The 72089-nt window shown below is 38.3% G+C and overlaps 3 protein-coding genes across 3 annotated transcripts in view; all 3 read right to left on the bottom strand.

The window, feature by feature from the left end:
* The window catches only part of LOC140229946 (tyrosine kinase receptor Cad96Ca-like), an 8110-nt gene extending 7187 nt beyond the window's left edge, over positions 1–923 (bottom strand). The window contains exon 1 of the mRNA XM_072310146.1: positions 902–923. Within this exon, the coding sequence (XP_072166247.1) occupies positions 902–923 (22 nt within the window). The remainder of the gene's footprint in view (positions 1–901) is intronic.
* A 21069-nt stretch (positions 924–21992) lies between these two features.
* Positions 21993–25100, bottom strand: LOC140230173 (uncharacterized). Its single transcript, XM_072310358.1, has 2 exons — positions 24586–25100; positions 21993–22029 (listed from the first exon to the last, which is right to left on the bottom strand). Exons 1-2 carry the CDS (start codon positions 25098–25100, stop codon positions 21993–21995), a joined length of 552 nt encoding a protein of 183 aa, XP_072166459.1.
* Positions 25101–34674: 9574 nt separating this feature from the next.
* On the bottom strand, positions 34675–54902 carry LOC140229921 (tyrosine kinase receptor Cad96Ca-like). The gene is made up of 9 exons (XM_072310121.1): positions 54845–54902; positions 54116–54286; positions 53402–53497; positions 52949–53130; positions 48517–48621; positions 36257–36362; positions 35797–35893; positions 35346–35445; positions 34675–34740 (listed from the first exon to the last, which is right to left on the bottom strand). The coding sequence occupies exons 1-9, from the start codon at positions 54864–54866 to the stop codon at positions 34675–34677; spliced, it is 945 nt and encodes a 314-aa protein (XP_072166222.1). The 5' UTR covers positions 54867–54902.
* Positions 54903–72089: the final 17187 nt, after the last annotated feature.

Raw genomic sequence — 72089 nt, 5'->3', positions numbered from 1 at the left:
TCTCTGTCTTAAAGTACAAAATAATACATTTCAAATGATATATTGGTCACTACATATAAAGGTACATTTTTGAAGTTATGGTCTAAAGAAGCAAAAAAAAAAAATCTTATTATTCTCTATATTTTTCTTGACCTTTAATCGCAAATATCTCCATTTGCCAAATATGGACTTATCGGTTTTAGCGAACAAACTCTTCATATTACATATATATATATATATATATATATATATATATATATGAAGAGTTTGTTTGCAAAAACCGATAAGTCCATATTTGCCAAATGGAGATATCTGCGATTAAAGGTCAAGAAAAATAAAGAGAATAATAAGAAAATTTTTGCTTCTTTTGACCATATCTTCAAAAATATAGCTTTATATGTAATGACCAATATATCATTTAAAAGGTATTATTTTGTACTTCATGACAGAGATCGTACTTCAAAATCTTCAAAAAATGGACATATCGGTTTTTGCAAACAAACCCTTCATATATATATGAATAACAGCAATTAGTTTCTGCTCGGAATCCTAAGAAAATATAGATTCACAACAGTGGTACAATATGAAAACTCCGTGAGAGACGTAGTTTTGACGAATTTTCGCCCATAGGGCTTTGACAAGTCAAAGCCCTATGGGCGAAAATTCGTCTAAACTACGTCTCTCACGGAGTCATTTTGAACTATTGTTGTAAATATATATATATATATGTATATGTATATATATATATATATATATATAATAAATATATCATAGATATATTATATATATCATATTACCTTGAATAATAATCATACATGCAAATGAAAAAAGACATCAAATATTTACTAGCAAAGTGATTATTAAGGACCATTTGTTAACTCAAAACAACAACAATATCGTGTATAGAAAGGTAGAGTACAACCTTTGCTTCCGCTTTCGATCATCTCATAGGGGCTGTTCTCGTTGCCTGTGGATAAGCCTGTCCTAATATGGTACAAACACGAGCAAAATGAATGGTTAATTGTGTATTTTCTTACTAACACACAACAAACGAAACTGGAACCGTAAATATACACAATGATTGTGGAATCAACAGTAAAGCTGAAACCTAAATGCTCAGAGTAGGCCTACCATCTCTTTGTTCTGCGGCCACTGAAAACTACTCCTCTATTTATCAGAAAGGGAAATGCTAGGAGTAACAGGTGATGTGTGTTTTCTTACCTTGCCTGCTTCTCAAATGTACTTGGTACTAAAAGAGAGGGAAAAGAATAGGAACAGGTGCCGCATTGTAAGTTTATTCTGAAATTTTTTCATTACTGTAATTAAATAACTGTCATTATTGTTATTACTGTCTCATACGGTAATAACAGATAGATCCTGATATAGGTCCCTCTCTACTTTGAAGATGAATGCTATTTCATAACTATGTTTTGGTAATTGTAATATTAGACATTATACATACGTAACTAGTCAAGATGAGTGAGAGAAAACGTATTTGTACAAATATGTACACGCACGCACACGCAAATAGTATTTTATCGGTACGATGTACAACATTATTATGATCGTATTCGTCAGAACTAGTTTCCATTTTATCAACCTGTACACTTTGGTTTTACAAAAACGTCAACGTGTGTGCCATGCACCAGGCAGGCCCCGAACCGTCACTGTAATTATACCCATTATACTATTTGATTCCCTAAGAAAAGAGTAAGAAGTACATACAATAATGAAAAAAGCAGCATGATGATGATGGTGGTGATGATGATGATGATAACAATAATAATAATATTATCATTATAATTATCATTATCAGTTTTATTATGATCTGTACAATTATGTGATCATAACAATAACCTACACCAACCTTGACTGGATGCTCGGCTCTGTTTGTAGAATTGCATAATATTTACTGCCACGGAAACAGCTAGCAGTACACCCATGATTGACACAGCGGCTATCATACCAGACGAGGGACAGTCACAAGGACAAGCGCCATCTAGATTACAATTAAAATGACGAAAAAAATGATAATACTGTGTTACAATCACCAATAATCATGTTGCTTTGAAAGGAAGTTCACAATCTGAAAAAAAAAATGGTGGCAAGTTCTGTAAGTTTGTCATAATATTATGCTTGCTTAAGAGTTAAAAATGACTTGGGAATATCATAAAAAGTGAGCAATAGAATATTTGAAGAGTTTGTTCGCAAAAACCGATAAGTCCATATTTGCCAAATGGAGATATTTGCGATTAAAGGTCAAGAAAAGTAAAGAGAATAAGAAAATTTTTGCTTCTTTTGACCATACGTTCAAAAATGTGCCTTTATAATCATTATGTAGTGATCAATATATCATTTCAAAGGTATTATTTTGTACTTTATATGACAGAGACCGTACTTCAAAATCTTCAAAAATGGACTTATCGGTTTTTTTTTTTTTTTGTTTTTTTTTGCGAACAAACTCTTCATTTGCTTAGTACGCCTACTAAAGTGGTTTTGGCTAATGCACAATATTTGAACATTCAACGACCACGTATTATGTTCATAACATACACACACACACTCATATATATATATATATATATATATATATATATATATATGTATATATATGTATATCATGTAATATCAACCTAAAGGGGGAAAAAGTAAAGAAAGTCAGTGACCGCACACATTTTAGGGATAAAAAACGAGGACCCGTCATGACCCGTGTTCTGGTACTTGGTCACAATCAGTGATGGCAACATAATAATGTACACAACAATGTCTGTATAGCGCCCCTTTCTACTTCGATGTTATTTTCAGTACTCATCTGTGGTCCTGTGTAGGCAAAGGCAACTACACGATGGGGTTATAGTCCAAGGTTTGTGCATGATGATATTATAAGTCAGTCATGCATCTTGCTTGCTTTACACCCCGAGTCGACAAAGGCCACTCACTCCCACTCACTGCAACGAAATTCCCCGTTAGTCACCAATGCAAAAGCATGCACATGCACACGGTAAGCAGGTGATGATCTCATTGCTGAAAGCTGTATTATCCTCGCGTTCACGAATGCTTTCCAAACCTCTCGAATATCATTTCCCACGCGGACTTGATACTTGGTGTAGAAACGTTATTGTATGCCACTTAGTTCATAACATGCTTCGTCGAGATGTGATCGCTGTACAAAAAACTATCGAACGTGATGTGATTTTGAAGAGAGAACTTCCGGATGGCAGAAAGTGCACATCATTGTGTCAAATGCTTTCTACCTCCTTCTGCGACATGATGATGATACTTTGAGTTGTAATTGGTGTACACCACGAGGAATTTCCTTATGGCTAATGTTTAACAAGTATTTTCGCAGTAATCTCTTCCTCATCGAAACATCCCGGATGTCCGCTATAAATTTATGCACATTAGAGATGAAAGCGTGATGATAATGTCTTACAACCACCATTAACGCTGTTGCTATGAATGCACACACGGCACTCTCAAAAATGGTGACAAGTTCCATAAGTTAACAGGCATTATGCTTGTGTTACAGTCGTTAGTCTCGCACCAGCAAAGTTACAATGTAACTATTTTATTATTTCATTTTGTCGCATAGTCCCTTTTCTAATAAGAGTGCAGTTAACAATCTTTGGCTCATAGTTATTCTGTCTTTCCAAAGATATGATAACAGACTTGGGGATAAAATTATATTTGCGTAAAGTGGCTTTGGTTCATGCAAACCATTTGGATATTGACTACTGTTCATCCCCCCCTCTCTCTCTCTCTCTCTCTCTCTCTCTATATATATATATATATATATATATATCTTTTTTCATCTATAGGGGAAGACATATATGCCTATTGTACTCACTACACACACACACACACACACACACACACACGCATACATACACACACAAGAAACGACGCCACACATTTTACGTATAAAAACAGAGAGTCTGATTTGAAAGATCTCGGTCAGGTCTGGAATTTCAGCAGCACCCTCGCCTCTCCCAAATTTCAGGATTGTACATAATGGTAATCAGAGAGGTGGTTTGTTTGAATATGAAAAAGAAGAAGAAGAAGAAATGGCTACCCGTTTGCCTTATAGCACTCTTTAATGTTCTTTTTTCACCTAAACAAGTGCGTGAGGCGGGAATTAAAGTAGGGCTGCTCATACTGGTGGTGTCGTATACTAGGTCACAGTCAGTGATGGCAACATCATAGAAAGAATGTATAACGAACATGACATTGTCAGCAAAGCGCCCCTTTCTATTCTGTTGTTACTATTAACGCTTATTTAACATTATGACTGCTTTGACATTCAGTTTACTTCGTGGTACTGTGTAAATAAAGGCAACTATCTCAGTCTGGTTAAAGTCCAAGTTTCTGCAGAGTGATATTGTGGGCCAGTCATGAATGTCGTCACTTGCTTTAGAAGTCTATAACAAAGGCAATAATACATCATCATGCACAGTGTAGTAATTACCCATTCAGATGTGAAATTTTGCTTAATAAGCTTACGATTTATTACCGAAAGTTGTACTATCTCGCGTTCACACATGCTTTAAACCGACAGAGAAATAACTTCCAATGTTGATGAAGTATACCCGATGTTAAAACACATTCGCTTTGAATTGTATTAAGCTTCGTCGAGTGGTCCCTTAGCTATCGAACTTCATGCAATTTTGAAGAGAGAACTTCCTGATAGCAGGAAGTGTACGACATTATGTCAATTGCTTATCACTTCAAACGATAAAATGTTATAGTAGTGTCACTTTGACTTGTTGTAATTTGTATACACCGCGATAGATTTTCTTGTGGTTAACTTCTATCTTGCGTTTAAGCTATATAATCTCTTCCTGTTTAAAACAGCGTTGGTGTACGTTATAAATGAAAGCACCTCAAAGATGAAGGTGTAACAATATAATAATTATTTGTGAAAAGTTAGCGCGCGGTCTTAGGACGGAACAAAATCTAAAGTCTATTTAATGCTCAAATGGCATTCATACCAGTCTATGCATTTTGCAATAGCATTTCTTTTCATTTCATAAAACCTATAAAACAACAAAAATAGCCATTCGTCTTGAATATTAAATCTTTTTAATGGGTCATCCCAAAGTATGCTTTGGATGATCGCATCTATAGAATTATAGAGAGCTCTTTTTCATGTATGCGGTGCAGGCATTCATCCGTTAGAATAAATACGGTTATATGTTATTCTTGCTTGGTTGTAACGCAATTTGTTACAACAAAAGAAAACTGCTGAAAGAGAGGACTTTGTTACAATGGGAGTCGCCTGTAAGTTGTTGATATCGACGACACTAAAATCTTACAGGTATCTGATATCACATGATAATATGTTATAGTGATATAAGTATTTTGTGGTTGCTGCTGATATATTCTTTCTTTATTATCCATTTAACTGGTAAAAGAAGATTGGGTAGAATATACTGCTATAGGAAAAGAACTGGGGAAATCCCCCCAAACTAGAAAATAATACGCTTCCCGTGAAAGAGCAAACAAGAATCAGCAAGGTCATGGTCTGTGTGCCAGTAGTGTTTATGGCCCTTAGAGAATATTCGCTGTGCACAATCTAAAAAATAAAAAAAAATCATAAATTACCGTACATTTGAGCTTATGTTAATATCCGTAGGCTACAGGAGTGTCAGAATTGAACATCAAAAAATAGGGAAATGATTGTTAACTTGAAATACCAGTGATAAAACGAATGGAGTTTTATCATCAATTGCTTTGATCATTTTCACCTTTTTCGATCCTCAAATTTGAACTTCAGAGACTAACAACGTCACAATGACTGGACAGTGAGCAAAATAAGAACATTCGGGCTAACTGCCGGTGAGCAAAATGACAGTGGAGTCTACGTTTCCTCACCGAAGTTCAGTTTAATTTTTGCACCTGCAGCTCATAATTATTGATAAATGGAATTTACATGAAAACGGCAGGTTAAAGGAATGGTATTGGTGAAGGTGAGCATTGGCCTTTTTCACTTTTGTGAGATACCAAGAAAAGACTTATGAAATAATACAAAACCTTACCATTCTAAGAGGAATTCAATGTTAATGAGATGAAAAGGTTTAGGAATGGCTGAGACATCTGTCACAAACACTAGTAGTTATGTACATGTATGATGTACTGCATGCATGGTTGTTTTGATGTGTATGTACACAGGTTGACCAGATTAATGGAGAACATTCTATATGATATAGATATAGTACATACAGGCTGACCAGATCAGTGGAGAATTTTCTAGGTGGTATACAATGTGGCTATGCAGTACATGCATGTAACAGGAAATACATTATAGCTCACTCAATCTAGAATGATTTCACCCATTCCAGAATGTTCTGGGAAGTGCTTACATGCTTGGCTGAGTGAGGCAATGTCCCTGTAGCCCAATGTGATTGGTAATCAATTTTGGCAATGATGTTATGCAGTGAGTCATCCAGGTTTCCTGGAACTAGGACTTGCCAGTTTGTTCAGGTGTGTGGCCCCAGTTTGGAGAGAGTTACAGAATGTGCTAGAAGGGGGTGAATTGATAGTATATAAGCCAGAGAAACTCTGCAGTAGGCAGAGTACCCAACACCTCTGCTCTGAGAGTTACGTCACTTCTGGCTCTGAAGCGACTTGTTATAGTCAGTCCTGTGTTACCTGCTGACCTCTTATGTTTGTGGAGATAAGGCCTGGGAGACATTTTGCCTGCAGATAATTAATTTGCCTACATTGGAGATAGACTCCATTTTAATGTCAACGGACATTGTTACGGCGAAGCTGTGACGGGCTGGATTCCTAGCTGAACATTATTGAGCGAATCATCATTCAACGCATCGACTGGACGTGGTCGTCATAACGTTGGATTCTGCACATTTCACTGTGAACATTATACCGTGGATGTATTGTGGACATATACCCTGGATTTATGACGCGGACTATTGTAACCTGTGCCTCTGGATTTACGTCGAAGGAATCATTCATCAGTGCATCGCGGATCATTCATTTGTGCGTCAAGCATCGTATTTGGACACTACCAGGGAACTGTAGGAATACATGTACACATGTAAGTGATTCCATTACTGACTTATATTTGTTTCTAGTGATCATTATTGTACCGATGTGAAAAACCGATTACGAGTCTGTACCCACAATTTCACTGTTACTAAACCGCCTGAACATTAGTGGATTGTTTCTTTTGTGCGATCATTCTCGGAGTGATTTTGGTCGTAACACATCCAAAAACAAAGTAAAACAAAGCGATCCTAATAAAAGGTGAGTCCCGCCTTTTATTAAGAATGCTCTGTTTCGGATATCTCAGACATTTCAAAACCAATGTCCTCAAGAAACCTTGAATCCCTTTTGGAATTTCATGCTCTTTCACATGTCATTACAAGTTTCTCATTGTCTAAAATATAACAACAACAACAACAACAACAAAAAGATGTTAGAAACCTGAAGTTAGGTCTCAACCAAAACTATACGATCTCTTTAACGCGTATGGTATTTATCCTTTCGTTATTTTGCAGTCACACAATGTTTTTTTATAATGCCATCAATGTTTCATCTTTTTCCAAATTCGAATAACTGCTTTAGATATTAATCTTGACTTTTGCAGTAGTACGGTTGCCAATTTGTATCTCAAGAAAAGAAGAAGCGAAAGGCACACGGGGCATTATAGTATCTTCTACAAACTTGAGTCTCACTTCTACCCTATGATCTCGGAAAAGAATCAATTATAAAAATTAATATCGCATCACTATTTAAATTTTGAGTTTGAATACAATAATAACACAATTCTTTGATTGATAAGAAGTTTCTATTTTACTGGTTATCTTCTCAATTCAAATTTCCAGCATTGGCAGGATTAGAGATCTCTCCATTCGACTTATAAAAAATGAAAATTTGGACCGAGGTAGTTGTCATATAATACAAAATTATGTATTATAATGAAGTGTGAAACTCATGGAAACATAAATCATATTTAATTTTTTTTTTCTTCTTCTTCACTATAAGTACAGGCCACTGTCTGGTGTATTTTCGTACCGTTGTGCTGTACAGGCATTATATATGTAGAGTGTCTGGATTAAGTAAAGTCTACATGGAACTCTGTGCGGCTAAAAAAGGCATCCGTGTGATGGTGTCTTAACGGAGCTGGATCTTGAGTACCTCTCACGGGAGACGGCGACCGGGGGTAATGAGTTCCAAAGCCTGGTTGCATCTGGGTTGAAGAGTCTTTGGAGTACTTGTGTTCTTGCAAATGGTACTTGAAGTTTCTGGTCATGGCCCCTTTTTGAAGGAGGTAGCAATAGAGTCAGAACTGCTGCGGGGATGGATATCGTGCATGGAGTTCCTAAATGCAGTACATCAATACAACCTTTGCCTGCACTCTTCTTTCTCGCAGGAATGTCCATTGAAGTTTTTGAAGCATGGCTGTGACACTGCTTGTTCTGTGATGGTCTTTGCAGACGAAACATACCTTCTCTGAATCATTTCCAGCTTCATGGTGTTTTTCTGGGTGAAGGGTTCCCAGATTGTGCTTCCATATTCCAGGACTAGTCTGAGCAAGGAGGTGCTTTGCTTAGTACCTCCTTGGTCTGAGCAGGGTGAAGTAGTAAAGCACCTTGACTTCGTGTGGACATGATCTAATGTTCCCTAAAGAAAGGCTCTGGTGGAAATAGCCTTTTTTTTTTACTTCTTGATCGGTGATTCCAGCTGAGCTTCTCATGGAGGTAGACTCCAATATATTTTGTAGTGTCTACTTTCTCCATGGTTTGTCCGTGTATGGTGTATGACGTGATAATGGGTTTACGTTTGGTAGAGGACCTGGCATTTTGGGGGGTTGAACTCCATTGGCCAGTCGGCTTCCCATCGTTCCTGACCAGTGCCTCGATGTCTCCCTGGATTTGCACACTGTCTTCTTCTGACCTGCAATGTGATACATTAGGCAGTCATCTGCAGACAGCCTAACAGTGGTATTGCCTGACAGATACTCTGGCAAGTCATTGATGAACAGCAGGAAAAACATGTGGCCAACAACACTACCCTGCGGAACTCCTGGGGGCATTTCATGAAGCATTTTGGTCGGATATTTTTCTGACAAACTGTTACAAGCTATTGAAATCCTTCCATCTGATTGGCTGAGAGCCCAATTTGTCCGACAACTTGTCGGACAAAATGCTCATGAAATGTCCCCCCCCCCGAAGTCACCGGGTATTTGGAAGAGACGGTAAATTCCTTTAAGGACTATCTGCTGTTGTACGATCCTGAAAGAAGTCAGCTATCCTTGCATGCGTAGAGTTTTGTATGCCGTAGTAGTCCAGTTTTTGGAAAAGTCTTCCATGTGGCTCCTTGTCAAAGGCCATGGTTAGATCCAAGAGAATGACATCAATCTACTCCCTGTTATCTATGCCTTTGGCCAAGACTTGGATGGCAAGCAGGGCGAGTTGTGAGACACATGATCACTTCTTGTGGAATCCATGTTGGGCAGCACCGAATATGTCATAGTCTTCAAGATGGTCCATGGTGTTGCTGTGGACATTGTGCTCCAGGACTTTACAGGATATTGAAATTAATGAGATGGCTTTTATTTTTAACACGATTGCTTTTATGCTTTCTCGATGGCTGATGTATACACACAGAGTGTTACCCCAATCAGCAAATGCATGCGTATGTTTGTACCAAAATACGTAAACAGTTGCCCTTGAAAATCAGCTCATGCTATATTTTGTGATGTAGGTTGTCATATGCAGAAATGTAATTCTTTATACAAGACAAAAGCGCTATTTAAATGTGGTAGGCTCTTGCAGCTTGTATCTTCAAAGGTAGTATAAACATATCTTTTTTTAATGATTGTATATACAACAGCATGACATCACGAACCACAACGCGTATTTCAAGAGCATGGTTGCAATTGGTATGGATTCGAGACATTTATCTGATCAGCAATAATGTCATGACGACAAATATGACTTTCTCTCTTTGTTTCGAGTTTGAAGAGCGTTACGCATCAAACCCGTCGCAAATGACTTTCCATTGCAATTTGATTCGGCAAAGTACCACTCCTTGCATTTTACATTGGGTATATACAAGATTAAGCATATCATAAACGCCAATGAACAGTTACAAAACAAGTGCTATATCGTTGTAGAACCGATTCCATTATCAGCTCTGAGTATGCTTTTAAAGGATAGGTACTTTATGGTCACTACGGAAAATGAGACAAATGATAAAGGCCAATAGCCGGCACACTCCTACCTGTTGGAGGTTTCGACGACATCGGAACCGTCGTTACTCCATTTGAGGTAGGTTTGACTGTCGTACCAGCTGAATAAATTGGTGATTAAAAACACATACACTGCAAAGACAATTAATTGTTCCACGAACGATATTGGTTTTATGCTAAATATTGACACTTCCTTCTGTAAAATACACTTAAATAGACTTAAATAGATACATAAATTCAGTCCCAATTACCAGAAAACAAAATTCAAATTCATGATTTTTCTTCCGTCGAGATGTTTTCATTGCAACTGATTGACAAATTGCCCTACATCGACGTAAATAAGCACTGAATTGATCAGTGTTTTAGTGGTAGCCATGATGAAAATCATGGGCGTACGAATCCTGCTCGAGTATGTACGCCCATGATTTTTATCATGGCTACTACTAAAACACTGATCAATTCAATGCTTATTTACGTCGATGTAGGGCAATTTGTCAATCAGTTGCAAACAAAATTCAGTAGCTAAATTGTGTTAGTTTGTCTGTCCAAATACTCTACGAAAATAACAGCGTCACAGGCATTACATTGTTCAGTTCAGTTCAGTTCAGTTCAGTTTTTGTTTCTGCATTTCAAAATCAATACAAATCAACAAATCAACAAAATACTTACATGTATATAGTCATTTACACAGCTAATATTCGTAACGTTTGGATCTTACATACGTTTTCTTTTTTATTTCAAGAACGAATATCATATATGAATATCATATATATTGTTCATCATGTTAGGCGTATCTTTTTCTTGTATTTTATGCACTCAACATAATCTTTTGTTCGTTCTTATTATATCAAAATCACACTCCTACCTGTTGGAGATTTCGACGACATCGGAACAGTCGTTACTCCATTTGAGGTAGGTTTGACTGTCGTACCAGCTGAATGAATTGGTGATTAAAAACACATACACTGCAAAGACAATTAATTGTTCCACGAACGATATTGGTTTTATGCTAAATATTGACACTTCCTTCTGTAAAATACACTTAAATACACTTAAATAAATACATAAATTCAGTCCCACTTACCAGAAAACAAAATTCAGTAGCTAAATTGTGTTAGTTTGTCCGTCCAAATACTCTACGAAAATAACTGCGTCACAGGCATTACATTGTTCATGTTTAATAGGCATATCTTTTTCTTGTATTTTATGCACTCAACACAATCTTTTGTACGTTCTTATTATACCAAAACTGTTGCGCTTCAGTTATAATAATGGCTGCAATGTACTTACTGCCTGGAACAAAATTTCTTGTAGCTGTGGTGTTTCCAAGATAGTTTCCACCAACACAGAAATACTCCGTATCGAAATCAGGTGTTGCCCTGTTAAAAGTTGAAGATGTTGAGACTGTAGATGGGTTGTCAGTAACGTTTTCATAAATGTAATAAGTATCAATAAATGGGTTTGGTTGGTCAGCTGTCTGGATTGTGCAGGTCACAGTGAGCATCGAGGTAGCTGTGTCCTCATTGAAGACAACTGTCATGATATCAGCATCAGGTGGGACTGCAAGGAAAAGACATTTTTCTTTATGAATCACCTTGTCAGATTTTTGCCCACCATGATATCATTTACTTTCATGGGGGGTGGGGGTGGAGGGGACACAAAAGAGAAAAGAAAGCTATCAATACAGCCTCCGCCTATACTAAATAAAAAGAAAATGCCTTCGGGAAATTTCCAAATTTCAAATTCCTCTGGCATGTTATTCCAACTGTTTAAATGAGAAAAGTTATTTAATCATAAAATATGATATAAATCTTTCCAACATCACAGGAATGTCTGCCTTAACACAACATATCAGATTCTCGTAAAAAGTAAATATTACACGTCAAATGTCTTTCCCAGCCAGAATTTGTTCACAAAGGCAAAAGTTTCGTACAAACATTAACACCATATATTTATATTTTGTGTGGTCTTTATCACCTATTATATGCGTAACAGGGTACAGTCCGACCTCTCCTATCCGGACATGTCAGGACCAGCTCTCATTTGGATAAAGGTCCGTTTACACCGTGTACAGTATGGGCAACAGGACGAGTTTTCACAATGGTAGGCCGAAAGGAACCATGTTTGGTTCTGAAGTAAAAGTTTAGAAGCCACCCTGAAGCCACCCTACAAACACCCAAAGTCATCCAGGATCTTAAAGATAATAACTGTTAATCTGCAAAATACTAAATAATGGACTTTCAGCAACTTTCCAACCACTTTGAAGTACGAGATCCTCTGTCCCTTGATTGTGTGCATCTTTACTGTATGAGTACAAACAGATGTCCCCAAAATGATCGCATAACCGAGTACTGTCACTGACAAAAGCACTGTTTCTCTAATTCAAGTCTATTTCACAGATGCGCCTTTACAGACATAAAAGGCTTTAAATAAACGCCAGTCATGAGAAGCAGCAAACTTCAAAACATAACTAAATGTTGAGTCATTTGATTGGAAATTGCTGATTCGCTCATTATTGCTCTCACATGACCTTGCCTAAAAGTAAACATAATCGATCTTCTTCCCTTTCAACTATCTGTATTTACGAGATTCTAAATCATAATTCATTGGCTAATAAAGTTAGCTTTCTATTTTTCAAAAAGTACCTGCATTTTGCTGTAAAGGAAAATGTGAGAGCGGTAATGTAAACAAAGAATACCACAACTGCATGCATTCACCATGATTTATGACAGGTATGGTACTATCTTCTGCACATTTAATCTATTTTAGTTTTACAAAGCTGCGTTGTGTCTTGCTCTAGCTACTAGCGGCAAAGATAAGATCGAATCAAGGAAGAATGTTTTAAAAATTTTTGTGAAACTTTTGACATGTAGACAGAGGAATGCATTAATCAATGAAACGCTGAATGTCTGTGTGTAGTAGTCCATGGTTTAATGGTGCAAAGCACTTTAACTTCAGTTCAGCAACTTTCCAACACTTGCGTTAAGAAGCTCCAATTATGCAATGGCAACACTCACTTAAACCAAGTTTGTCACCCCTATGTGTCAGCATGCACAGTGATGTGTGCTGTGTTTTTTCATATAATCATGTTTTGTTAAATTTTAAAGTATTTGCTAATATCTAACATATTGTAATTGGACTTTCTTTTCAGACAAGTAGAATTCATGCTTGGGCAAGCATTCTGCAACAATCTGAAAATCTGCTTGCCCAACTGAGCAAGTGGTTTAAAAAAAAGTTTTATAAACCCTGATAACGATGACGACTGCACATAAAGCATACTGAGGGGAAAAGTGCAGCTACAATACATAGTGTATTCCCAATTGTAGAAATCATATAGAAATCAAGTTTGAAGAAAATAAATATTGGGTTTCTTGATTGTTGCATAGACAGGCAAAGGAAACTTCAATGTGGGAAATTCAATGTTAGTAGTAAGTAATGACTTACAATGGACATTGAGAGACATGCTGTCTTGCTGGTTTAGATTGGCTAATTGATGTCCAGTGGTCTCACATCGTAGATACTGGCCATCATTGTCCTTCGTTGGAGTAAAGGTAAACGTACTCGTTGTATCACTCAGATCTGCATTACCAGCATTTACAGCAGCTGTTGTTACTATCCCGACAGTCTGTTGTACAATACCAATATACCAGGAGATGTCTACTTCTGGTCGGCTTCCAACAGCTGTGCAAACTACTGCGATTTCTTCTCCAACAGTTTGAGGCGAAGCCAATGTCAATTCCACTGTTGATCTTTCTGTTACAAAAATCAAGGATAGGAAAAAGAATAAACTCATGGGCTAAACTTTTCAATATTGTAGGTACACTCCACGATTCAAAGGAAACAAAAAAAAACACAATTGATAATATGGTAATAATACAACCCCATTCCATTGAAAAAATGTGTTTATTCATCTGCAGAGTCAAACATGAGTGTGATGCACAGTAAGGAGTATACTGCTCTGCCTATTAACATCTCTTCACAGCAACATTTATATTCTCTTTTTTTTTTTTCTGGAGCTCACACAATGGAATAGCCTTACGGCATTTCACACAATATCATTACCAGAATTACAGCATATTTTAAAAATTATACAAGATACAATGTATTCAACAGTTAAGTTTTTTCTGCTACTTTGTATTTAACCAAAGCAAGCCCGCTTTTTGTTTTGTTTTGTTTTGGGCCATATGCTATAACAATCGGGGGGAGGGGGGCAATCACCCCCCCCCTCACCCCAAATCTTGGAAATCAGTGGCACGATGCTGTCGAAGTTTGGCAAACGCAACACCAACATAAGAGTAAGATTGCACATATAACCTCTTCCTTTTTTTAATGATCAATTTTTAAATTCTAGCTTTACATCCTATTTTTATAGCTTCTTTAACACTAAAGCACATACTTTCTGGATCGAATCTGTTTTAACAATTGCACATCATAAACTTCCTTACATCATTCAAGTTCTTAATCTGTATATTTCTTTTTTTTTCAGAATTTCGTTATATTTCTTTGTTTTCTTTATTTTTTCTATTTCTTTTTAATAGAGATTGTTCCATTTATTTGCCATATATTATGTAGCATAAAATTAATCAATCAAAGTGATTTATAGTAAATATAGTCAGGTTCTTATGAGTTTGTGACATACAATGTAGCACTATTTTCCACATGAGATGTACACAAAATCTAAAACTTGTGGCTGTTTTAGGGTGACATGCTGTTGCAAACATGGTATGTGCAGACGTTGCAAACTTTGTCTCAAAAGTTGCCAAGACTTTACAGAGAAAAAGTAAAGAAGTAAAGATTCTGCCACCCCCCTCCTTTTTATGGTTTTGTAACAATATAAATGTGTGATGGTCAGCTGGTGATTATATTGCTCACGGAAACAAAGTGAACTGCATGCATTCACTCATTTCAAATCATGATTAGAACATTGGTGAACATTACTTTTTTAACCTTCAATGGGTACAGAGGCTCAAGATCCCCAATATTTTTTTTTTTCCTCTCTCTCTTCTGGGTCTGCAGAAGAGGTATTGTGAAAGTGGAAATTTTTGAGCATTTTGAGCCACCAGAAAACCAGCACGGAAATAAAAACACATGAAGACTTTCCGTGTAATATGTTACCTTCCATCACAAAACCAACAAAATGTTGCATCACTTGATTTTAAATGATGACTCAAAATAGGTTAAACGAGTCAACTTTGTCAATCTTGAGTTTTTATATTTTCTGAAAGAGGTATTCTTCTTCTACATTATTATCAAGTTTGAGATCATAAAACAATGGGAAAGCTTGGTTTTATCTTTTTCTGAAAAAAAAATAGAATATTGTGATTGGGCATATCTCAGAGGTCCCTTTCTTTTTCTTAAAAATCCTTAAGACACTTTCCACTTTTAACTCTGATAACTTTTGAAAGGATAACGCTACTGCTTTGAATATGGGTATTACTCATGGACAGAATGTGCTAATGTATTTACGTGATAATAGATAAAAAACTCAACTGCAGGACTTACGAGAATAGCTCTTCATTACATGCAGTAGCGTGATAATTTAATTTGACTCGATTGTATCAGTAATGAATTTAGAAGCAGAAACGACTACATGGATGATTGGAACAAGAATGATAACAACTAGAACTATCACTTCAGCAGTTCAGACTCCAATGAAAGAGAATAGAACAAGAATTTGATATTAAAAGGTTCTGTTTGTTTGTTTGTTTGTTTGTGTGTGTGTGTATATGTGTGTGTGTGTGTGTGTGTGTGTAGTACTGCGTGAGTACAGTGTAACTTGTAAGTTTGATAAGGTCTGCTGTGCTCTTTCTTGTACATCCCAAGTCTCTGTAGAAATCCTCAAATGTCACTTAAGGATTTGGGAAGATTTTGGTTTTCATGGCAATGCTTTCTCTGACAAGCACAAACCAGAGACCCGCGGGTCTCGCGCTCACCTGAGTATCGCAAGTTCACCTTCCATGCCTTCTAGTAGACTCTTACCTGAGAATGTTGGAAACTTGTCATGGGGGGTAGCTTTGAGAGCTGGGGGCATGGTGTCCATTTGCATATTCCATCACACTGGTAAAAAATTTGCCAAGTACACTGTAATTTATATAATGTTGGACTATGCAGTCAAAAAAAAAATTTGGACTACGCAGTTTGAAAAAAAAAAAGTGGACATAAAGCTCTATCACTTCTGGTTCTAGAGAAGAAAAAGTGTAAATATTTCTTATTGTTGGGAAGGGGGCATTGGGCCCCCTAGGCAGCTAGGGGAGCATGGCGCCCTGTTGAATAGATTGAGATCTTAATCCCCTGGCACGCTACATTTGGTGATTATTCATCATTATTCATCAAAGGGTTTTCAAGAAGAATATGAAAATTTACAATTTGGTCCCAATCTAGGCCCTCTGGGGCCTTCTAGGTGGCGCATGGTGCCCATATGATGGGAATGAGATTCTATCCCCCAAGGGATGCTACCTACAAAGTTTGGTGACTATCCATCATGGCATTTTCAAGGAAAAGATGAATAATGTACAATAGGGCCCCATTAGGACCCCTCCCCACCCCCTCGATTTGGACCCATTCCGTCCCAATCGCCTGGGTTCCGGAGGGGGGAGGGGGAGGGGGAAGGGGGAGGGGGGCAACCCTTATTCTGCTATGAACGAACTTGAAACAACAGTCATCAATAAACTGACTTATTGTATCAACTCGGCGCAATCACTTCTTGTTCAATAGAAAATCTTCCAAGATTCCTAAATTGGGGATGAGTTGGGCCCCTTGGGGGACCCCCAGATGAGGCATGGTGCTCATTTCATGACATTAAAATTCTATCCCCCTATGAATGCTACCTGCCAAGTTTGGTGAAAATTCATCATGGGGTTCTCAAGAAAAAGATGAAAATTTACAATTGGCCCCAATCTAGGCCCCCTGGGGCCTTCTAGGTGGGGCGTTGTGCCCATATGATGGGAATGAGATTCTATCCCCCTAGGGATGCTAACTATACCAAGTTTGGAGAATATTTATCATGGAATTTTCGAGGAAAAGCTGAAAATGTACAATTTGGGCCCCATTAGGACCCCTCCCCACCCCTCCTCTGGGTCCCAAGGAAGGCACCCCTGATTCTGCCATGAACAAACTTGAAACTACAATTATCATTGTACCAACTCAAAGTATTAACTTAGCTCTATCACTTCTGGTTCTCGAGAAGAAGATTTTTAAAGATTCCTTAATTTTTATTTATTTATTTATTTATTTTTTATTTTTTTATTTTTATTTATTTATTTATCTATTTTTTATCTTTTTTTTATTTATTTATGTATTTATTTATTTATTTTTTTTTGGGGGGGGGGGGGGTTGGGACCCTCTGGGTGGCGCATGGTGCCCATTTGAATAAATTGAGATCCTATTCCCCTAGGGATGCTACCTGCCAAGTTTGGTAAAAGTCTGTCATGGGGTTCTCAAGAAGAAGATGAAAATGTAAAAAGTTAACGCACGACGGACGACGCACAACGCACGCCGGACGAAGAGCGATCGCAATAGCTCACTTGAGCCTTTGGCTAAAAACATGATCTACACCTCAACTTCATCATGTGCACCAAATCTGATTCCAGTTGCCTCAAAATTGTGAGGGTAAAGTAGTTCACTCCACAAGATTTTCAAGAAAATAATATGCCATACCATGTGGCAATGCTTTGTCGCACGCAAACACATAATATTTCTTGCATAAACTCCACCTACAGATCATTATACATTTGAAATTGCTGAAATACTGTAGAAGTAGTTCGCTCCACAAGGTTTTAGGAAAACTGTGGTTACTATGGCAACATTATTTCTGACAAACAAATAATATCGTGCACATCTACATCTCAATGTCATCATGTTCAATTTCAATTGCTTAAAAATTGTGAAAGTAGTTTACTCCACCAGATCTTCACGAAAATAATATGGCATTTCAATGGCATCACCTTGTCGGGGTTCAAACACAGAGTGGCTTGCCTATTTACACATGTATGTAGATCAAGTACATACCAAATTTGAAATACATTGATTAGATATTGTGGAAGTAGTTCGCTCCATAAACTTTTAGGAAAATTGAGGTTACCATGGCAACACTTTCTCTGACAAACACACACAAAAAAACTTGGCACATCTACACAGTCCTATCAAATGTTATCCTGTACCCTATAGTTTCATCACACTTGCTTCAAAACTACAAAACGAGTTCGTGACGAAACGTTTGCAACGGACCGTCAACCGCCATACCGCCTGACCGACCAAACGCTGTTTCCTACAATGACCATGAGACTACCATCAAGTGAAGGACATTGGTCAAAATATCCAGGTATTGTCGAATACAAGTCTTACTGAAACTTTCAACTCACGCTCAACAGACACGTCTGCTGCTGGTACAGTATTTGTTATTCCAGACGCCTCACACTGATAACTCCCTTCCTCTGCAATCTGTGTATCAGCGATTCTCAGTGTGGACGACGTTTGATCCTCTTCTACTGTAAAGTTAGCATACTTTAATGAAGGAGAAAACCGGCCCCCTGCAGAAAATATAGTGGCAGGAGGGGCCACTGACTGATCACTCCAAACGAAACTTGCTGTCCCTCCAGTAACAGAACATGTCAGGACTGTGTCAGCTCCGATCTCCACTACTACCGATGATGGTCCATTAAGCGTTTGGCAGTGAGTTACTGTCATTAACTGTAAGTACAGAGGAAAACAATGATAATGTGAATGTTTTGTAGGCGCTGGTAATAGTTGTAGAAAATCATTTCATATTCAGGCAGCAAAACACAAACAAACCAAACAAAAACAGAAACACACACACACACACACACACACACACACACAAAATGTGGGCACATGTACTTGTTCATCTTCAATAATTTACATCTTGAAACTTACGCCGTGAAGAATCATCGTTGCAACCGGAACATAATTGAATAGATAGCTCGTCATTGCTGTAGTCTGTGTAGGGCGGTAAAAAAGATAATAATAATAGTACCAGACAAACGAGCACTGGAAGCGACTCGAAATCATAAAAGCTAGATTGTTTGCTATTCTAGTTGTACATCGGGCGATGTTTAAATGGTGTGTCTATGTAAGGTACATTATTAAATAAAGAGAAAATACAGCTAAACATATTCCTTCCGGAAATCAATGGATTTAGGTAACATGAAAATGCAAACTTTACGTGTAGAGCTTATTTAATGCCGAAGAGTAATCCCCCTACAAAAAAGGGAAATTTCAAGATTCTTCATTTATTTATCTGTATGTGACAGCATCTTATTCTGCTTGCGGAAATCATAACTGGACTTGAAATATGGGACTCACCCCAATGACGATACTTTGGATTACTGCAAGTTTCTGTACCTTATATCTGTCAAAAATCCTTGTGTTGATATATTTTATTGCTATTTTTTTGTTGTTGCTATTTCAACACTTGTCATAGCACTGGGGTCGCCGAAAGGCACGAGCGGCATTCACTCAAACCCAAACTCAAACTCAAACTCACAGATGTCACGCGGAAGTAGGTCCTATGCAACATAAGGATGTGACAATACTGCTTTATGGCTAATGCTAATATCACAGGCAACGGACCATGGATCCAACGTGGAGAGGAACAACAAATTAGATATGATACTGTGTAGAGAAATCATATACTACCATAGTCTAAAAGAAGTCAGGCATCATCAATTTCTTCTCCTTGAAGCAAATTTAATGGGAATGAATCCATACCTGTTATGAACGAAATTGTTGTTATTTGTACACTCCACTGGGTATAGGGCCTTTCAGAGTGGCGCTTCTTCAATATTGTGTAGTTACGTGGAGCAACCAACACAGAGACTGTAAGGTCCCGTAAGCTGCACACAATACATTGTTGGTACAAAGTTAGATCTCTGAAGACATTAATACATCGCCCTCTCGTGACGACGAGAAGATATGGTGCCTATTCTCTGTCCAGGAAGGTTAGGAAAGAGAAACGAAATGTTTTCATGTATTAAATGATATGAAATTTAATACCACTTTCTTTCCTGTAATGGGGAAAATAGGTTTCTGCACAAAACCGGATTTCCTCATTTCCCCATAATGTTATTTCATTAGTTTATACCTTTCGCCCTCTCGTGACGACGAGAAGATATGGTGCCTATTCTCTGTCCAGGAAGGTTAGGAAAGAGAAACGAAATGTTTTCATGTATTAAATGATATGGTATTTAATACCACTTTCTTTCCTGTAATGGGGAAAATAGGTTTCTGCACAAAACCGGATTTCCTCATTTCCCCATAATGTTATTTCATTAGTTTATACCTTTCACATTCAACGCTGGTGAAAGTTTCAATTACAGACTGATTCCTCACGCTTATTCGTGGTACCTTTCATATTCCTATTTTTGTACCTGTCCATGTATGTTACTGAGACAATATACAAGTAGAATAAAAGAATATATCGGAAGAACTGATGAAAAACGTAGAACCTACGCAAAGGTAAACCGTCCCTTTTTGACAAATCGAACCTGTGAAAACACACATCATTTTGAAATAGAATAACCATATATATACATATATATATATGTATATATATATATATATATATGTATATATAAGATTCTTTAAATGTTTCTGTTATATATCCAAAGTCAGTCTTTTTTCGAGCAAATAGTTACTATCGTAAAATGTTTGTACTTTTGTCCATTGCATTATCATTTGTTTTTTCCTAAAAGTAGCATCTTCAGAGCGCGCCTTTGTTCTCATTTTATTTTTCTAAAGAGCAGTAAGGGTTGCTTACGTTTGAGAGTTTGTTCCTTTTTAGGAGACTGAAATATAAATGCTAATCCGTTTTAGATAAAGCCCCCCACCCCCCCCCCCCGTTCCAAGGAACCTATCTGATTACTTATTATCTAATACAGCGTTGATGAAAGTGGGTCATCTGATTTTGTAACAATTCACGAGTTCACCTAAAAAAAAAAGAAAAAATGGAGGAAAATGTGTTCATACAATTCAAACATACGTTGCGGTTATAGTGTTGCACGATGTTTTGTAGGAAATAAAAAAAAGAGAATAAATGAAATGAAAAGTGTGAAAAAATACGTTAGTATTATAATACCATACAGTTATATTAAGTATGTGCGAGGAATAGTTCATAGCATCGGCAGCTGTTGTAGCAGACTTTTAAGTCACTGTAATTTAACCATGGACTATTTTATATCTTTCTCTGTTTTTTGTGTATGTATTCTTACTTCATTATGTTTAGGGAACACAGTTTCACTGGCATGTGCCATCGTGGTACGTATTTTGACGATATAGAAATTCATTTGGATTTGGCTGTATGCTAGGATTCCACTGGGCCGGCGCCAGTTCGCGCCAGTTCGCGCCAATGCAATTTGCTGTGGCGCCTAGTGTCGCCAATAAGGTGCTTAGTGGCGTGCAGTGGCTCAAACTGCCTCCCAACTGGCGCGCGGTGGCCCGTAACGGCGGCAAAAATTGAGTTTGGCGGAAAGAAAATTTCAAAATGTTTGAAATCTTCGTCGCGCCACTTTCAGCGCGAAGTGTCCACCAAGTGGCACCAAATGTCGCAAACAATCCGCCTATTGGAATCCACTGGAATGTAATGGCGCGCGCCACGTTGCGCCAATGAAATTTTGCGCCACGTGGCGCCACTTGGCGCTACAAAGGCGGATAGTCCGCGCCAAGGCGCTCCAAATCAACAGTGACGCGAGCCAAACGGCACCTGACTGGTGACTATTTCGCGCCAGATACCACTTGGTTTCCGCCAAATACCACTTTGTTTCCGCCATTCGGCGCCACTTGCCGCCTATGGAAGCATGACTGCATCGCAGGACTTTCTCACACAACTTTCAGTATTCGACTCGACAACACCTCTGTTGACGCAGTTTTTTCTTCACAATTTGTACAAGATTTCACATAATTTTCAAAGAAGATGCCCCCGAAAGGCAACAAAGGCAGTAGCAAGGGCAAGAATGACAAACTTGAGCAGTCCAAGAAGAAGGACCCCCAACCCAAGAAGCTCAAATTGAGCTCCAGGCCCCCTGCAAGCAGCAAAGATGACGAAGAGGATGAAGATCTTCGCGTGGTGGCGCTGGCTCAAGCTGATAGACTCTCCGCTCCTGGTACCTGCTACCCCTGTCCAAGATGTTGCTCCAGACCTTCCACCCCAGGCCCAAGAACAAGACCAGCCCTCCCCAGCTTCACCTACATCCCCTCCCAGTCTCCATGCAAGTGAAGCTGAAGAGGATGTTGCACAAGCAAGTCCTGGTAAGTAATCATATAGGTCCAGATTATCCACTGCCTCCTAAAGTTATATGGTAACTTTATGGACTTAAGTTGTGGAGTGTAATTGCATTGTGTTTGCGCTATACTTTGTTGTCATTTGTTATGTCAAAAACTTAGTGGGAGCATAAATGGTGTCTTTTTTTTTTCATCGGTGCAACTTGGTTGATGGTTTTGTTGATGAAAATGTACTATTTAGAGTGGTCTCGGTAATATGTTATTACTTATTTCTTACGGCAGTACCATATAATCTGTTATTTCAAATATGGGTATTTGTTTTCTATGTATAGCTGGGCCTTCCTCTCCCGAGGAGAATGAGGAAGAACCCACAAACAGGAGGCAGAGGAATAGGGGCGGTTCTGGAGCGAGGCGGAGGACCGTTAAGCTCAATGATGCTCAGGAGGAAGAGGCAAAAGAGTACTTGCTGGGGTGCCCGGGCCTCTACAACAAGCGGGATGCCATGTGGGCCGAACCTGACAAGAAAGATTAGACCTGGAAGAGGCTGGCCGACCAGTGTTTTTATTGACGGCTATGTCCAGAGCATTGCGTTTGTCACTATTTTTGACACTTAAAGAGCATTGTGTTTCTTACTATAGGCCTAACTGACACTTATTCATGGAGCTTTAATGTGTTCATGGATGTGATTGGATAGTTGGGTGATTGTTTTTGTGAGTGTGTGATGCCAGTATGCATATTTTCCCTATGTCATTAAAATTCCATAAAAATATCATTTGTGATTTATTCTTGTCTTGTTGCAAAGGTGTTGTGAATAATAGAGTACACAGCCACACAGGCAGATCCTTCCAGTAGGGACTTATAGAACAGGGATAGCAGTGTTTTTATTGACGGTTATGGAGCATTGCGTTTGTCACTATTTTTGACACTTAATGAGCATTGCGTTTTTACTATGGTTGACACTTTTTCATGGAGGTTTAATATATCTATGGATATCATTGGACAGTTGGATGATGCTTTTGTTTGTGATGTATTCATATCTTTCTTATGTCATTAAAGTTCCATAAAAATGTCATTTGTGATACATATATATTGTCTTGTTACAAAGTGGTTGTGAATGATATATTGTTCGGGGCCAATTGGTAGAATGGCTTCAATGTTTAACTGTGAAATAATAAATACAATTGTACTGCCAAATATTAATGCATGTGTTTATTCCTTAAATTACTATCTACTTTTGCTATTCAATAATTTACCTAACAGCAAAAGTACTTTAGTAGTTTAGGAATATTTGATATACATTCTATTTTTTAACTGCTAAACATGAATAAATGTTACTTTCTACAAATAACATGTCTGTACTAGACCTTTATCATTTAGAGGACATATTGACACAAGAAATTATTGTCATGAGTGCTGGGCTTTATTGAAATGTAATAAAGTTAAGTTTTTCATAACACAATTTAATATGACATAAATATTCATACAACAATACTATATGACAAAGTAAGCACTATGTTAAAGGTAATCTGGAGTATCGGTAATGGGTGAAAAATCTTTCAAAAGAGTTCCCATCTGTTTGCTTCCCTCCTAAAAGCATCTTATGTTAATGCTGTTCCATGAAAATAATTAAACTAAAATGTGCTGAATATTTGTAGAATTCGAAGTTAAAAGATGGCGTATTTTTTTTGTGTTCGCCACTCGGCAAATATTATTCTTTCATTACAGTCCCATATATGCTTTTCTGTGTTGCTACTTTACCAACATGGTTATATATTTTGAATTTTTTTTAAATTCAACATGTTCTCCACTTCTAAACAACATCAATGTGTACCATAATGTCATTTTATGTGACATGAGCAATAAAAGAATGATTTCTAGGCAGTGTCTGTCAAAATGAAATCAGAGTGCAGGTACTCCTTATCTATACCTTTAACCAGACTAGTGCATCACACCAGTCCATAGAGAAATACACTATCACAATCAATGTTTTCTAAGACAGTCTTTACTCCTGTGCAAAAGTACTACAAAATGCTGTCTAGACCATCTTATCCTGCCATGCAACCGCTCCCGCACTGTTGAAGTAATACTTGAGCGTATCGCTCTGGCATTTGGTAAGCTCAGTGTCCCTGTTTCCCCTGATGGGCCTGTCCAAATCCTCAGTGATGGCGGCAGTTCTCCAAGCTCCAGGGATGAGGTTGTGCTGGGCATCCTCCTGGTCCAACATGCGGACGTCCAGTGCCTGATAGCGCTTCCTGATGAGGTTGTGCAGCATGATGGCAGTTTCAACGAGCAGGCGGACTGTGTCTGGTTCCTGTCTCATCTGGCCAAGGAAGCACAGGAACCGCAAGGCCAGAATACCAAAGGCGTTTTCAACAACACGCCTTGCCCTGGACAGGCTGTAGTTGAAGATCTTCTGCTGTTGGTCAAGGTTACGACGGCCATAGGGTTTTATCATGTACGTCCTCACGGCGAAGGCATCGTCTCCCACGCAAAAGTACGGCATAGGGTGGTCGTCATCATCATGGGGTAGGGGAGCTGGATCTGGGATGCCTAAAGTGCCAGCATCAATGCACTCCTTCAGTTCACTGTTGTTGTAGATCTGGGCATCAGATTGATGGCCAGCCCCACCCACATCGATCCACACGAACTGGTACTTTGAATCTACGAGAGCCATTAGGACAACCGAGAAGAACTGCTTGTAGTTGAAGTAAAGGCTGCCTGAGTTCTTGGGCTTCTGAATACGGATGTGCTTTCCATCCAAGGCTCCCAGACAGCGAGGAAGGTTCCATCACCTGCAACCTCAAGCCAGCCTTCATTGGTTGTGGGGAGGGAGATGACTTCTGCAGCATACTCATCCATAGCTATCGCTCTGGCTACGTCAGGGACAAACTTCTGGATGGTTTCCTTGCCCACTCGGAAGTTGTAACCCAGCTCGGCATAGGTGGCCCCAGTGGCGAGATGGCGCAGGAAGACGCACAACTTGAGACCAGGGGGAGTAGCCTTCCTGAAGTGGGTGTCCTTCTTCTGCATATGGAGTGTAAGCCTGATCAACAGCTCATCAAACATCTCTGGGGACAACCTGGTGTAGTTCTTGAACTTCCTCTTGTCATTCTCCCTCAGCTCATTCATGAGGGTATGGTACTGTCCACGTTTGGCCCTCAGCTGAGGGTGGAGCATGAGTCTAAACCACCACTTGTGCTTCCTTTTCTTCATACGAGGCTCTTCTTTTTCAGGATTGGCCACCATGAGTTCATAGGCAGTGGCCACCTCAACATCTCTCATGATCTTCTGATGGAGCAGCATCATCACTCCAACATTATCAAAAGCCTCGGACATATCGAAATTGTAAATATTTAGTAGAGAATTTGTTCATCAGCAGCTGAGGAGGTTCTGAACCAGGTAGTCGATGGCCGATATTTATATAGTCGGCAAGTAGCGCAAAGTGGCGGCAAGTTTAAACCAATTTTGCGACCGTTTGGCACAAACTAATCACTAAGTGGCGCAAAGTAGCCGTCCATCGGCGCAAATGGCGCCAACATGGTGAAATTTGGAATCAAATAGCCGTGTAATGGCGCAAACTGGGGCACCATTTTGAAGCAAGGCAGGTGGCATTTGGCGCACGCCATATGACACCCAGTTTATTCCACTTGGCGACATACATTCCGAGCGAACATTAATTCGGCGCCACAGCGAGCCACTACGCGCCAATCACATAATCTTTGGCGCGAACTGGCACCAACTGGCCCCGGCCCAGTGGACTCCTAGCATAGTGCCAATAGTGCCAATTGCTCCCATAGTTTGTGAACGCCCAATTTTAAAGAAATATCTTGGGTGTTTTCTCCCTCTCTTTAAAGTGTAATGCCCCAGTCACATAGACATCCCGGGTTACCCCGGACCACCCCGGATCTGATCCGAGGAGAGATCCGTGTTGACGCCGAGAGGCCAACAAGGCAACTTTTGGAGGTCAAAAACATCCGGCGTCATCCGGGTATTGCCGTGTTGGCAGAGCAATCCGGGGTGGCCCGTGTGGCTGCCGTGTAGCTGCCGTGTTGATCCGTGTAGATGTCGTGTTTGTCCGTGTAGATGCCGCGCTCTTCCGGCCTTATCCGTGTAGCTGCCGTGTTGATACCGTGTGTACAGTCATACCAAAATCCCGGATCTCCCCGGACGTCCCCGGATCTCCCTGGATCACCGTGTAGATCCTTGAACATCCGTGTTTATATTTGACTGGGGCGGTGACACGACATATGCTCCTGCGACAAATGCTCCGACGACAATTACTCCGAAAAATGCGACAAATGCTCCGCGACATTTGCTCCGCGACAAATGCTCCGGCGATATTTGCTCCGGCGACAAATGCTCCGCCGACATTTGCTCCGCCGACAAATGCTCCGCCGACAAATACTCCGGCGACATTTGCCCCGGCGATAATTGCTCCTACGACAATTGCTCCTATAATGTGCGACAATTGCTCCGGGGACATTTTCTCCGGCGACAATTGCTCTGGCGACAAATGCTCCGGCGACATATGCTCCGGCGATAATTGCTCCTACGACAATTGCTCCGGGGACATTTGCTCCGGCGACAATAATGCTCCTACCGCAAATGCTCCGACGTCATATAGGCCTAATGCAAAAGTCTGAAGGTACGACATGTACCTTCACAGGTACGACATTTGCTCCGGTGACAATTGCTCCTTCGACATTTGCTCCGACGTCATATGATGCAAAAGTCTAAATGTGAAGACAGGTACGACATTTTGCTCTGGCGACATTTACTCCAGCCACAGACGAAATTTGTTTAGAAATTGAGACAATTTCAAGCAGGGTGAAAAATGCCCTCCTCACAATTTCTCCGGCGGAAAAAAAAAAATCTTCCTGGACTTCTAAGAATTATACATGTTTTTGTTTCTTTGTTTGTTTTATTCATAGTTATTGCATATTGACTCTTCTTAAATTACTTTTGAAAGATCAAATGGAGAATACTTAATAAAGATAACGAACGATTGAAACGAAATAACAACAATACACAATTAAACAATAAACGCATATTTTCTTCTTCTCACAATATAATTAACTCAAATTACGCTTTCACATACAGATCCAAGTCTCTGGAACTTTCCTGAAAGTGACACAATAGATTGAAGGTCAATGTTTCAAGAAAAATGTTAGATCGTATTTTCTTGATATTAATTGGTATTGCAGGAATGTAATCTTCGGTATACTCCTTTACTCATAATCATGTATATTGCATTGTTTTAAGCTGCGTAACGTGATAATTCAATCTTGTTACATTTCCTCCATTATTGTTCGTCGTTGGATATTCAAACTGTGTGCTAGTCAAGCTTTTGCTTCAGGACATTATTCGTAACGGTGTGGAAAAGACTATACGATATATAGCGCACGTATATCGAATTATTGTAGATAATCCCCCTCCTTGACACACACACACACACACCCCCACACAAAACAAATTCGTTTTGCACGATGACGTAGCGCAACGAATAAGACGTAATTCACATCAACTCAAACTTGAGCCTCCTAGATGTAATACTGAATTTTACAAGCGATCATTTATATGCTCAGCAATATCCAATTAGAATAATCTGCCGATAGAGACACGCTGTTCCCCTAATTTAGAATTGCTTAAAAGTAAATTATGATATACATATATGTTTTTCATACCAGGAGGACCCCTTATCAATAGTCAATACCCACACAGGATAAATTATACCAGAGGTTTAATTTGTGTAATAAATGTTATTGTTCATTTTCCCCAATTAATTTCACAATTCAAGTTTAAAAAATCTTCCCAGTAATAAATGACCAAATGCAAGAATTTCTTTTTTCCCTACAAGAAAGCAATAATACTACTTGAAGTTGTTATATTAACATCAATTATATCACCTGTTGCAAAGTCCATTTTATCCATTTCTGTTTCTATTAATTATGATTTGTTTAACCCATGTACTTATGCCATTTTTATAAAAAGGTTTATTATGAAACATTAGTATGTATATTATTGTAATGATTTTATATGCAATATCTGAAGTTATCATTGTACAATGGATTGTTGTAAGCATATTATGTCTTTCAATTCTTAAAACCTATTCTCATTGTAGGGGAGAGCCTGCGGGGTGAGTTGGGACGCGGGTCAAGTGGGACACATTCTCTGAATCAAAAATTGTACAACCAATCAGCGATTGGCTTATATGTACAATAACCCCCAGCAACCATACATCACACTAAGAAAGCCATACAGTTCGGCAAATTCTAAGTATGCCAGTATAAATTGGTATTGAAAATTTCCCCCCAAATATGATATTTTTTGAAATCAGGTTAATTAACCTGTTGTCTTTGTATTCATGATTTCAAGCGCACAATAAGCCAGTTCGGAGTTCCAGTTTGAGCATGAGCAGAAAAAGGTCATTTGTACCGAGAGACAAGTTGGTTTTTAATTTCACTGAGATAAGCAACTGTAATGCTATGATTGTTCATGGAATCCTTATAAATAGTGCCTGCCAGTACATCCGCCTGACAGCAAGCCTGGTATTTGGCAATGTTAACAGAAAAAGTTTGTTAATGTACTACACATTCAAAACTGCACAATGAAATAGATGCTTCCCGAAGTGTTGATTGACAAACCATCCTGGTCACTTCATCTACACAGGTTCATTCTTTGTTAGAATACGAGTTCCATAAATTGCTATGTTGGGCAAGCTGTTGCATTATGTCGCTTTGAATTTAGTGAAGTGCCTAACCAACTGAGAAAAATGAAAGGTCATTTGTACCCATGTGCACATGAGCTATCTCCGAACTGGCTTATTGAAGCTGGTGGTGAGCCTTATTGACATGCAACTAATATAACTTGTTTTTGACAAATGCCTGCATGGTTACTGAGCAGTCGTACATATTTATGTATATGCCATGTGAGGGACGGCGTAGCCAGGGGGGGGGGGGGGGGGCGATGGGGGCGGTCGCCCCCCCCCCCCCCTAAGATTTGGACCGGGGATTTGGGAGGCGGAAAAAAATGCGTGTATACTGTATCCATGCACATGAAGCGGGTCTCCTTTGCAACCTTTCATCAAATAAGATATTTTTTTTGAATATTTCACTCAAAGTGTGCACCAGATCGTTGAATTTCAATTAAAAATATGCAAAATCTCTCGTGCTTGCGAGGGGGTATCCCCCTCCCAAACCCTCCACCTCTGTGCCTCTTTTCCTAGCTTAGTACACTTTTTAGATTTAAAAAAAAAAAGAATAATTCTGAGTGCACAAGACTTATCACTTATATTCCGAAAACTCAAGGTTCCCTCATGTATCAGGGGAATTTTCCCTTTTAATCGACCCTTTCCTCCGTCACCCCCCCCCATCAGTTTTTTTTTTTTATTTCCCAATGTTGATTCCATCAAATATGGGTATACGAGATATCTCACTTTCAACCTCAAAAAGGCAAAAGCTCCATCGGAAGGGAAGGGTGGAGATAACACTCGCCCACGCCTTCTCCCTGCTCGCCCGCCCCTCCCCCCTTCCGCCATGCACAGAAGTAGACTGTGGCTATACCCAGATCGCTTTATTTCAATTCTAAAAACGCAAAAGCTCCGCGAGCGGGAATGGGAATCCCCCTTCCCCTAAGCTCTACCTCACTAGACTTTATATATTTACACAGATGGTGCACATTCGGAATAAGAGCTAAATTCCGTGATTTTAACACTTCGATGAAAAAGTATTGCACCAAAAATTTGCACCAGATCGCTGAATTTCAGGTCTGAAAACGCAAAATCACCTTCGTGTGGGAGGGGATATGCCCCTATCTACACCCTCGTGTGCATGCTTTCTCTGTTTGATTGCTGAACTGCAGACAGCGTTCATGATATTCAGTGTAAGAATTGATGCAAGAATATTATTTAAATGATATACCATTTTATAGGCAAATTGTTCAATAATAATCTACACTAAAATATACTGCAACCTTAAACAAGTGGGACTGTTTCAGCTCGTTAAAACACGCAAAAACATGCATCAAATTGCACCATTTGCAACATCAAAATGCAAAAAGTTCTCACCGTGGGAGGGGGGACACCCCCCTCCCACACCCTCCCCTCCCCCTTCGCTCGCTCCGCTCGCTCGGGTTCAGTCGCGTTCATGATATTCAGTGAAAAGAATTAATATAAGAAGTGTATTTAAATTATACCATTTTATAGGCAAATTGTTCAATAATAATCTACACTAAAATACACTGCTACCTTTAACAAGTGGGACTGTTTCTCGTCGATAAAACGCGCAAAAACATGCATCAAATTGCACCATTTACAACATCAAAATGCAAAAAGTTCTTACCGTCGGAGGGGGGACACCCCCCTCCCACACCCTCCCCTCCCCCCTCGCTCGCTCCGCTCGCTCGGGTTCAGTCGCGTTCATGATATTCAGTGAAAAGAATTAACACAAGAAGTGTATTTAGATTGGACCATTTTATAGGCAAATTGTTCAATAATAATCTACATCAAAATATACTGGTACCTTAAACAAGTGGGACTGTTTCTCGTCGATAAAACGCGCAAATACATGCATCAAATTGCACCATTTACAACTTCACAATGCAAACAGTTCTTACCGTGGGAGGGGCACATCCCCTCCCACACCCTCCCTTCCCCCCTCGCTCGCTCCGCTCGCTCGGGTTCAGTCGCGTTCATGATATTCAGTGAAAAGAATTAATATAAGTGTATTTAAATTATACCATTTTATAGGCAAATTGTTCAATAATAATCTACACTAAAATACACTGCTACCTTTAACAAGTGGGACTGTTTCTCGTCGATAAAACGCGCAAAAACATGCATCAAATTGCACCATTTACAACATCAAAATGCAAAAAGTTCTTACCCTGGGAGGGGGGACACCCCCCTCCCACCCCCCCCCCCTCGCTCGCTCCGCTCGCTCGGGCTCGGTCGCTTCGCTCCCTCGCAGACTAACCGCCCCCCCCCCTAAGATCACATCCTGGCTACGCCGTTGCAGTTGGGACAACGTGTCCCATTTGTCCCTCATAATAGCATTACATGTAAAACAGTTCAAATTTTCAAACATGTTGTTCAAACGTGTTTTGTTGAAATAAAGATCATTTTAAAGCATGTTTGACTGTTTTCATTGCCAATGTTTCATTACGCCTTCCAACTTTGACATTTACGACATTTCTACAGGATGTCACACTTTACCAACACCGTCCCATTTTTGTTATTGATCAGAATCAGGAGAGCAATTACAGAATCAAGACAATAAAGTTTTTGGGTAACACCGAACTATAATACGAATTGAGGAAACACAGAAGACTTTTTAAACCACGTCGAATGGTAAATGCAGTTCTTACAAAAATAATGGTGAATCTTGCAAAAGACCTGTAAAATTCAAAACAAACAAACAAACTAACTTTGCAAAACTTTCTACAAAACTTCCCCAAAATATACAAGCTCTCGAGGAATCAGAAAAGTTGGCACTCCCCAAAGTATTGTCTTTTGTAACAACGTAACATTAAGCTGCTGGAATACCGAAATTTCAAAGGTCCACATAGTATAAATATCGTATAAAAGAGTTTCACTCAATCTCTTCCGTCTGATTTTGTGCCCGAAAAGAGAAAGCACGTCAATCGACCGTAGGGAAACGACACAGTCAAATCAAAATATTGTTCTTTCTGTCGCTTTCTCATATACAAATAAGCCTTGACAAATTTTGTTGACATCTCTCTTATAATAGAAAGGTATTTTATGCACAAAATGGAAAAAGTGGCAAAAATAATGCTTTGAAACGAGTTTTTCCATTGAATATAAGTTTCTTGCATGCCAGCAAGTTTAAGTTCTTTCATTTCTTTAAGTTAACCTTGAGAGTTTGTGAAACAACGCTACTACAAAAGAAAGTTTCAACAATTACATTTTTTAAATACCCGTTTAAAAACGAAGATTTTTGTTACTTTCCTTAGCCCTAATCAATACAGCTTCTGATTAGAAGGAAAAATTTCAATGTTAACCATAGAACTTAAAATTCTGTTCACTACACCAAACGGATGATACAAAAATGATAATATACACAAAGAAATAAATAAATTATGTATCAAAGATGGTACGCCATTAAGTCATTTTGTTTAACTATACCAAAACTCCAGTTTCGAATCGAAATGATAATTGTGAAACTATACGCAGCCTTGAAAATCATCCCTTTTACATAGCTGTTGTTTTTTAATCCGTTATTGTGACAAAGCTTTTCTCCTAGAATTAAATATTGTCGTTCTCCATGTAATAACATTCCAAAAAATATACATTGCAGAAACCTTAGACAACAACCATATAGACAATGTTTCATAGCCAGTTAAACTTGTTATATTTGGTACTTATTGAGAAAATGTTTCGTAGCTAATCAAAACACCAAGATTTCACTGTCCTTGTCATTAATATAGAGTTGCCATTGATTGCAAGTTCTACAAAATTGTCACTGGAATATTTTTCCAATAAATTCCATAATGTATCACAAATCCAACGTGTTTCTGGGTCCAATATTTCTATCCCATACTGAAGACATACTAGTATGGGTGAATATGAATTTCTCAAGTTTCTTGTTTATTCGTTTTTGAACAGGTAGCTAGAAAGTTTGCAACAACTTCATACGAAACTGTTGACGATGAGGTAAAGAACTTGTGACACTTATGAACTATCTTTTACATAATTTCTAAGGGGTTATGTTATAATTCCGTTTCTTTTGAACTTTTGCATACGACATCATCGTCGAAGCAAATGTCGCCGGAGCAAATGTCGTACCTGTGTGTACTTTCAGACCTTTGCATCATATGACGTCGAAGCAAATGTCGTAGAAATACGTAAGAAATAAAAAAATAAAATACATTAAAAATGTCTGATATCAAATTTTTTAAAATTACATTTGCTAAGGACACTAAAAAAATATTTACACAAAAAATGTGCCTGTTTTGAGGTTTATTCAGCGATTTATACCAAATAGTCTGATTTCATGCATCATTATGCATGAATGAGCATAATTTGGCATGAATTATAATTGTTTGAAAAATTAACTTCATGGTATTTTAAATTACATCATAGGCAATGTGTGTGCCAATTTTCGTCGCGATCGCGCGGTCGACGGCCGAGATCTGGAGGGGGGGGGGGGGGCTGGGAGGACCCCCCCCCCCGGCTCTATCAACTACAGTGTACCTAAATAGCCCGGCCTAGTTAGGGTTAAGGGACATCTGAAATAAGAATGCTGATAGTAGTAAAAATCACCATGTCCACACTAATTATCAATGGAATAATAACACAAATGTGTCTCTTATAAAAAGATAAAGGAACCTGGCAATAGTATCCGTTTTTTTTTTCCCGATACGTACCTTCTCCTAAAAAGAATGCATTTTTTCTCGTTTTCCAAGTTTCGATTAGACAATGGTAATTTCTATATTCATCACTTGAACGAAAACTCAAATCTCATATTTACAGTTGTTTACTGATCAAACCTTTATAATTCAGTTTACATACAGTGACTGTACACGGTGTAATACATAACAATTTAATACTGTACGATAATGATAATGAAACGCACCGGCAACGACAGCCAGTGACAATAGAATAGTTAACAACTTTGCAATAATGTCCATAACAATAACAGGATCATAATATTCCGTAAACTTATGACAAGAATCCATCAAGAAATCATTCATTTACGAGAGTGATTAGTCTTTACTATCCTGTGATAGGTCAGTTTCTGCGACTGAACATGTAAAATAATATCTTCTAAAGACCTAATCTCCATCTATAACCTGTGGATATCATGTCAGTGAAATGGAGAGTTATTTAATTACGTAAGATTCTTTCAAAATAGCATGTATACAATCCCTATTCACCAGTACAACAAAAAGCATATAAACAAGCAAAGTTTTTAAATCTTGAACATGAAAATGATATACAAACCTTTAGGACAATCATTACAAAATATGCAGTATTAAATTAATCAATATTCTATTTCATTTTGTTACGCTTGTGTTTAAATGCTACTCTATTCTACATCTGTAGCTCAGTAGTACTTAACAGAAATGTAACGTAAGTCAATTAAAACTTGATGAAAGTATCAGACATACACGCATCCCATAATGTATAACAACATCTGAAGCCACAGTTAACGTCTATCAAAAAAAAAAAAAAAAAAAAAAAAACTCACGAAATTCATGGAAATTGTGCCTTTTTTTATCTTGATGGACGTCTAGACTGTTATATCGGCCACAGATTCATACAATCTCTCATCCAAGTTCTGGAGTGACAGGTATTCCTTGAAAGAGCAAAGTAAGCACAGTTTAGTGGAAATAAAATCATTTTAGTCCAAAATTATTTTTTTTTATAATATCAAAAGGGATTATATGTATATTATATTAGATGTATACTCAATACGGCCCCAAATGTTATCTCGTATCATTTTTACACTAATCATTTCTTTTTAATAAAAAAAAATGTTTCATAACATATCATTAGACGCAATGTGCGGGTACACCATAGCATGAATTTATATCCGTAGACAATTGGGGTGTTTGACAATACCTTTTTTTTTTTTTTTTTTTGGACAAATCACTGAAAAAACGCAATAGCAGACTCATGCATGGGTAACTTAGGCACGTAAAGATTTTATCTGATATTTAATAATCAAATATTCGTACATATTTGTGTATTTTTAAGAACATACAACTACATGTACCAGTGAAATAGACAGTTCATGAACTGTTGGACTGACACTTAAATAATCATTTCATCGGCCTCCTATCAGCAAATTATGTAAAAAATTATTAATGCTATAAACGTGATGAGTAGTAACTTTCACCAGTGTGTTCACTCTGAATTAGTGAAAGGGATTATATAAATGAAACCGGTATGATAGCTTACGTGATACACTTCCATTGTTGGTTCAAGATTCATCTGAATGACGTTATAAGAGCATCTCTTTTCCGGCTCCATTTCCCAGCAGCTGGTCATTATAGAGTATCTATGCGAAGAAAAGATCGAAGTAAACAATAAGACGCTCAATGACCAAAAATTGTTTTCCGCTGATCTGTCTTTGAATTTTGTAAGTGTAAATACAAAATGTCAAATCTAGACAGACTCGGTACTGGGCACCAGAAATCTACAAGAATTCTAGTCAACGAGAATAGGTAAACACACACAAACTCACACACAAGCACACACACACACACACACACATACACACACACACCTAAGCACAAGCGCACACACGCTCAAAGACTCACACACAGCGATGCAAACAAGCACACATACAAACCGACTTATACATCATATCGCATCCACCTGAAAGATGGAAGTGAAGGTAAATACTCACAATTCTTGACCACAGTGAGAAGGGCGTGGCATCTTGTATCCCTTGGTAACCTGCTGCTTCACCATGTCCATCGTCATTTTGGGATATGGTCTTGCTCCTTGAAAAGAGGCAGAGAAGACGACAGAGAAAAGGAGAAGATTCACATATTTAAATATCATACTTAGCAGACTTTTTGTTATTTTTTTCATGCATTTTGTTGCTACCTACTTTGAACTTGTTCTTCTAAATTTCGCAGGATCATTCATTGGCAGTATAAATCAGGTGTCTCAAAAAGTGCACACTCTGCAGTTGTAAATTTTAAGATATTTTAAAAAGTGTGTAATATAATCATTGTACCAAGTACACTTGCAAAATAACTTCGTATTATTGTAGCTTTGGTTTTTGTTTTCAGTATAGATGGAGGTTTGTGAATTTGGTTAATTAAACAAAGAGGTGTAATTTTATGTATATTACGTCGTACCCAGAGTGACGATTTCCCAAAGAAGGATTCCGTAAGACCAAACATCACCCTCAATCGACCATTTTCTATTCTGCATTCCCTCAGGTGACATCCAGCGCGTTGGTTTCTGCAAAGAGTAATTAGGAAAAACACAAATGAGCGGCATTTCGCATAGTTTTTTTTTTTTTTTTTTTTTTTTTTTTTTTAATACAGTGTAGATAAGTAACTACAGGAACCTGCTCTCCCCTGTGGAGCCGGGAAATGTGCAAACGCCGGGAAATGTGCAAACGCCTGGAAATGTGCAAACGTCTCGCCGGGAAATGTGCAAACGCCGGGAAATGTGCAAAACGTCGCCGGGAAATGTGCAAAAAATTCATTTCACCTATATTATGTAGAGATGGAAGAGAAACTCTCAATCAAAGCTGCGCACGAACCATTACCATCTTTACCACCTGTCTTAGCGACCATCTGTCTTGTTTTTTTTTATTACATTTCAGCATTTTCTTGCAAACCCTACAACGAATTTTCACCAGATTTGGCAGATAACATCTTAATGGTGATATGATCGTAATTTGTCAAAATGAGCCCCCCCCCCCCCACACCAGTCCTAAGGGGGGGGGGAGGAGTTGAAGCTTCAGAGTCCTAAACGCTTGATTTTTTTTTCTTCATCTGTCGAACCGAAAAAGAAAGAGCTAAGTTAGTGCTATGAAGACATTAATGACTAAAATTTCATGTTTGATCATGGCGGACACAGGGGTGCCCTGATCGGGCGTGAGGGGGGGGGGGGGGGGAGGGGGATTTTCCACATTTTCAGCACATTCTCGAAAAATCTAGGACGGATTTTCACCCAACTTGTGAAATACAGTCATATTTATGGTAATATAATCTTCATTTGTTAAAATGCGCCCCTCCCCATCGCCGAAAACATCCCAAAAATCTGGATTTTTTTTTAAAAATCTTCTTCTGTCAAACCGAAAAAGATAGAGCTAAGTTAGTGCTATGAAGACATTAACGTGATTAATGAATGAAATTTCATGTTTGATTATGGCGGATCAAGGGGTGCCCAGATCGGGGGGGGGGGGGAGGGGTGATGGGTGGAGGGGGATATTCCACATTTTTAGCATCTTATTCTTGAAACACATATGAGGGATTTTCACCAAACTTGACAGATAGCAAGATTATGGTAATAATTATGATCTTAATTTGTTCAAATGAGTCCCCCCCCCTTCCCCCACCGCCGAAGGGGGGGGGGGTGGGGCTGCGGGGGTTGAAGCTTCAGCGTCCCTAAACTCTGGAATTTTTTTGATCTTCTTCTGTCAAACCGATAAAGATAGAGCTAAGTTAGTGCTATGAAGACACAGCGTTAATGAATGAAATTTCATGTTTGGTTATGGCGCGGATCAAGGGGTCTCCAGATCGAGGGGGTGAGGGCAAGGAGAGGAATTTTCCACATTTTCAGCATCTTCTTGAAAAATCTACGAAGGATTTTCACCAAAATTGGCAGATTGCGTCTTTACGGTGATATGCACCTAATTTGTTAAAATGAGCCCCCTCCCATACACACACACACACCGCTTAAGGGGGGGGGGGTTGATGCCTCGGAGTCCCTAAACTCAATTTTTATCTTCTGTCAAACCGGAAAAGAGAGCTTAGTTAGTGCTATGAAGACATTAATTCCTGAAATTTTATTTCACGTTTGATTGGGGCGGATCGAGGGGTGTCCTTATGGGGGGGGGGGGTGAGGGGGAGGAGGGGGATTTTCACATATTCTGCATCCTCTTGAGAAATCTTTCACGGATTTTCACCGAACGTGGGAGGTAGCATCTCTAGGGTAATAGCGATCCCACTTTGTTCGAAGGGGCAACAAGTCCAAGTTGTTCCCTTCCCCAAAGCTAGGGATAAGACCAGGGTAGCCCCCACGTCATTTAGTAAGCAGACGTGAAATTTCATCAAAGTATAGATCTACCTTCTAAAAATGTGATAAAATTGTGTTCTATTACTCTTGGTTGTATATATGAAAAAAAAAAATCTTTAAAGAGTATGTATTCCGGTTTTGTATCATATGTATAGGGTTTTCAATAAAATTCTGAATTCCACCCGAACGACCCACCCCCCTCGTCTTGGTCCCTTTCAAGTTCAAGGGGCGGAGATGGGGTAGGGGGCTCCATCTCCTCCCACCTTAGGGGTTGAGGCAGTGCTTTAGACAAATTGAGGTCATATCACCAGATAAATACGCTGCGCTACGTTTCAAGCTTGGCAAATATCTATTATATAAGGATTTCAAGAAGAAGCTGAATATGTGACAAATCCGCCTCCGCCGCACTTAACATTAATTCATAACTTAACTTACCATAACAGGCACTAACACTCTATTAGCTCCATCATTTTTATAGAAGTTTTGTTTTGTTTTGTTTTGTTTTGTTTTGTTAAGCTGATATATGATTTTATTATCCAAGGGATGCGTCTTGAGTTTTCAGGAAAAAGGCAAAAATTGTGAAAATTAAGCCTCCTTCCTACCCACTCCCCTTTTTGGGCATCCCTTCATCTGTCATAGTAAACTTGAACCTACATCATGCATTAACTGTATTTACAGTACTATCACCATAAAGATGCCTCTGCCAAGTTTGGTGAAAATTCGTCATAGGTTTTTCAAGAAGATGGAGAAAATTTTGAAAATCCCCCTCCTCCCCCTGGTTACAGCTCGTTATTCCGAAGGTTCATTATTCCGAAGGCTCCTTATTCCTAAGATTCGTTAATCCGAAGGTTCATTGTTCCGAATTTCATTCACGGATTAACCAGTCTTCGGAATAACGAACCTTCGGAATAACGCCACAAATTTTTGGATTAACGAACCCTTTTTCATTTTCGGATTAACGAACCTCTAGGTATAGGGACTTTGCGTGTTTCGGATTAACGACCCTTAGGAATAACAGCACCCCCTCCCCCTCACCCTCACCTACCCCCAATCAGGGCACTAACTTTATCGGTTCGACAAGAAGTTAAAAAAAAAAAATCAAGAGAATAGGGACTCTGAGGGTTCACCCCCCCCCCTCTCCTAGTCGGCGGGGGGGGGGGATTCAATTTAACAAATTAAGATCGAATCACAATAAATATACTATCTGCCAAGTTTGGTGAAAATCCGTCATAGATTTTACAAGACTACGCAGAAAATGTGGAAAATCCCCCTCCTCCCCTCACAACCCTTATCAGGGCACTCCTGGACCCGTCATAATCAAACCTGAAATTTTAGTAACTATAGTGTCTTCATATAACGTAGTTCCATATTCTTCGGTTCAACAGAAGAAGATTACAAATTCCAGAGTTTAGGGACCTGAAACTTCAACTCCTCCTCCCCCCTCATTTTACCATATAAGACCATATCACCGTAAAGATGGTATCTGCTAAGTTTGGTGAAAATCCTTCTTGAGAATCATCAAGAAGATGCAGTAAATGTAGACAATCCCCCTCCTCTCCATCACTCCCCCCCCCCTGTCATGCACCAACGAACACCCGTCAGCACCGACATAATATCTGTCATACACCGACAAACATTCTTGGATTAGCACCGAATGACTGCAACTGTTCACGCCATGTTTGCCAACTCCAACTCTCATGTCCCGAATGGACACTTTTATTCCACCCCACCCTGGTTTCACCAAGGCACATCACGGTTCTCCGTCACACCTCCCCCAACAAGAAGAAAGTTATGAATGTAACTTTTCGACTATAAACACCTTCGTTGTAAGGCTTACTTCGCTGTTCTTGCTTACTACACGTATTAGTTTAGTTTTGTGTTGTTTTCTTAAAACATCACCTGGCATACTACACATATAATTACTGATTTTGAGCCTTATCAGAATCAGTTAACTCTGGCATCATATTGTTCACTTTAGAACAATATATGAAAACTTGACAAGCCCCCTACAAAACATGTAAATACACAAATCAACAGTCTACAGTAATACACATGTGAAACTGTTTTCAACGGGTGCACATACGAGTGCACATAATCCGGAAAGATTACACCAAATGTAATCAATCATTTCTCCAGTAGTATCAATATTTTGACTGAGACTGTGCTTTCTGGTAATCTCGACTGTAATTATATCCTCGCATACTTGACCAATAACTTACATAACTTCAGGCATGAATAGTATTTTGTTTTTGGTAACACATACACTTCATCTTTAAATGTGAAAACCAAAAATACACTTTCTTCACGAAATTGTTCTGACTGTTGCAAAGATATGTCTGTTTCTCCAACACAAACTTTCATTGGAATTTCACTGAATGTGGTAACAGCACACATTTTTGATTATAACAAAATCGTATTTAAACACGTCAACTCATGTGTACATCTACTCAATGTACTTGCTAATACATCTTATACTTATGTCAACTCTGCGTCATAAGTTAGCCAAAACAACAACAAAATTTTAACCATCGGACATTTCTTTTGTCCCTTCACACATATGTACTGTCACGCGATAAGATGTTGTAATATATGTGCAAACTCTGGAATATATCGAGATCAGACTCGACACACAAATGTGACGCTGTTACTCTGTAACGAAATACATATACATACAAGTTGTTAATTTACAAAAGTGACATTATATCTTGGCTTCTTTATGCCTCACTGTCACTCAACACTTTTTCATTTATACAAAACAACACAAATTCTTGTGTTTTAACACAAACCGGTTGACATAAAACTGAACATTTGGTCAACAGTTTTCCTGTGACTGCGCGGATGTGTTTTTGCTATACTGTTTTTGCATTTGCTAGCATTAACTCGGTAACGTATCGGTATACATACAAATCTGAATCCTTTGACTCTTTGGGGTACATTGAATGACATCAAAATAGAAGTGTGCAACTGAAGCACATCTTTCACTGTAATCTTACACACCACAAATGTTGTATCCGGGCGCTTCCTGTAATGTTGGGTTTTCAAAATATCATACAATGCTTGGCGAGTAACACATCAAAAAATTTTTCAAGTGATGTCTCCTTATAAAGACAGAATATCGTGTACTAGTACTTTCTCATACTTCCTAGCATCACTCACATATACTGTTTTCGCTTAAAACAAACATAATTAACATAAATACAATTTCTTCCTTCACAGAACCTTGGGAAAGGAAAAAACTGAACGAGAATACATAAACACATGTATACTTTGTCATATACAAAAAAAAAAAATCAACATCAGTTTCTTGTCTGTTTTGAGTCTTGTTCGAAATGTTCAGCTTGATGTAGGTTTCACTGTAGATTTGAGATTGTTATCGTTCGGCAACATTATCAGCGCGTACACAATTTCAAGCTCGCGCCAAAGCGTCTGCTAATTTGTTGTCCTTTCCTGCTATGTGCACAATTCTCAGTGGATACGGCTGGAGAATCAAACTCCAACGGAAGAGACGCTGATTCTTGTGCTTGAAGCGTTCTAAGAATGTCAATGGGTTATGGTCAGTGTACACCACGATGTCTCTTCCACCGTCCAATTTCGCTTCGAAATGTTGCACGGCTAAAACGACACTGAGGCATTCCTTCTCCACAGTTGAATAATTTTGCTGATGGCGATTCAGTTTTTTGGAGAAGAAACACACGGGTTTGCTGTGTCCGTTGTCGTCATCCTGAAGTAGCACGTTTCCTACTCCTCGGTCACTAGCATCCGTAGCTAGCTGGAAGCTCCTCTCGAAGTTTGGTGCGATGAGCACGGGATCGTTCATGAGTACGGCCTTCAGCTTCTGGAACGCATCCTGGCAGCTCGCCGACCACTGGAACGTTGTACCCTTTTTCAACAGGTCCGTCAAGGGCACCACCAGGTGACTGAAGTTGGGAACGAATCTCCGGTAGAATCCGCACATTCCCAAGAAGCGCTGACGGACCTTGGCATCTCGTGGTGCGACGCTACCTCGGCCTACTTTGTGACCTAGGTAAGTCACACAAGCTTTCCCGAACTCGCATTTGGCCAGATTCACCACGAGTCCTGCATGTGACAACCTCTGGAACAGCTCTCGAAGATGAGCAACATGCTCCTCCCACGTACTGCTGAAAACCAACACATCGTCTATATAGACAACACAGTTATCATGACCAGCAATAACTCGATTCATCATCCGTTGAAAAGTTGCGGGGGGATTTTTCATCCCGAAGGGCATGACACGATACTGGTACAACCCGGAGGGCGTGACAAACGCCGAGATCTCTCTTGCATCCTTGTCTAATGGCACCTGCCAATACCCTTTCATCACATCCAATTTGCTGACATACTCAGCACTTCCTACCCGATCAATACATTCCTCAATCAAAGGAAGCGGAAACGAATCAGTCTTGGTTATGGTATTGACCTTCCTGTAATCTATACAAAACCTGGACGTTCCGTCTGCCTTTGGGACTAGCACTACTGGGGAACTCCAGTTTGAGTTACTAGGCTCTACGATTCCATTTGCAAGCATGAAATCTATCTCCCTATCCACCTGTTCTCTCTTAGCAGGATGAATCCGATATGAATGCTGCTTTATGGGTGTATTTCCACCAACATCAACCGTATGAACAGTATCTTTCGCACAGCCCAATTTATCACTGCAAACCTCCGGAAATTCCTGGAAGATGTCGACAACATCTTGCCTCTCCGAATCAGACAAATGACTGAGCAGTAACTCTGGATTTTCTAGTGCCTTTGAGTTCTCTACTCGCGGAATCATTCCTGACTTGAAACTCACACTCTGAGAATCTGGAGCATCATGTTCAAACTCTTCTGCACTTTTCTCAGCACTGTGTAGGACACTCTCACTCACAACTGCACCTACGTCTTCTACCATCACACGGCTAAATAACTCCTCAAAAGCCGGAATAGGAATCCATGGCGCAGGTCTAATGGCATGTTGTGGTTTTCCAACCACTTGACATTCATGACACGTTCGACAAAATTCAGACACATCCTTTCTCATCTTGGGCCAGAAGAAGTGAGTTCTGATTCTACACAAAGTCTTCTTGACACCCATGTGTCCGGCCATTGGAATTTCATGTGCAAGACGTAGAATTTCCTTTCGATACGGCGGAGGAACAACTATCTGGTCGACAACCGTCCAGTCCTCATCTGCGGGACGATCTGGAGGACGCCATTTCCTCATCAAAACACCAGACTTTACATAGAAACATTCTGGCACTCCCTTCGCCTCATCTACAGTCAATGCACCCTCTCTCAACTTCAACAACTCCTCATCTTCCATCTGTGCTTTGATTAAAGCTGGCTGACTGAACACACCTTCCTCCCAACTTTGTTCTCTTTCACCTTCACTAGTCACCTTTCCAAAGAATGTGTCACCAAGAGAAATTTCACTTTCAAACTCCTTTCTCTCACGCTCTGCTTCACTTGCTCGAAACCTGGTGATAGCACATGTTGGAAATACTTCTGGAAATTCATCGACGAGTTTTTCAGTTTCCTGCTCGTACACTGGGACTTCGGAAACAACCGGAAGGACACTCACTCGACCTCCTGCAAGGTCATTACCAAGCAAAAAGGAAACTCCATCCATAGGGAGAAATGGAACAATTCCCACAATCACTTCCCCTGAAATCAGTCCACTATCCAAATTCACTCGGAATAGAGGGACCGCCTGTGTTCCTCCGTTGACATCATGTGTCAGTACTTTCCTACCCGTGTTACATTCTATGGGCATACTCTTCACATCTCCTACCATGAGGGACTGTGTAGCTCCAGTATCACGAAGGATGACAACCGATACTCTACATTCAGCAATGGTAACTGTACCATTTGAAATGAAGTCCTTGTACTTTTCATCTACACGACGACTTGAACATGTATCTGTCATTTTTGAGACACTGCTTTTCACATTTGGATGACGCTGTTCATCACTTACACTTGACTTAACAAAACCATTAGTGGCTGCTTGGTACTGTTTCTGTTTTGTTTCAGCATCTGAACTGTTCTGTGTACGTGTGTCTGCATGGACTAAACCATGTGTTGCTCTTTGCTTTTGTTTTTCTTTTGCTTCATTTTGTTCCAGCAATCGCCTACATTCGGAATTGATGTGACCTGTTTTCCCACAGAAAAAGCATCTCACTTCTTTGTATTGAGGCCGTGGCGATTTTGGTCGCTCTCTCTGTGATTCAGTCTTTACTTTATCCCTGCGTTCACTATGACTACTGTGCCACTTTTGAGTGTCAGGATTTCTCAACTGATCAAACTTCCTCTTTCCCTCAGGACTTTTTGTTTTCACTTTATGTGTCAACTCATACTGGTCAGCGGTGACTGCTGCACTCTTTACATCATGTACTCTTCGATCTTCCAAATATGTTCTCAAATCTGGAGGTGTCGATTTCTTGAACTCCTCCATCAACACTATCTCTCTAAAATTTTCATAAGTGAGATCTACTTTCATTGATCGAACCCATCGATCAAACAGAATTTCTTTTTCTCTCTGAAACTCTACGTAGGTCTGTCTCGAACCTCTCCTATATCCTCGAAACTTTTGCCTGTAGGCTTCTGGGACTAACTGATAGGCAAGAAGGACTGCTTCCTTAACTGTGTCATAGTTATTTGCCTCCTCATCCGAGAGAGCAGACACTACTGAATGTGCCTTGCCTGTGAGCTTTTGTTGTACTATCATAGACCAATATTTCTTCTCCCACGCCAAATTCCTGGCTATTCTCTCAAAGGAGAAAAAGAAAGAGTCTACATCCTCTTCATCAAAGCGGGGACTGTGTTTGCCATTTTTGCAATATCGGGCGTCTTTGGTCTCGACATAGTAACATTAGGCCTATCCCCTGGGATGCTACTGGACTGGGCCTGGGTCAACTCAATTTGACGTTGCATTAACTCTTGTTCAAGTCTCAGATTTTCTGCCTTCATTTTTTCTTTTTCTAACTCCAATCTAGCCAGTTCTAGTTGTGTGGAATCTACCCTCATATCACTAGGTCTAGTAGTAGTAGTAGTACTTGGAGCAGTTTTTCTACCAGCACTCTCAATCTCATCTGTACTCTCACTCTGGTCTGTGCGTTCATATTCTACATCACCCAGTTCAAGCTTCTTCACCAGAACTGCAAAGATTTCTTTCTTTCGACTACACTCTCTGATATCAGCATCTACATGAGTTGCAACCTCAATCAATTGGGCTTTCACTAACCCTCCCACTCTACCAAGAGTGACGTCTTTCACAAACTCTGCAGCATCGAACTTGGCTGCCATGATTATTCACATCTAGCTTTCCGACTAGATTTCAAGACTACGTCGCTAACGCAACTTCCACAGTACACTCCACTGCGTACCGAACTACGAGAATAGTCTAAGCAATTCAGAACTGACAAACACTCGTATATCTCGAGGCCAATTTCCTCGTAAAGCCACATCTAACGATGCTAATCCAAATAACCAGAAAGTGACACACTAATCTGATAAAATGACATAACGGAAACGGTAATACGTACCCTTCATTTCCAGCAATCAATGCTGCAACCCTGGCATTCAGCTAGCGAGAAGACCAGTACAAGTACGCAAAACATACTCATCGCATCGCTTCGCGAATCGCACTTCCATTCACAACCACTGCTAACGCAGCCCCATTACACATACCGTGCAATGTCACGCAGTACAATACCGCTACGAACGAACGACACTGTTACGTTCGCTACCCGTGTACACATCTCACATGAGTGCGAACACTACAACACATGCTTCCAGCGGGCATCAATACTTACAACGATGTACCAAACACCGAAATAACTACCCAAAAGACAGCTTGTTTGTATGTTCATTTCCCGGACAAGCCCCCACATGTCATGCACCAACAGAACACCCGTCAGCACCGACATAATATCTGTCATACACCGACAAAACATTCTTGGATTAGCACCGAATGACTGCAACTGTTCACGCCATGTTTGCCAACTCCAACTCTCATGTCCCGAATGGACACTTTTATTCCACCCCACCCTGGTTTCACCAAGGCACATCACGGTTCTCCGTCACACCCCCACCCCCAATCAGGGCACCCCTGGATCCGCCATAATCAAACATGAAATTTCAGTCATTAATGTTTTCAAGGCACTAACTTAGCTCTATCTTTTTCTTTTTTTTTTTCGTTCAAGAGAAAAAGATTTTAAAAAATCCAGAGTTTAGGGACTCTGAGGCTTCAACTCCCCCCCTTTTTCCGTGGGTGGGGAGGATTGGGGGCTAATTTTAATTCATAAAGATCATATCACCGTATAATGAGGCTATCTGACAAGTTTAGTGAAAATCTGTCCTAGACTTTTCAAAAAGATACTGACAATGTAGAAAATCCATCTCCTCCCCTCACCCCCCCCCCCCGCGATCCGGACACCCATGGATCCGTCATAATCAAACATGCAATTTCAGCCATTAATGTCTTCATAGCACTAGATTAGGGACTCTGAGGCTTCAATTTGAAGACTCCTCCCCACTTATGGCCCCGTGCCCTGCATCCCTGGATCTGTCATTAAACGTGAACTCCTGTCATCAATATCTTTAAAGAACCAACCTAGCTCATTCTTATTTGGTTATATAATACAAGAAGAATTTCGATAATACCGTAGTTCTGGGACTTTGAGGCCCCCTCCCCTTTTTCAGGGGGGGGGGGTGGCTACTATATAAACAAATTGAGATCCCATTGCCATAATCGTGCTACCTGCCAATTTTGTTGAAAATCTGTCAAGGATTTCATTAAGAAAATCTAAATGGTAGAAGTTCATGGGCAGTTTTGATATGAAGTTTATCTACTATCTTTATACACAATATCGCTAAAGTAAATGATTTGCACATTTCCCGGCGACGTTTTGCACATTTCCCGGCAAAATTGAACTTTTGCACATTTCCCGTTGATGAAATTTGCACATTTCCCGGCGAAACGTTTGCACATTTCCCGGCGTTTGCACATTTCCTGGCAAGACGTTTGCACATTTCCCGGCGTTTGCACATTTCCCGGCAAGACGTTTGCACAATTCCCGGCGTTTGCACATTTCCCGGCTCCACATCCCCCCCCATTTATTGAATGCCACGATAATGAACAGAGCAAATGCACGTGTTAAGCTTAGTGTGTAATAAGAGTAATGATTTATAGGACTTACTGATTAAGGAGTGAACGCAGTACGCCTAATCATTTTTGTTGGTTTCTTTGCAGAATTTTACTTTTTCAGTGGATAACAATAGCAAATGACACTTATATCAGTGTATATAGCGCTTAGTACTAACGTTTTTTTACAGAAAAAAGTTAAACCAAAATATAGCACTATACGTATAACATAACAAAAAATGATATTGAATAAAGGAGATTAGTTCTCAGCGATGATTTAAACTTATCAACACTTTCAGCATTTCGAATATAAAGAGGGAGTCTGTTCCAAATAGATGGAGAAATAACAGATAGAACCCTGTCACCATAATAGGTAAAAGCGTGGGGAGAATGTGATGTAGTTGCAAAGTGGAAGGACGGAGAGAACGGGTTGAAGTTGAGGAACGAAGGTAAATCAAGTCTTTAAGATAAGATGGGGCAAGATTATTACATATCTTTTAAACAATGAGAAGGATATTAATGGTGATACTTTTATGTGTGGAGAGCCAGTGGAAGGATTGGAGTGCTTTAGTAATTTGATAAGATCTTTTTGTAAGGGTCACAAGCCTAGCAGCTGTATTTTGAATTCTTTGTTTGGTGCGAAACAAGAAGAGGGATGCCAGCAAGAAGAGAATAACAGTAAACAAGATGAAAAGATATAAATGCATGAATAAGACGTTCAGTTAAAGACTGATCCAATAATAGATCGACTTTTACAAATTTGACAAATACCCCTAGCAGCAGAACGACATGAGTTCTTGATGTGTTGTTGAAAATTCAGGTGTTTATCTACAATAAAGCAGAGATCTCTGACGGACTGATGGGGATAGTACTATCTTCAAAAGAAAATTCTGTGAGAGAGCTAACTCGTCTGATCTGAAAATGGACATATAATTCTGATTTCACACAATTCAACATTAGGTAGGTATCATGGGACAAATTGCTTAATATCACTATGTGGCATCAAAATAATTCGCTCAGTAAATTTTGTTTCAGGAGAAATCATATTTTATTGTTGAGTGCTTAGTATTAACATTATATAGGAATATTGATAACCATTTCAGAAAAAAACCCGACTAATGTTGTTGTTACGTGGGATATCTGCTCCTTGTTTGAATTAGTAATCATGCTCAGATGGGTATATAATAATTCATTCCACGATAATCATGCTTGATGAGGACTTACACTTCCAGAGAGTGGCATGAATGACGTCATCCCATAGTCAGAAATCTTACAGATCCGGTCTTCCGTCATCATTATGTTGTGAGCACACAGGTTCCCGAGGATAATCTAAATTTGATATTAAGTTATGAATCCGTTAATATTTCATGAGTTACCGGCTTAAGAGAAGGTTATTAACCTATTTTTCTCAAAATATTGAGAACACAAACACACACACACGCACACGCACACACACACAGAAATGGACACAGTTTTATTCTGTAAAAATGTCAGAGGTAAAAATGTCAGAGGTAAATAATTATGTCAGTGGTAAAAATGTCAAAGGTAAAAGTTGTCAGTGGTCGAAATGTCAGTGGTCAAAATGCTAGAGATAAAAATACCATTGATAAAAATTTAGTCATTGAAATGCAAGAGGACGAGGTAAAAGTGACAGATTTTTTTTTTCTTTTTCGTGCCTTCTGAAATAAAGCACGGGGGAGACCGGGGAGAAATGGGACATGGGGAGAAATATGGGACAATCGTGTATCTTGAAAAACGCTTCGCCAGTCAACAATCCAATTATATCAGTAAAAAGATGAGCCTCGGTACACCTGAAAATGGATATATTAACCACTATATGTACAGCTCTACAGGTATCTTGTCAGTAAAATATCAAACTTACTATAGATCTAGTAGGTCCTATACTATGTTAATAGGTATTTTAATAAGTGTGCAAACTTCTGAAAATAAAATTGCATGATAACAGACACGCAGGTATGAAAAATTGGCAGGGATCTTTTACTGTTTCTGTTACCACTGGGAGAAAGTTGATAGGGCAGTGTTACATTTCTTCCCGCGGCACATGTCATTCCTACTTTGGTCATGATGGTTATCCAATTTCTCTCCAGGTTGTCTCATTTCTCCCCGCTTGATGTCCCATTCCCCCAAAATAAGGGGTTAAACAAATCATTAATTACACGAAAATGTTTTATATATAAAGGGGTTTCACTAAATACTCTTAGTGGGGCAGCTTAGCAAACCTATCGTGCATTTTGTGATACAAGCACCAAATTTGGCACAAATGTACATTAACATATTGCAAACATTTTCAGATATTGGGCCGCTTGGAATTCTCTCTTTATGTCCGTCATATTGGATTTCAAAATGGTCGCCATTTGACATAGACAGTTGCGATTATCTCTGGGTCTAATGGTGCTATTGACCTGATTCTGGTTTGTTCCGGGATTTACGCCCATGCTTTGGGGCAACAGCTAAGTTTGAAAGGCATCAAACTTTTACGTTTTTTTTAAAGAAATTGAAAGAAATCCCATGGCAAACTATCGTTTTTTTTTTCTCTCACTAGAACAGTTTGTTGCTAAAATTCATCTCCAGTTTTAATATGCATAAGTTTGTAAAGTGACCACATTAAACTTCGAGATATTTGTTTTTGCGCCATGTGATGCTTGAACAATGTAATAAAATATTTTGCAAGAGCTTACTTATGTCTGCCGATACATCTGCTGTAGTTTGTTTTTTGCGTTTTGTATTTTTACTTGTACATTATGTCGCGATCAGGCCTTGTGAGATAAATAGGCTCTTACGAAACCTGAATGTGAGAAAATGACATAGAACAGGTGAAAAATTAGCGGTTTGCCTCGACTATGTCTCCTTCACTTCTTTACACTAAACAGTTCAAAAAATGAGAAATAATGACAAAATACTAGCCTGGGCGTGAGCGGAATTCGTTTGTTGTGTAAGAGTGTGTATGTGAGAGTATGTATATCTGCGTATAGAAGTGGTCATTATGTTTATACCAAAAGTGGGTTCGTGCGTGTGTGTGTGTGTGTGTGTGGTAACTTCATTGGGCGAAGCAACGTAGGATTATACTGTTTAAAGGCTTTGCAGCATTGTTGGACCCCCCCTTATAATGATAGATAACAGTAATAATAATAATAACAATAAAAATAATGAATAATAAAAATAATTTCCATAGGCCTATTAGGCTCTTAGCTGGTTTATCATTCCTCTGAACAGACAGACTACGCCACTGCACTTGAATCAAACTCAGAATAATGAGAGTGCTCTAATCTTTTTAAAAAACCTAATTCAATAAACATTCTTCAAATCTGCAGTTTTGGATTTGATAATTCGATAAATACAGTTTGCTCTGGCTAGGCTATCATTCAAAACCTCTTTATACGTTTATCTCTGACGAAACCGCTCTCATTACTTCTAACATTTTACCTCTGCCATTTTTACCTCTGCCATTTTTACCCCTGCCATTTTTACCCCTGCCATTTTTACCTCTGCCATTTTTACCTCTGCCATTTTCACCCCTGCCATTTTTACCCCTGCCATTTTTACCCCTGCCATTTTTACCTCTGCCATTTTTACCTCTGCCATTTTTACCTCTGCCATTTTTTCCCATGCCATTTTTACCTCTGCCATTTTTACCTCTGCCACTTTTACCTCTGCCATTTTTACCTGGCACCGATAATACGAAATGTCTGCAGTGTGATTTGGTGTGTTATTGTTTGTGTTTGTGGGTGTGCGCGTGTGGGTATATTTGTTGTTGTTGTTGTTGTTGAGGTTAAATGTGTTTGTATGGGTGTATGCTGAGGGTAAGTTTCCGGCGGGGGGGGGGGGGGGATTGAGGGCGGGGTACGTTATGCCTGTGTAAAGAAGTCAACGTGGGGATGGGCGGGGTAAGGTAGGTGTAGTTAGGTAATAGTAGAGTAACGGTGTGCAAGTTTCGAGGGTTAAGCGGAATACGGTTTGTTTTGATGATATGCACATATGGTTATTTTGACTTCTACAAGGGGGGGGGGGGTGGTGGATAGGTTGATAGGTTAAATAATGATGAATTTCGTTCGGTCCATTTATATATGATTTTGTTATCCAGTTTATTGCAAGTTTGGGAAATACTGCATTCTCAATGGAGTGTAAAGGGCAGTTATAATAGTAATGAAGCAGATATTGATTGATCAAGTTTGTCAAGATTTCTTGTTTTTTTCTTTAAGAGTTATGATGAATTTACTGTAATATTCGTATATATGTAGCATGTGCTCTGCAAAATAAAAAAGAGATTCAGCAACACAAGTATTTGTGTGTGTGTGTGTGTGTGTGTGGGTGTGTGTGTGTGTAATAAGGCAGATATGGATTGGCTAGATCATGTTAATCAAGATAGCTTTTTTCTGAGAGTAATGAAAAATTTAATGTCATTACCCTGATATAAGCATGCTTTGAACAAAAAAAGAAACCCAAAAATATTGTACTGTATGTTAGAAAAAAAAATGATTTAGTAGCACAAGTGAAAAGAATACAGCATCTAATTTGTTACTGTTGTTGTTGTTCATATCAATTTTGTTGTATACATGGACATGATATTGAATGAAATTCAAATAAAGAATATAAAACCAAAAAAAAAAAACAAAACAAAACAAAACCCCAAATGCTCTTAGGCTGGTAGCTTGAATCCATGTTCTCTATTAAAGTATCAAGGAGCATATTTTGATTTTGTGAGAGAACAATGAGATGTATAGAATTATATCAGCGAACCAAGATAAAGATTTGATTTATGTATATATGTTAGTTCATTAAAGGGGATGGCTAGTAACTGATCAGTTGGAATCAGTGGGAATGCTGGGCAATGATTGTTTCAATCCTTGTGGGATTCATTTAAGAGTACATTAGCATTGTTGTGTGAAAATATTATTTGCTTCAGAATGGTCTCATATTCAAGTAATGTGCAGTTCAATGTTTACAGGTTAGCATGCCTGTACAGTGACGGGGCGATTAAACTGTACATTTCTTGAATATGAGACCATTCTGAAGCAAATAATTTTTACACAACAATAGATATATAATGTACTCTTAAATGAATCCCACAAGGATTGGAACAATCACCCCCAGCATTCCCACTGACTCCCACAGATCAGTTACTAGCCATTCCCTTTAAATATGGTGAAGAAAAAAGAAGGAACCTGATACAAGGGCCTCTGGATACATTGCATCAGCACGTTAGGCGTTTTTTTTTTTTTTTTTTTTTTTTTTTTTTTTTTGACGGTGACTGGAAGCCGGTGGAGAAACACAATGCTCATCAATACTACACCTCGTCCAGTGTGTAATCACATTTAAAAGAATAAATAAGGCCGCCCTTCTTCCGATGATGACGGCGAAGTTGTCAATAAAGGAATGTTTTAGTAGGCATTTCATGGCATTGGTATGGAACAGGAAATCATGTAGAAAAAGAACAGAGCATTATTATCATATGATAGCTATCATCTATGAAAATAAAGTAGCTACATCCTCGAAATCTTAAAAGCTCTAGATTTAAAATCTGAATCAGTGGCAGGTGTCCTCTATAATGTTTACTCATTTCACAGATAATGTGTACGTCTGCATTACTTGCACTTATATATTAAATAATCAAAATTGGCTTCTCATGTGTAATTACCTTGTTGGATGCAAGGAATTCCATCCCTTTTGCTACCTGCCAAGCGTAGTTGAGTAACTTGGACTCATCCAAGCGGGGCTTTGCTGGCTTGATGTTCCCGTAGGGAGATTTTGAGGACTGGTTATTAAACTGCAGAAAAGTCAGCAGTGTCCCACCGGAAACAAATTCATGCACAGTGGTACCTGTATGACGTCACAATATTTGTTTTTACAGAAGTCAATGGAAAGGTTGTAAATACTTCAGGTTTATAAACAATTTTGGTTCTTTTTTCCCCCTGAATATTACCAATATAGTAATCTTAAGCAAATGAATGTTATTCAATAACTTCTTTACTGAAAGAGAAAATCAATAGTAGTATGTTTAAAGTGTTTTTCCTTTCATTTAGATTTGAATAAACTACGCTGGGATCACACGATTTTCATTTTTTTGTCGGGGTAATCTTGTAATACTTACGATATTCTTCACAGTATCCAAGACACTTCACAATATTTTGATGGTTTGGAAGCTTTTGCAAATATTTCACTATCTGCATGATGTCTGGAACATTTTCTGTACAGCAGAAATATGAGGTAGAATATTTTGATGATTAGAAAGGCTGCATAAAAGTTGAGAAACGAAACAATCATCATTGATATCTCAAAACTCATGTTTCCATTAGCTTAAGGTTCATAATTGTGTTCTGACAAAGTACATAATTTTTTTATGTCCATCACGGAAATATTATTTTTGTTATAAAAAAAAATCCATACTTATCAAAAGTATCACAAAAGTCTTTTCTTTTTTTTCTACTATGCGCAACTGCAGTATTTTACACTTAATCAGTGGGGCTGCATAAAGCACTTATTTTGTATTACTACAAAATGTGTATTTCTCATCACAATGTCCTCGTCAAGCGTGTTCTTATCTAAAAGGTCTCAGCAATTTCAGAATTGCACAGGGTAATGACATTCTTAACATTGCAAATGGTTAAGTGACACCTGCTAGACTTCAATTACTATCATCATAAAACAATGTTGTACCTTTAGAGGTTAGCTTCAAACAGCAATAGATAACTGAGGTCAACTGACTTTTTGTTAGATAATTATAATATGTATTACAAACTGCACAAACCAAACTGGGGAACAAAATATCTTGTAATTTTATGGAAACAGTTCTACTAGTAATGACCTGTGACCTGTCTCAGGGCTACCGAAGCCGCTCCCTGTTTTGTGCGGAGTTCACCCTTCCACACGTCGCCAAACTTCCCTAGGCCGATGGAACCAAGCCGAGAAAAGAACGTTAAGTTTTCAGCTTGAATTGCAGCAGTGCTCGGTGTAAGTGGTTGATATACAGCATAACCTGTCAAGTCAAATTGAGGAAAGTAGTCTTTCATGTTTCTGATAGCAGTCTACGCTCCTTTTGTTGTTGTTGTTGTTTTCTGCGTTTGACGCGTGTAAAAAAAGGGACCTCTAGTGATGCTCTTCCACCAGAACATCTGACCACATGTTAGGCTGGCTAGTAATTTTATTGTTTGGTCATTACTGATGAAAAGCTTCATATATGCCCAGTATCCAGAAACGCCCTCTGACGTCATCAAATATAAGAATTTATCCTGTTTCAAAATGTTGAACGAGGTTTGTCACTTCTCGCTTCAAAATATGCCAATCACAACTAGAAACACACACAGTCACATGCACAAATACATGCATGTATAATCTATTAACTACCAAGAACGATTAGTGAAGTGAATAAACAATTACGCATGTTGTGTTGAATGATATAATTATAATGTTCAACTAAATAATATTAACAAAATGAAAATCAAATATTCAGGAACAAGATTTAGTGATGGTAACCAAAGGAGCATCTGTGAACTCAAACCAATAACGATATCGTGTGCAAAAAGGTGAATACAACCTTTGCTTCCGCTTTCGATCATCTCATAAGCACTGTTCCCGCTTCCTCCTGATAAGCCTGTCCTAATATGGTACAAACACGAGCAAAATGAATGAATGTTTTTAAAGGGATTTTACAGTACTGGTTGAGGTGAGGATTCAGGTTTTTTTTTTTTTTGTAGGTAATGAGGAACCTCATGATAAATAAAAGAGTATGTGATTTAAAAAAAAAAAAAAAAAGATTCAATGTTAATTTGATGAAAATTGGCCTGAAATGGTTGAGACATCCAAAGAAGGGATCATAATAAAACTGACATGCCACGACTTTTTATTAGGACCTCTTTGTTTTTACCTTGGTTTTCCAAAACCGATTTCGATCAAATAAACTTTCAATTCCCTTTAGAATTGTAAACTTTTTAACATTGTTTATTTGATAGAGTGGTTTCTAAATATGTCGCAAAACTTTACAAGTATAAATTCTAACCTCAACTAGTACTGTATACAGTACCTTTTTATGGTGTAATTTCTGATTAACACAAACCAGTGATACTAGAAACATAACTACAAGACAGGATTTTGGAATCCATTCAAATTTTTAACGTAAATGTTCATAGTAGGCCTAACACCCCTTTCTGCTGCCACTGAAAGCTACTCCTGTAAAAGAAAAAGCAAAAAAAAAAAAAATGACATCACCTCGTAGAGGTGATGTGATTTTGCTTACCTTGCGTGCTTCTCAGATGTATTTAGTACTAAAAGACAGGGAAAATAAAAGAATCAGGTGTCATAATATAATTTACAACTATTCCGTAATTATTGCATAAATGTAATCAAGGGCGTACCGAGGGGGGGGGGGGGGGGGGTGTTTTGGGTATTCAAACACCCCCCTTTGCCAAAAGGGGGTGTTTTGGATGTTCAAACACACCCCTTTGCCAAATTGGGGTGTTTGAGGTGTTCAAACACCTCCCTTGGGCAAAAGGGATGTGTTTGAGCTATTCAACACCCCTCTTATTATACGCACTAAAGAACTCGTGTACAGTACGTGTTAATACTACGTTACTGCACCGCGCGCGAAGCTGACGCGCAAACAGTAGACATTCCCGGAGCCCGTTTCATAAAACTTGTCATCAGTGACAACCGCCACATTTCTATGACAAATTTGCTCTCAGCCAATCAGATGCAAGGATTTCAGTAGCTTGTCACATCTATGACAACTTGTCACTGATGACAAGTTTTATGAAACGGGCCCCAGATCCCTGCTTTGCTTTCTGGCCGAATCGCGAAGATACATTGCGCATAATGTTCACCGTTTACCGGTATTATACCGTACGCGGTATACCGTACATTGTGTATGATGCATAATATTATGTGTGTACAATGCATGCTGCGCTGCAGCCTATTATAGTCACATTGCATGCTAAGTTAGTAGTATCAACTACCAACAGTGGCGTATCTGGGGGGGGGGGGGGAGGAAAACGTGAAAAAAAAAGAGAAAAAAAAAGAAGAAGAAGAAAAAAAAAAACGACGAAGAAAAAGAAGAAGAAAACAAACAAACAAAAAAACCCTCGCCCGGACGGGGGAGAAAACGGGGCAGAAAACCCAATCAAACAAGATAAAAACAAAACATGAATGCCATGTTTTGTAACGCTGAAATACAAAAATTTTCGGCTCGCTCGCTGCGCCCGCTCGCCAAGATTTATCAAAAAAAGAAAAAAAAATAAGAAGAACAAAACGTAATAATGACGTGGAAATATAAAAATTTCGGCTCACTCACTCGTATAGTAATTTAGAGTATTTTTCCAAGTCCTTAGTTTGTTGGCATAAATCGTTATCTATGAAGCCGTCACTATATCTTGATTAGAATTGTAAGATTTAATAACCAAAAAATGACAAGAATTCCATGTTTTGTAAGGTGAAATACAAAAATTGTCGGCTCGCTCGCTGCGCTCGCTCGCCAAAATTTATCAAAATTTATCAGATTTTATATCACCCTCAAAAAAACCCTTAAAATTTAAGTGCTCGAAAAAGCATATCAAGTGGACTTTTTTTAAGTCCCTACTGGGATGGGATTGGGGTTGAACACTGTTGGTATAAATCATTGTCTATAAGACCGTCACTATATCTTGATTAGAATTGTCATTCGAAGATTTAATAACCAAAAATGACAAGAATTCCATGTTTTGTAAGCTGAAATACAAAAATTTTCGGCTCACTCGCTGCACTCGCTCGCCGAAATTCTTCAATATCTATTACATTTAAATCACCCTCAAAAGACCCCTTCCAAGTGCTTGAAAAAGCATATCATATGGACTTTTTTTTAAGTCCCTACCGGGATGAGGTTGGACACTGTTGGTATAAATCGTTATTTATAAGGCCGTCACTATCATATTGATTAGAATTGTAATTCGAAGATTTAATAACCAAAAATGACAAGAATTCCATGTTATGTATAAAGCTGAAATATAAAAATTTTCGGCTCGCTCGCTGCGCTCGCTCGCCAAAATATATCAAAATTTGGGGTTGCCTATTACATTAAATCACCCTCAAAAGACCCCTCTCAAGTGCTTCAAAAAGCATATCATGAGGACTTCTTTAAAGTCCCTACCGGGATGGGGTTGGGGTTGAACACTTTTTCAGAAATTAGGGGCGCAATTTTCGCGCTTGCCCCGGGCGCCGTTTCCCTAGATACGCCACTGACAGTGACGTAACTACGGGGGGGGGGGGCATGGGGGCACGTGCCCCCCCCCCCCCATCCGCTGGTAAAAAAAAAAAAAAGGAAAAAAGGAAAAAAAGAAAAAAACCTACGAAAATGGTAATTCAAGGCTTGGTAAACTGATTTTGAAATCGACATGAAAGGATGATCAAGAAAAAAAGATATTTTTCTAAGATTTCTTTTAACCATATAGTTCAAGAGGTATAACATTGTTCAAAAAGCCCGAAGACGACAAAAGATTGTGATTCAGCGTGATTCCTGGTTGGCATTTTGAATACAAGCAGGATGTGCGCAGTGTACTGAGAATATCGGAATGGCAAAAAGAGTTGCTGCAATGTTGCGCAATGTGATGTTTGATAGGTTGTACACATTTGCTATCAAAGCTTGATCATTGATTTTGCAGTGTTGCTTTACATACTAGTTTATATTAAAATGCCTTGCATTGCCAATAATAAGACTTGACCTTGACTATTTCCTAACTTTTCCATCTATTTGAAACACACACACTCACAAACACAAACAAATTAGGGGATGTTTTGGACATCCTTCTCCCGCTTGGTCACTTCGACGCCCCATCGCTGGTCAACTTCGCCTTCCCCAATAATGAACATAAACCGACACCCTTGACTACCAGTGGCGGATCCAGGGGGCGCACCGGGCGCCCCCTCCCTCCAATGCGAAAAAAAAAAATACATGTAGCTACGAACGACAGTTTTTGGACGGTAAAATGTCAAAAAATTTTCAAGCTCGCTCGCTTCGCTCGCTCGCATTTAACCGTTATTATGCCATTCTCCCGATGTTACTGCCAGTGATTGCCAGCAGCAGTTGCGCCCGATGCGCCCCCCCCCCCGAATTTCCAAAGCGAAAAAATATAGCTACACACGGCAGTTTGGGGACTGTAAAATGTCACAATAAATTTCAAGCTCGCTCGCTTCGCTCGCTCGCATTCAATCGTTATGCCATTCTCCTGATGTTATTGCCAACAACTGCCAGCAGTTGCACCCGATGCAACCCCCTTAATTTCCAAAGCAATATATATATATATATATATATATATATATATATATATATATATATATATATATTATTATTATTATTATATATAGCTACAAACGGCAGTTTGGGGACTGTAAAATGTCACAATTTTCAAGCTCGCTCGCTTCGCTCGCTCGCATTTGATCGTTATGCAATTCTCCTAATATTGCTGTCAGTAATTGCCAGCGGTTGCGCCCGGTGCGCCCCCTCCCCTTGATTTCCAAAGCGAAAAAATGTATGTAAAGACGGCAGTTTTGGGACTGTAAAATGTCAACATTTTCAAGCTCGCTCGCTTCGTTCGCTCGCATTTAATCGTTATGCAATTCTCCTGATGTTGCTGTCAGTAATTGCCAGCAGTTACGCCCGGTGCGCCCCCTCCCCTTCATTTCTAAAGCGAAAAAATATAGCTACAAACGGCAGTTTTGGGACTGTAAAATGTCAACATTTTCAAGCTCGCTCGCTTCGCTCGCTCGCATTTAATCGTTATGCAATTCTCCTGATGTTGCTGTAAGCAATTGCCAGCAGTTGGCGCCCGGTGCGCCCCTCCCTTTCATTTCTAAAGCGAAAAAATATAGCTACAAACGGCAGTTTGGGGACTGTTAAATGTCAACATTTTCAAGCTCGCTCGCATTAATCGTTATGCAATTCTCCTAATGTTGCTGTCATTAATTGCCAGCAGTTGCGTCCGGTGCGCCCCCCTCCCCTTAATTTCTAAAGCGAAAAAATACAGCTATACAAACGGCAGTTTTGGGACTGTAAAATGTCAACATCTTCAAGCTCGCTCGCTTCGCTCGCTCGCATTTAATCGTTATGCAATTCTCCTGATGTTGCTGTCAGTAATTGCCAGCAGTTGCGCCCAGTGCGCCCCCTCCCCTTGATTTCCAAAGCGAAAAAATGTAGCTACAAACGGCAGTTTTGGGACTGTAAAATGTCAACATTTTCAAGCTCGCTCGCTTCGCTCGCTCGCATTTAATCGTTATGCAATTCTCCTGATGTTGCTGTCAGTAATTGCCAGCAGTTGCGCCCCAGTGTGCCCCTCCCCTTCATTTCTAAAGCGAAAAAATATAGCTACAAACGGCAGTTTGGGGACTGTAAAATGTCAACATTTTCAAGCTCGCTCGCATTTAATCGTTATGCAATTCTCCTGATGTTGCTGTCAGTAATTGCCAGCAGTTACGCCCGGTGCGCCCCCTCCCCTTAATTTCTAAAGCGAAAAAATATAGCTACAAACGGCAGTTTTGGGACTGTAAAATGTCAACATTTTCAAGCTCGCTCGCTTCGTTCGCTCGCATTTAATCGTTATGCCATTCTCCTGATGTTACTGCCAGCAGCTGCCAGCAGTTGCACCCGGTGCAACCCCCTTAATTTCCAAAGCAAATATATGTATATATATAATATATTATATATATATATATATATATATATATATATATATAGCACTTTTCAATCCTCAACAAACTTCATATTCCCGACGGATATATACCAAACGGATATATATATATACATATATATATATATATATATATAGCTACAAACGGCAGTTTGGGGAATGTAAAATGTCAAAATTTTCAAGCTCGCTCGCTCCGCTCGCTCGCATTTAATTGTACAGTTATGCAATTCTGATGTTGCTTCCATGAGGTGCCCCCCCCCCCCCCAATGTCTTAACCCACGGTACGCCACTGAACACCCCCCTCTAAAAAATCCTGGATACGCCTATGAATGTAATTAAACAACTTTCATTACATATACTGTTATTCCTGTCACAATCATGTGATAATTACGGAATGGCGAGGTGGGTCCTAACATATAGGCCCTACTGTACTTATTCGGCTTTTGAAGATAAAATGTTATCTCTTGAATATGGGGGGGGGGGGTAATTGTCATATTATACCTACATTTTCTATATCTGTTTATATAATTAGTCAACTTAAGGAAGAGAACAACGTATTTGCACAAATATGTTCACACACAAGCGCACACATATATCATATCGCTACAATGTATACCATTTAATCACGTGAACTTTATCAGGACTGTTTTTCATTATCAACCAAGTGACTTTGCTTTACCAAAAAAAAAAAAGTCCAACTGTGTGCCACAAAACGGTGCTTTTAAAAGATGAGATGACCCCAGAACCGTCACTGCACATACTTACGGATTATCTATAAATAAAAATACATTTAATAATGAAAATAATAATAATAATGCTGATAATAATAATAATAACAATAATGACAATAATAATGATAATAATAATAGATATAAAAATACAACTTGTTATTATCACTATCATCACATGATATGTACAATTATGAGTCCATAATAATAACAATAACCTACACCAACCTTGACTGGATGCTTTGCTCTGTTTGTAGAATTGCAGAATATTTACTGCTACGGAAACAGCTAGCAGTACCCCCATGATTGACACAGCTACTGTCATGCCAGACAAGGGAAACGCGTCATCTATTAGATTGCAAATAAAATGACAAAAACCCATTATCATCAAAATTACTATCAGAAACCCAACATCATTAACGCTGTTGCTTTTACAATTTGTCATTATAATTATGCTTGGTAAACAGTTGTTAGTATCTCACTACATAGCAAAGGTACATAACCATCTTATCGCTTCATCGCTGTCTCACTTTTCTTATTAGAGTGCAATTGGCAAACAATTGACCCCACCCCAAGTACATTTTTGTTCTAAAGATATGTCTATCTTAAAGGGATCGTATAGTTTTGGTTGAGACCTAATTTCAGATTTCGAATTGATGCTTTTGTAGGGCTCCGGGTTCGCTCACATAGAGGCAGTACAACTTAGTGGAAGTTAGGAGGCAGCTGACACAGGTCTTGCTCGTACGAGATCTGCTGGCGAACTGTCCTTCCCAGCAATTTTATTGTACAACTGATTCTTGTTCAGGCACTTGCCATTCAATGAATATTCATTATATACAAATAAGTTAACAAAGGATCTGCATATTCAGGAGGCTCAACACAGGATCTCAACAAATGGATAAGTTACTATTCATGACTCATATATGTAAATTGGTAACAAGGATGGTTGCACAGATAAACATTCATTACAGAGAAAACCAATCAGGAGAAATGGAGGGAAATTCAAACAATGGCTCATGTACTGGTAGGACATGAAGAGTTTGTTTTCAAAAACCGATAAGTCCATTTTTGAAGATTTTGAAGTACGATCTCTGTCATAATGTACAAAATGATACCTTTTAAATGATACATTGGTCACTACATATAAAGGTACATTTTTGAAGTTATGGTCAAAAGAAGCAAAAAATTTCTTATTATTCTCTTTATTTTTCTTGACCTTTAATCGCAAATATCTCCATTTGGCAAATATGGACTTATCGGTTTTTGCAAGCAAACTCTTCACATGGAGATGTGCCTTGGGTATAAGAGGAGAGTGAAGTGTACCATATGTGAAAGAGGTGTGACATGGTAAATGGTATAGGAAGAGAGAAAATCTGAGCTCACTTAACACAGGGCAAACAAATTCAGTTCAAAATGCGTCTCTACAAATAATCTCCTTCTCGCAAATTAAATGTCCTCATTTTATAATTGATTCATTCTCTAGGAAACTCATCGGTTCATCATCCAAATACGTAAACACTTTTCTTCAATGCATCATAACACATATTGCTATTACCTACAATACGATTCAAATCAATTACAATGCATAATATACACCAAACTTAAAATGAACTCGATCCAACAAGGTAACACCTTTTACTGTCAACATAACAACTACTAGTAAACCATCTCAGCTCACTTGATAGCCATTTCCATCTGTCCATATCGGATGTTTAATTTTTATACGCTTGTAGAGTTCACAGATATTCCTTTCAAAAATAGCGAAACAAATTTGTGGAGACTGCAGCGAGCGGCATAAACATGACGGGTAACAGACCATGAACTCACTGATTGTACCTTTTGTTTACTCTCGCTCTCTCCTGATCTTTTTCTTTCTCCCTCTCTCTCTCTCTCTCTCTCTCCCTCTCGAGGAAAACCTACTTCTAGTTTGGGGATTTTCCCTATTACATAGCCATAAGCTAGTCTGTCAAATCTATTATACTGAGCCCAAGGGGGGGGGGGGCAGGAAGGATAAATATAACATTCCTTAACAGTATCAACATAGTTGTATCACTTTCTGACTGTTATAGTAGTGACATCAAATACCCGTTAGAATAGACGCTATTTAAACTGCTTGTACCTTCGAGGCGCTTGTGATGAATGACTCCTGCTTTACATTCATTAAACAAGTTCTAAGTATAAACCATAATCAATTATGCTTTTTTTCAGATATATATATATTTTTTTTTACAAAATAAGAAATTTCATTGTAGTAATATGCAATGACCTGTTTAAGAAAACCATTCGAATATCATGCAATAGACCTTATAATAAATTGTGGGTCTGTCTTTGATATATCTAACTTTCACTCTTGGTAAAAGTGATATCACAATTTCATCTGCATTGTGCGTACGTTGATAACGTACACCCACAGTTCACGGGCTTTGAACAGGAAGAGATTATAGCAAAATGCAAGTGAAACATTATCCACAAGAAAAAACCCTCGTTGTGCACTAATCATACAATTTTTATAATACAAAGTGGCAGCATAATGTCGCGTAAAGCACCCGCCATCAGGAAGTTCTCTCTTTAAAAATCGCATCAGGTTCGATGGCTAGTACAGAGTTCACATCTCGACGAAGCGTAGTATGATTCACAATACATCCCGTTTGACACCAAGTGTAAAATCCGTTGGGGAAATGATTCTCGAGAGGTTTGAAAAGTATGTGCGAAGGCGAATATGATAATGCTTTCAGCGATAGCGTAAAAAAAAAAAATCGTTCCGTTCCTGAATTTGTGATTCAACTGAGCATTTCGTTGTTGTGAGTTGTCTTTGTCGACTTGTCGTGTGAAGAAAAAGAGGATGCATGACTGACTTAATATGATCATGCACAAACTTTGGACTTTAACCTCACACCCTTTTCACAACGACAAAGTAGCTATGAGCTCAGGATTGTGAATTTGCACTAAAAAAAGTTGAGGCATTTAGTGGTAAATATGATAATCATAAAGTACCTTTGGTATCGCAAGACCAGCATACACTAATTTATGCAGACTTATAAAAATTATCACCATATGTCTTAGCGGAAACGTGCATGCACGTTGATTGTGACACTATTATCATCACCACGTCTAATTTTTGCTGTTGGTTTTTGCTTTATATTTGCAATCTAGAAAAGGTGTGTCCTTGTAACTGCTCAATGTCTGGTATGATAGCCGCTGTGTCAATCATGGATGCACTGCTAGCTGTTTCCGTAGCAGTAAATGTTATGCAATTCTACAAACAGAGCGGAGCGTCCAGTCAAGGTAGGTATGAATCGTTGTAGGTCCTTTTTCATTCATAATTATGTGCATTAATATCATTATCATTATGTTTATCAATACTATTTTATAATTTAAGATCTGGATATTATTTATGTATATATATATATATATATATATGTGACACTGCACCTCAAAAACAAACAAAAAGTCGCCAGACATGAATTTTTAGTTAAGACCATATTCTGAAAGAGCAGATTTTAAGCTTTAAAATGATGTATAACTCAAATCAAATGGACTCTCCTAACATACCTAAATATTTGAAAGAAAGCACAAACTCAGGAAAAGTGTGAAGTGAGAAAAGAGGCTCTGAAGTACAGTGTCTATTCAAGCGCTTAATCTTTACCAAGCCGTACTGGCTATGCAATGAATGGGACAAAAGACAGGAAGTAAACCACCAGAGTAACAACAATGAAGGGATTATCAGATTAAACTGAAATTAAGCATGCCTCATTAACATATTCTGTCCATAATTAATGCCAACTTTCAAAGCAGTAGCACTATCCTTTCAAAAGTTATTAGAATTGAAAGTGAAGAGTGTGGACAAGGTTTTTCAGAAATGAAAAAGGGATTCTAAAGACACAACTAATCACAACTGCCAAAAAACACACTTTCCTGCCCGTTTTATAATACCAGTTTTTAGCATGATGTAAAAGAAGACCGGTTCTTTCAGAAAATACGAAAAAGTCAAGTTCGGATAGGTTGACCCATTTCACTTATTTTCAGTTCTTACGCAAAATCAGTGTGTGCGATTTTATGTTCGTTTTGAGGTGCACGGTCATATATATATATATATATATATATATATATATATATATATATATGAAGGGTTTGTTTGCAAAAACCGATAAGTCCATTTTTGAAGATTTTGAAGTAAGATCTCTGTCATAAAGTACAAAATAATACCTTTTATATGATATATTGGTTACTACATATAAAGCTATATTTTTGAAGATATGGTCAAAAGAAGCACAAATTTTCTTATTATTCTCTTTATTTTTCTTGACCTTTAATCGCAAATATCTCCATTTGGCAAATATGGACTTATCGGTTTTTGCAAACAAACTCTTCATATATATATATATATATATATACATACATATGTGTATATATGATTCCGGTTATAGGCAATAGTTATTGATAAGTCTGGGTAGGGGCAGTTCGGGGTCCAGCCTGTAGCATATCATTTTCAAACGCAGTGTTTAATGGCACACATGAGGTTGCTTTTGTAAAACAAATTCCACTGTTTGATCACATGGAAAACAATGTTTATATTGACTAAATAATGTAGTACCACTACTATATTTATTTGTGCGTATGTGGACATATTTCTGCTGAATTCTTTTCCTCTCTGGATTTGGAGAGAAAATGGATATACATGTGTATTATCACAATTACCAGACATGATCATGGCAAAATATATTAAAGGTCGAATAAATCAGAGTATGGGCTACCGTGGACGGAGCATAAACATTATGTAATTACCAATAACAAGAATATACAGTTATAAGAATTATGTGACTGCAGCAATACGATATTGTGACAATAATTACACAAAGTTACATTTGTTGGCACCTGTTCCTTCTCTCTTTCTCTTCTAGAGCAAAGTGTATCTGCGAAACACGTAAGGTAAGGAAAGTTGACGACACCCGTTTTTCCGAGTAACGGTATTTCATTATTTGATAAGATCAGCAGCTTCCAGTTGTGGAAGAGGATTGGGCTTTTGACTGTTTGCGAGAAACCACCCGGAAATAGTACAGAGCATACCATTCAAAGAAGAATTCAAAGTCTATTTCATGAAAATCGATTTAGGCATGGCCGAGACATCTAAAAACATAGTAACACAAAGCGATCGTAATGAAGGATTGGTTCCACTTTTATAAGTATTGTTCTATTTTGGGTGTCTCAGCCAATTAAAAACCAAACATTTATCAAATAAACTGTAACTTCCTCTTGGAATAACATGCTTTCTAATATTTCACAAGAAATTTCTTAGTATCTCACCCAAAACGTTAGAAACCTGAAGTTACGTCTCGATCAAAACTATACTATCCCTTTAACATACATTTGCAGTTTACGTTTTCTCATAAGATGGTTTAAGTTCGAAATTACTCAGTTAACACCTCATCAATGTTGCCCCTGTTTGTACCATAGGACAGACATAGCAGCTGCTGGAGTCAACGATAACAGCGCCTATGAGATGATCGAAAAAGGAAGCAAAAGTGGAGTGTCGCCTTTTTATGCAAAATATCGTTGTTTTTTTTTGTTTTAAATTCACGAAATGGTCCTTTATAGCCAACACTTAACCGTCTTCGTGCATACTTTTTTGCATGTATGATCACATCTGTATGTGAAGAATATAATATTGAAGACATAATGAATCAGTATTTATACCCACTGTGACCTTGCATCACAAAATCAACCAAAACAAAAATGCACTCACTGATTACGTGAGTAGTAAAGTAAGGTAAAATAGGCCAAACTGTAGTCAATCTTGAGTTTAACATATTTTCTGAAACACTAATTTTTCTTATGCATTATTCTAAAGTTTGAGATCCTAGAATGCATTTGTGTAAAATAGTGTGATTAGGTATGCCTTAGAGTTTTTTTTTTTTTTTTTTATTTCTGAGAAACCCTGTAAACACTCTTCACTTTCAACTTTAGAAGGGGTTATGGTACTGCTTTAAAATTTGGTCTCAGCTATGTATGGAATGTGATAATAAGGCACCTTCAATTTGAGGTTAATCTGTTAGCATCTCTTTATTATTGTTGCTCTAGAATTTAACTTCATGTTTTTTGTCTGATTCATTGTACAAAGCGCGACTTTGAAAATATTGAGCACTTGAAAGACCCTATACTTACGAGCCTCTTTTTCTAATGTATGCAGTTTTACAGAGTGCATGCATTCTTTTCAAGATTTAGATGTGTTAGGAGAGTCCATCTCATTTGAATTACACGCCATTTTAAATCTTAAAGTCTGTTTTTTTTTTGGGGGGGGGGATCTGATCTTCATTAAAAATCAATGTCAGGTGGATTTCTGTCGGTTTTGTAGTGCATATGCTAATCGTTCTTGGTAGCCACAATGTAATAGGCCTATATCATACGTGTACGTGTATGTCTTTTGTGAGTGTGTATTTTTTTTTTTGACCCCAACAGGGTATTTATTGCCTCCATAATTCAACATTTTATATCACATTATACAAAAAATTGAAAACAAAAATACAATGAGCTTCAAAGGGGGTTCCTGAGATTAAAAGGAAACCACAAACTATTTACACAATATACTTCATTTGCTTTGGTAAATTATAATATGTTTCCTTACTATTCAGATCTTCCTCTATTCTTTTACAAATTTCTCTTCCAAACAAATGTTGCAAATTAGTTTCACGACATTCTTTTCCGGTTTTATTTCTTAACAGTATATATTTATAAGTACACCAAAAGGCAATTGTCAAAAACGAATCCAATTCAGTCTCTTTATGGGCTTTTAACAGATGCATTCCTGTTATCTTAAAATCAACATTATATATAACTTTAATTATAACTGTTAGATACGAAAAGAAAAACTTATTAAATTTACACTCTAAACGCATGTAGATTATCTTCATCTACACCGCAATGCTCACATTTTCCATCTCTTTTGATTTGCCATCTGTACAAATTCTTTTTTACTGGTAGTAGATTATACAAAACCTTAAAATTAAATTCTTTCAATTTGTTTTCTTTACATAACACAAGTTTCTTTTGAATATATTCATCCAATCAAATGATGAGTCGAATATCTTTTCCCAGTATATACAACATCTGTTACTATTGGGACATTGTGTACACAATAGTTTGTAAAACTGTTTGGTTGAAACATCTTGAATGCTTCTTTTCTGCTCTCTTCTTCCTATTCTTATTTTAGGAATTTCCAATAACCTATTATGAAACGTTATACATGATTCCGCATTATTACTTATCCATGCTTTTGGGATAGCCTGGCGTAATAAAATATAATCAAAAATTAATGTTTGCTTACTTTTCTGTCATTTAAGTTGATACAAAATTTCTGGAATGAATATAAACTTACCATTCTTAAAAAAAAAAAAAAAAATCTTTAAAAAATACAATTCCACTTTGATACCAACCATCATAAAATAAGGTCTTTTTTTATGAAATGTTACATTTTTATTATGCCACAAAATTCCATATTGTACTCCGTGTACTACGGGTTGGAATTTTAAACAAATATCATTCTTTATCATTAACCAAGCTTCTAATATTTCAATATAAAACAATGAGAGTTGATCTTTACTTATCCTCTTCATATTCAAACAATCCAAATTAGAATTTAGTAACAATTCTAATCCACCGAAAAGATTATACCAATATAAACACATTTTACCCCATGTTCCTTTCGTTGCACCTATAGTGCGACCAAGCCATCTCAATCGGAAACTTAGTTTTTGCTTAGAAAGATCGATCATATTAACGCCTCCTTTTTCAAACTCTTTTAATCATAATAGTTCGTTTCACTTTTTCAGCTTTTGCTTGCAAAATAAAAATATATAACAGATTATTCAATCGTTTCAATATTTTCTCAGGAAATGTATCAACCATAAGTATATGAACCATTTGACTTAAAGCTAAGGTTTTTACAATAATCAATCTACCAAAAAGAGTAAGTTTTCTTTTTCTCCAATTATCCAAAAGTCTTTGCAATTTCGTAAGTTTGTTTTCCCAATTCAATGCTCGTGCTTTATTCATATCAGGTGAAACATAAAACCCTAAGTACTTTGTGGGTGTTTCTGTCCATCCTTAGCTTTTAAAGCAACAGTATTTTTACCGACAGTTCGATAGATGCAAATCTGATATACAGAGTACGTGGAAGGTGATCAACACAGCTTTAAAATCCAGTACTAAGGCGAATTCTCCAAATCGTATTCTGAAAGAGGGTCGCCTGATAGACAATCCAGAGGAGATGGCAGATGAATTCAATGACTTCTTCGTTAACCTTGGGCCAGATCTTGCCAAGAAAATACCTCGCTCCGGGACACCTTTTCATTCGTTTCTAAGGGAAAGGAATGCACACACTTTGTTTTTTGTTTCCATTGTTGAGGAAGAAATTAAAGAAATTGTTCGCAAACTAAATAACAAGAAAAGTACAGGTGATGACGGAATTTCAGTTTTTCTGTTAAAAAACATAATAACTGAAATAATTACTCCCCTTACTTATATTTTTAATCAATCTTTGTCGACTGGAAAGGTCCCCGAAAAGATGAAAATTGCTAGAGTCGTTCCCATATTCAAAAAGGGTGCTGAAGAATCGGTTAGCAATTATCGTCCAATATCTCTTTTAACTTCAATTTCAAAAATCTTAGAAAAGATTGTTCACAAACGAACTCTTAGATTCCTTATCAACTGCAATATTCTTTCGAATTTTCAGTTTGGTTTCAGAAAACAGCATAGCACAACCCACGCTTTGTTAGCTTTCATTGATAAAGTAGCACATGCTTTAGACGACGCTTCCCATACTATAGGTGTTTTTCTCGACTTCTCGAAAGCGTTTGATACGATAGACCATGATATTTTGCTTTATAAGTTAAGCCATTACGGCATTCGTGGGACAGCTCAAGATTGGATTAAAGACTACCTTACTAATAGAAAGCAATATGTTTATGTAAATGGATATGAGTCTCTTTTGAAAACAACTTCTTGTGGTGTCCCTCAGGGTTCCCTACTTGGCCCGTTATTATTTATCCTGTACATAAACGACCTCCAAAATTCGTCCCAGATTCTTTCTTTCATATGCTTTGCTGATGACACAAATTTATTTCTTTCACATCGTAACTCAAACACGCTTATACATATGTTAAACAATGAACTGAAACTTGTTCAGTCCTGGATCCACGCAAATAAGTTGTCACTAAATATTGATAAAACGCGTTATATACTTTTCAGCAATTCTCTGAACTCTGTTTCTGATTATGTTAAGATCAATGGTATCAATTTAAACCAGGTAGACAGTATCAAGTTTCTGGGACTTTACATTGATAGTGATCTATCCTGGAAAACCCATATTAACTATTTAAGTAAAATTTTGTCCAGAAACATTGGAATTTTAAACAAGCTGAAACATAATTTTCCAATACATATATTACAAATTATATATTCAACAATGATTTCCCCTTACCTCAACTATGGAATTCTAGCATGGGGTAATTCGTCGAAATTTTTGCTTGATTCGTTATTCGTTCTTCAAAAACGCGCCATCAGAATTATCAATAACGCCGGATATTTATCTCATACAAATGATTTTTTTTCACAAGAATACAATTCTGAAATTGATTGATTTGTTTGATTACAATCTAGGTATTTTCATGTATAAATACTCAACGAATGATCTTCCTGATGTTTTTCTTCACATGTTCAAAAGAAACTACTCAGTTCACAATTATCCCACCCGCCAACGGGACGCTTATCACCTTCCACGTACTCGCACAATTTTCGCGATGAAAACAATTATGTATGCGGGACCGAAATACTGGAATGACCTCCCCCCTGAACTCAAAGGTTGTTTATCACTATCATCCTTCAAATGCAAATTAAGACAGTATTGATTGAATAATTACGCTACATCAGCTCATTGAAATTCTGTTTTGTGCTGTCCAGGACTATCCCGTTATACTGTACTCCAGGGTTGTTGTCATGTTAAAACAGACTTTAAGAGCCCAGCTGTTTGCGCCCTTAAATTCTATCACTGTGTTTATGTATATGTTTCCTTCTTTAAAGATAGCTGGGACGAGGAAACAGCTGGTATTTCACATTCTCACTGCACTGCAACTGGTTGTTGAATGTCTTTTTTTTTTAAATGGATTTGCAGGTGCATGTGTTCCCTTCTTAATACACGCAATGTACACATTTCTAATACTGTCTGAACGGTATCATTGTTATTGTAACTATATTAAGTCATATTGTATTGCCAGAACGACAATGGTTCATCCGCCTATATACAGCATGTGGCTTTTCCGACCCCTAACCTGCACTAGAGAAGAATTTGCTATATAACTGTATATTTGTACTTTTTTATTTTTGTTTTTCTCTTGATGTTCCGGTCATTGTTGTACCCGTGCTCCCCTTCTCAATCTTAAAGGGATAGTACAGTTTTGGTTGAGATGAGAAATAGGCTTTCGAATTTTTGCAAGATACCAAGAAAACACTTATGATATAGCACAGAGCATACCATTTTAAGAGGAATTAAAAGTTTATTTGATGAAAATCGGGTTTGGAATAACTGAAACATCCAAAAACAAAGAAAAACAAAGCGACGGTTACAAAGTGTGGGTCCCACACTTTATTAGAATCGTTCTTTTTTGGATATCTCAGCCATTTCAAAACCAATTTTTATCAAATAAACGTTGAATTCCTCATAAAATTGCATGCTCTTTTATATTTCATATGAGATTTCTCATTATCTCACCTAAAAATGTTAGAAACCTGAAATTAGGTCTCATCCAGAACTGTACGATCCCTTTAAACTTGTTTTTAACCGGGACCTACGCTCAACAAGCTCGCTTTTAAGTAGGTTCCTTCATATTTCTTTAGCATTCATTCACAGATTCCAAACTTAACAGATCCACCACTATTATGTTTTACATATTTGCAATATTCTATGTATGTCATGTATTTCATTTAATTTTGTTATATTTGATGTAATTTTTCATCGAGAAATATGAAAATAAATTGAAATTGAAATAAAATTGAAATTGAAATCAAGATCATCGAGTGACCATTATGACTTGGCAGCTCCCAGCCACATACAATGACATAACAGATGTTTTACTCTTATTCAGTTTTGGTCCTGCTGCATTTCCAAATAATTCCAACTCTTCACTTACTTTTTCTACTGATTGTTTATCTGAAACAAAAAATAACGTGTCGTCTGCATATTGTAGTAATTTTACTTCAAAAATTTCCTCCATTTGTAAAACAGAAATACCATTTATACACTTGTTATTTCTTATTCGGGTCGACATAAATTCTGCAGCAAGCACAAAGAGTAAAGCTGAAAGTGGACATCCTTGTCTAATGCCTCTTTGTATTAAGAAAGACTAAGATATCC

Source organism: Diadema setosum, chromosome 6 (assembly GCF_964275005.1).
Source record: "Diadema setosum chromosome 6, eeDiaSeto1, whole genome shotgun sequence".
NCBI lineage: Eukaryota > Metazoa > Echinodermata > Echinoidea > Diadematoida > Diadematidae > Diadema > Diadema setosum.
Note: the sequence above shows the minus strand (reverse complement) of the source record. Positions and strands in the feature narration are given on the sequence as shown.

Excerpts from the sequence above, each read along its gene's own strand:
- LOC140230173 (XM_072310358.1), bottom strand. The coding sequence starts at position 25,100 with ATGGCTCTCGTAGATTCAAAGTACCAGTTCGTGTGGATCGATGTGGGT. Across the intron at positions 22,030-24,585 it reads TGGAGAACTGCCGCCATCAC|TGTGAGAAAGTCCTGCGATG; the intron begins TGAGGATTTGGA and ends TACTGAAAGTTG.
- LOC140229921 (XM_072310121.1), bottom strand. The coding sequence starts at position 54,866 with ATGATCGAAAGCGGAAGCAAAG. Across the intron at positions 48,622-52,948 it reads AATTCCTTGCATCCAACAAG|ATTATCCTCGGGAACCTGTG; the intron begins GTAATTACACAT and ends TATCAAATTTAG. Across the intron at positions 35,446-35,796 it reads TCTCACTGTGGTCAAGAATT|ATACTCTATAATGACCAGCT; the intron begins GTGAGTATTTAC and ends TTCTTCGCATAG.